We start from the raw sequence: 53,942 nt of genomic DNA, 5'->3' as shown, positions 1-53,942 counted from the left end.
CCTAGCACCCCATGCTCCCTGCCTTCTGTTTCCCAGGGCAACTCACATGGGGGCAGCTCGTGTCTCGAGGGAGCAGCCCCCTTGCACTGGAGGACCCCCCAAGAATGGGGCTCTGTGAAGAAGGACTGCAGAGCTCAGGGAAGGGGTTGGGGATGGAGGGCAGAGAGGTTGACTGCAGCTCCTCCTCTCGAAGAAGTTTCCTGGGGTGGGAGATGGAGGGGAGGAGTTGACGGTAAGCTTCTGTGCATTACTCCAGTGCTGACCGCTCACTCCCCCCAGCCTCCCTCCATCGGCCGACACCCCATTTTACCTGCTGGTTGGAATGGGCAGAGGCTGGGACCTCTTCACCTCCCCAGACAGAGGGGCATCGAGAGGCGGGGGAGTCCCAGGAGGGGTCCCAGAGGCCAGGTACAGGTCTTCTGGGGAGCTGCTGAGATGGAGCGGAGATAGACCCAGCTCCATGACCTCTAAGGGAGAAGAGAAACAGCTGCTCTTGTGCCCTGGTCCTGGGGATAGGGGCCAAGGGGACCCAGACCTCCTTCACCCTTCAGTCGGGTGCCCCTCAGAGTTTATCGGGCCCCTCCTTGATCTCCCCCTAACTGGGGTTCCCTGGAGCCTCTGGCGAAGGGCAGAGTGAGCCCCTGTTACAAAAAGGGACTCTGAGTCCTGAGAAAGAAGCATTCCTGCCTCATCACAGGTGAGACAGGGAGCAGATCAGCGTTTGGACTCCCAGTCCAGTGCTCTTCCTGACCCCAGGTTGCCCAGGGGAAGAGCTGGGAGGGTCCCCTCACCACAGGCCAGGCAGCAGCGACCGACTCCCTGACCCCCACACAGCCCGGTTCAGTGTCACCCTTGCACTTCCCAGCGTGGGGCACTCACTCCTCTGGGCTCTGCCCCAGGTTTTCCCAGGGCTTTGTTGCCAGAGCCTGTTGTGGCAACGCCTGCTCAAGTGCTGAGTGATGCACAGAAGGAGAGAAGGAGGTGGGGAAGGACAGGAACCAGGAGGGCAGGAGGCGGGCTCAGCTGCAGTGGGAGGGAGAAGGCGAGCCTGGGGCCCGCTCCCCAGCGGCCCCCAAACCTTGTGTGCCTTCCTTAGACCCCTCCCCCTCCCCAACTTTCTTGAGGCCTCAACGCCAGAGCCACCTCCTTTGAGAAACCTTCCTGGATTTTCCACATTCAGACTGAAGGGCTCCCTCTCAGCCCTGTGCTGGGGCCTCCGCACCAATGACTGTGCACCTGTCTTATCCACCCAGTGGTCTGAAGATGCCCAACCATCCCAGGCAAGGCCAGGGTCTTACCCACGTTTTATTGCCCATAGGCACTACACGGCATCCAGGAGATGGGGATGGCCACCAGCAGGTGGAGGCATCGCAAGCCCCTCCTCCCCAGGAACCAAGACCCTTTAGGCTGGGCTGAGACCTGGGAGGGACCTGGGAGGACCTGCCGTTCTGTCCCCTGCCTGTGCTCCAGATACTGGGCCAGGGCTGTTAGCTTGCCTAAGGTGCCCAGGATCTGCCCCCCGTCCCGGCACCCAGGATGAGGCAGGTCCCCAAACTTTAAGTGAGGACATAAGGAGATTTGGGGGACAGGTGAGTCAGGGTGGGGCGGGACACACTGCCTGAAGCTCTCCATTCATCCTTGACTCATCTCCACTACTTCCTGGCTTAGGAGAAACACAAACAACCCTGCCTCTACCCATCCCCTCCACTCCCCCAGCTCCCCCCACAACAGGATTGGGGAGGAGGAAGATGTGGGTGGGGTGGGGGGAGGCTGAGGCTCCTCTGACATCATCTCCTCCTCCCCACCTTTGGCCTACCTCCAGACCAGGTCCAGGTGCAACCTGCAAAGGGCCCCCGGTAGCCACCACCCAGCCCAGGAGCCCCCTCACCCAGGAGGGAGAGAAGAAAAGCCTGACGGGGATTCATAAGCCCATCTGGAGTGGAGCTGACCTCACAGGGGTGCCCCTGGGGTACCTAAAGTAACCCAAAGAAACGTGCAGTGCTCCTTCTCCTGTCCGGGCCCCCCAGACTTCTACTCTGCTGCTGCTGCCCACCCTTAGCACCCAGGACTCAGCTGGCCCGGGAGGGTCTCATCCTCATCATCCCTGGGAGATGAGGGTCCTTTTAATTCATATACTCTCCTGGGCATTCTGATCAAAGGCGTACTCCGGAGCAGGAGTGGAAAGTCAAGACACACAGGAAGACAGACACAGACAGGCAGACAGGGGAAGGGCAGGAGAGTGAGCCAGCGATGGGGCTGGGGGTCCTGCCAGGAAGGAAAAGATCCACCCACGGTAGGACACCAAGAGACACCAGCACATCAACACCAAAACACAAGGCCCCCACTCCCACCCCCTAACCTCTGACAAACCGCCCTGCTCACTTCATTCCAGGAAGGACTAGGGGAAGGGCTGCAGGAATCACCCACTCCAGGAAGCCAGAGACCAACAGTGGTGTGGTCTGAGACCAGGAGGACTGGATCCTCTCCCATCCCAGAGGGAAGGGGAATCTGGGCAGCATTTGGAAGGGAAGAGGGTAGATTTGAATCAGACTAGAGTCTGGCCTCTGTGGGGAGCGGGAAGGCTGACTCTGGATGGGTTTAGCCTTCAGATCCCATCACCCAGCTCTCCAGAACCTTCTAAGGCAGGACAGGACTGGGGAGTCAGGACCAAAGAGAGGAGAGGTGGGAGAAACCGGTCCTTGCTGTCTCCCCTGAGCAGCCCCCTCCACCACCCCGAGAGACCTAAAACTTTCAACCTGAGGCCCTGGGAAGGTTATATTGAAGAAATCGACCCCCCACATCAATCTGTCCCCTTAGTATTGCGACTCCCTTCTGCGACTTCCCCGCCCCCGTGGCTCGGGCCCCACCCTCCTTCCCGCCCTCCCGCCTCCAGCCTCCTTGTTTACTTCCTGAATCTTGCCCCACCTGGCTGGCCCCGAGGGCGGGTGGCAGGGCTCAGGGCAGAGGGCCGGTAGAAAACAAGGCCACCTTCGGTACCGGGCGGGGTGGGGTGGGGAGGGGCTGGAGCTGGGGCCTGGAGGTGGCGGGAAGGCCCCCGCCAGGCCCAGGAACCCCACGCCCTGCCCGCATCGGGATTTAGTTAGGAGGAAGGCTTTACCTGTGGGGGGAGCGCTTAGGGTGAGGGCTCAGGTGAAGAGGCGGGAAACCCCTAGCTGACCTGGAGTTGGGGGCAGGGCCCCCGGACCCTGCGGCCCCGCCCCCTCCCGCACTGGGGAAAAACATCCAATGGGAATGAGGGGGGCAGCTCTTTTAAAGTTTAATTCGGGAAGAATGCTAGAGTGTCTGTGGAGTTAATCATTACAGGCTGCTTGCCTTCACGGGGGGCCCCCCCAGCAGGATAGCGGGGAGGGGGGGGCGGGTGGAGAGGGGAGAGCAGAGTCCAGGACAGGCGGACCAAGAGGGGGCATTCTCGAGGCGCAGTGGGGTTGGAAGGCCTGGCAAGGGCAGGCAGGTGCGTTCTCCATCCCCAGCGTGCCAGGGAGACCCCGACTGGGATCCAAGTCTTCCCCAAGACTATTCAGACGGACAAGGCAATCTGACCCCCTCCCGCACTGCTGCACCCACTCTCCCCAGGCCCTACTGCACTGCAGACCCCCAGCATCTAGCCCTTCAGCCTACCTAGACCACTTCTTTCTGAAGCCAGAAGGGACCACCCCCCTCCCCGGGGCCTGTCCCACCCCCACCTTCCCACTGGAGGGCTGTGCTGAGTCGCTCAGTTCAGTTTAGTTCAGTTGCTCAGTTGTGTCCGACTCTGCGACCCCAAGGACTGTATGTAGCTCGCCAAGCTCCTCTGTCCATGGGGATCCTCCAGGCAAGAATACTGGAGTGGATTGCCATGCCCTCCTCCAGAGGATCTTCCCAACCCAGGAATGGAATTGAACTGGGGTCTCCTGCATTGCAGACAGATTCTTTACCAGCTGATCTACCAGGGAAGCCTGTATTGCTGAGAGGATGCAATCCAGAGAGATGAAGCTCTAGCAATTCAGAGAATCTGTCTCCTTTACTGCCCTCCAAGTTGGAGGGTGCCCCGCTGCCCCGACAGAGACATCTGTCTTTAATAAAGACTTGGGGGAACTCAAACTGGGGTCAAAGCAGACGGAGCCTGGGAGACACTTAGGGCTGCCCCCTCGGCATTGGGACACCCGTCCCAGCTCTCTTTCTGGGGATGTGGGGAGGGGCTAGTTTCAGCGGGAAATCCGCCGCCTCTTGGGGAGGAGAGAAACTGGATTCCTGCTTCCCTGACCCCATCAGCAGGTTGGAGTGTGTGTTTGGGGCTGTTGGGGGCGGGGTGGAGAGGGACGAAGGAATGGGGAGAACTGGGAATGAAAACAGGGAAAGACCGAGGGCAGATAGTGAGGAGGGGGCAGGATGGGAGGCTGGAGGAAAAGAGAAAGTGAGGCTTCCAGAGAAACACAGCAGGAGGCCACATCTTTCTCCATATTCTCCAAAGATCTCCACATCTTTCTCCCGGATCTACTGGTGCTCCCCACCCCCAAGACTAAGTGCCGCGCTCTGGTCCTTACCTGGACCCTGGGTGTTGGCACACCTGGCTGGGGCCACCGATTTAGGAAGGGAGATGCCAAGCTCTTAACTACCTGTCCCCCCACCCCCACCCCCCCGTCCCCGCCCTTGGCCTGACATCACTGAAGGGGGGAAGGAGGGGGAGCCGGGCAGCCTCCTGTCCTGCCCACCTGGGCAGCCATCCAGTCAGCTCCTGGCCCTGAGACTGGCACAGCCTGGGGCCCTGGTGCGGCTGGGAGTGGGAGCAGATTGTCGTCTGCGACCGATCTTGGTCGCCTTACCTAGAGGAGCCCCAGCTGGAGTAGCAGGACACAGGGTCCGAAGTCCGGCGCTGTCTAGGAACCTCAGGTACCTGGGCTTGATCTGAAACCCCCTCCCTCTTCTCTACAGGTGGTAGGAGAGTGTCCCAACTTTGAACGTAGGAGTCGGGGGAGGTTGAGCTCTGTTGTCCAGGCTTCTGACCCAAGGAAACAAATTATCTTGGGCAGGTGGGGGCGGGGCCTGAGGGAGGGGCATGGGAGGAGGAAGCACCAGAGGAGGGGCGGGGACTCCCTGACACTCTAACCTGGCTGGGATTGTTTTTGTTCTTCTGTAGCAGGTGCCAGGGGAGAAACAGTCCAACTGTACAGCACCGAAAGCGAAGATCTAGAGTCCTCATGACCTGGGATGGAGGAGCAGGGACCTGGAAGATCAGAGAAAAGGGACTCGCCCACTCTTCCCCACGCCCCTTCCCAAACCTGGTCTGTTCATTGGCCAATTTAGGGGACCTGTCTGCTGCTTAGGGTCTTACCCCTTGGGGCAAAGGGCACTCTATGAAAGAGGGAAGCCAGCCAGAAGGATGTCCAGCAACACGGCCTGCCCCTTGACCTCCAGCCACAGTCTGACCACCCAGGCTGCACCCTGGCTCCTCAGGGGCACCCAGCATATATCCTCCCTTCTAAGCAAAGCCCATGGTCTCAGGTTTTCCTTCTGAAATCGAAGGGGTTAGGCAAGGTCTCCCAGTGGCAGAAGTGGTTTGGGGAAAGCTCTGGTCAGGTGCCAGGGGACTCCCCTTAGCACTGGCCTTCAGCAGTAGGCAAACACAAGGTTGGAGAGAGGGCCTGGGAGACTGAGATCAAAGGCAGCAGCCGCCTTCCAGCCCAGCCCAAGTGGGTGACAGTTCAGTAAACAAATAATTCATAGGGGTGATAAGAGATCTGCCCTGGGGGACCTGGAGGAGTGATTGGATGCTCAACTTTCTCCAAACTCAGTTTTCCTTGAAAAAACCAAAGTGGACTAAGTGAAGAAGTGGGGAAAGAGGCAAGGTCAACTGGGCCACTGGATATCTTGTGAAAAACATGGTAGACAATTCACTCCATCAATCCTTCATTCACTCAACTAATATTTGTTAAGTACCTACTATATGCCAATCGCATGCTTGGCACTGGGGATACAGTGAGCAACAAAACAGATCCCACCGTTATCTTCATGCAGCCCAATCAGGGAGACTGATGTTAATCAAAGAACCAGGGCTTCCCTGGTGGTCCAGTCATTAAGAATCCATCTTACAATGCAGGGGACACCAATTCAATCCCTGGTCTGGGAAGATCCCATGTGACATGGAGCAGCTAAGCCCTTGCACCACAACTACTGAAGCCCTCGTGCCTGGAGCCGGTGCTCCACAACAAGAAGCTACAACTACAGAGTAGCCCCAACTTGCTGCCACTAGAGAAAAGCCCAAGCAAAGCCAGGAAGGCCCAGCGGCAGCCAAAATAAAAAGAAATCAAAGAATCACACAAACAATAAGAGATGACAGGAGACAACCATACTGGGAAAACACACAGGGAGTTAGGGAAGACTTCTCCATAGAAGTGACAGTTGAGCAGAGGGGAAGTTGTCTGGATTGGAGGATTTGGATTGGTGGATGGGAAGGGGAGCACCTTTCATGATGATGAAACAAGTGCCAAGACCCTTGACAAAAGGGGACAGAGTGTGCAGAGGCAGAGCAGGATGGAGAAGGAAGGAGAGGAGCCCACACAGGTGTGGCTGAGCACGTGTGAAAGGTGTGGGGAAAGGCTTTGTACTCAACTGTGTCCTTCAAAGTGTGGCCTCCAAATCTGCCTGGGCTTGTGTAAAAACACACATCCCTGGGTTTCCCTGGTGGTCCAGTGGGTAAGACTCCTCCTGCCAATGCAGGGGACACAGCTTCAATCCCTGGTCCAGGAAAATTCTACATGCCATTGGGCAACTAAGCCCATGTGCCACAACTACTGAGCCAGCGTGCGTAGAGCCCATGATCCACAGCAGGAGAAGCCATGGCGATGAGAAGCCTGGGACTCGCAAGTGGAGAAAAGCCCAAGCACAACCAAAGACCCAGCACAACCAAACATAAATAAATAAAATACAACTTTAAAAAACCAAGCGAACAACAACAACAAAGAAACAGATCCCTGGGCCCCTCCCCAACTACTGAAACTTGGTCTCTGGGGACAAGACCCAGGAATGTATGGTATTGACAAGCCCTCAGGTGGTTGTTCTGTAAACCAGGTTTAAGAGCCATCCATCCTGTCTGTCCAGACCAGCAGGAACTATGGGCAGAGGCCAGACCCTACAGGGTCCATCTGAGCTTAAGTAGAGGCCCAAAGGAGCGGGCAGATTTATATTTTGAAAAAATCACTCTGGATGTTGAAGGATAGGATAAGTTGGAAAGAGAAACCAGACTCAGAGGGCTCAGTGCTATAGGATTCCATTTATATGACTTTCTAGAGGGGGCAGAATGCTAAGGACAGAAAACAGATCTGGAGTTGAGGAGGAGGGAGAGGGGTTGACAGCAGAGAAGCTTGTGAGGAGGTAATGGAGTTGTTGTGTATCTTGGTCCTGGTGGTAAGATGTACAACGGTGTGTGTCAGGACTGACAGAAAGGTACACTTCAGAGGATGTGTATTACTGTGTATAAGTTATATCTAAATTTCTTAAATAAAAAAAGAAACGACAATGAAAAAGAATAGATTTATAAATCAATAGGACAGTTTCAAGAGTCTAAGTAAAAATCCTTACATTTCTGGTCAACTGATTTTTTTTAAACATTTTTTTTTTTTGATGTGGATCATTTTTAAAGTCTTTATTGAATTTGTTGCAATATTGCTTCTGTTTTCTGTTTTGGTTTTTTGTTTGTGAGACATGTGGGATCTTAGTTCCCCAACCAGGGATCGAACCCGCACCCTCTACGCTGGAAGGCAAAGTCTTAACCACTGGACCTACTGGTTAATTGATTTTTGACAAAGGTGCCAAGACAATTCAGTGAGGGAAAGAATAGTCTTTTTGATAAATGGTTCTGGGACAAATTGAATAGCCACATGGCAAAAGATGAATTTAGATCCTCCCTTACACAATTTACAAATATTAACTCAAAATAGATCATGGATTTAAAAGTAAGAGCTAAAACTATAAATCTTCTAGAAGAAATTATGAGAGAAAATCTTTCTACCTTGGGTTAGGCAGAGATCTCAGATACAAATGAGACAGCAAAGCATAAATGACAAAATAAAAAGTTGATAAACTATACTTCGCCAAAATTTTAAAATTTTGCACTTTGAAAATTAAATTTTAAAAAATACTTGTGGAAGACTGGAGAAAAATAATTAAAGTCATATATTAGGAACTTTGTATACAGAATACAGTTGATCCTTGAACAATGCAGAGCTTCGAGGTACCAATAACCCAGAGTAGTTGAAAATCTGAATATAACTTTACAGTCAGCCCTCCCATCTGGTTTTCATCTTCAGATTGACACAAAACTTGTGTTGGAGAAGGCAATGGCACCCCACTCCAGTACTCTTGCCTGGAAAATCCCATGGATGGAGGAGCCTGGTAGGCTGCAGTCCATGGGGTCGTGAAGAGTCGGACACGACTGAGCGACTTCACTTTCACTTTCCACTTCCATGCACTGGAGAAGGCAATGGCAGCCCACTCCAGTGTTCTTGCCTGGAGAATCCCAGGGACGGGGGAGCCTGGTGGGTAGCACTATGTATTTACTGGAAAAATCCACATGTAAGTAGACCCACGCAGTTCAAACCTGTGTTGTAAGAGTCAATTGTATATAAGGAACTCCTACAAATCAGCACTAAAGAGACAAACAACCCAATTAAAAGTGGGCAAAAGATTTGAATAAATGTTTTTCCAAATTAAGATATATGAATGGCTCATAAGCACATGAAAAGGTGCTCAAGACCATTAGAGAAATGCAAATTAAAACCTCCTCACTCCCATTAGGATGGCTATAATGAAAGAGACAGACAAGTGTTGAGAAGGATATAGGGAAACAAATCATCATATACTGCTGGTAGGAATGTAAAATGCTACAGCCACTCTGAAAAACAGTTTGGCCATTTCTTAAGTTAAACATAAACTTTCCACACAGCCTAGCAATTCTACCAGTAGGAACCTACCCACAAGAAGTAAAAACACATGTACATACAAAGACACACAAACATTCATAGCAGCATTATTCAAAATACCCCCAAACTGGAAACTCAAATATCCATCAACTGGTATTGAATAAACAAAACATTTCATCCATACACTGGGATATTTCTCAGCAACAAAAAGGAACCACTAGTACATGCTATAACATGGATGAACCTCAAAAACTTTAAAAGGAGTGCAAGAAGTCAGAAGCAAAAGACTGCATAGTATTTCATTTATATGAAATATCCAGGAAAGGCAAAATGATAGAAAGCAGATCAGTGGTTGCTTAGGGCTGGAGCCGATAGCTGGAAAGATTGAAAATACGCAGGTGGGACTTTTTTTAAGTCGATGGAAATGTGTGGAGATGGCTGCACAACTCCGTAAGTCACTGAATTGTTTTAAAATGAATGTTTTAAAGGGATGCTAGAGTGGGTAACCTGAGAGTATCCTTTGGTGGGGCTCCAGGGAAAGAAGAGGCAAGGAGACAGTCTCCATTTCTAGAGCTGCAAAACGGGAATAAAGAAGCCAGCTCGGTAGCAGGGTAGGATGAGACGGGGAGGTGGAGGATCTGGGTGCACGTGATGGCAGCACAGAGCCTGCGGAACAGAAGCCTTAAAGCCTAAGGTTTCCGAAGGCATGAGACAGGCGTAAACTACCCAGACTGTGCCTGCAGTTTAGAGCTTAAGAGTAAGAAGTACCTGAGTGTGTAACTGTGGAATGGTTTATAATGCCATCAGCAAGACAGGAGAAACGGCAACTATTCCATACCATCAGTCAACCCCAGGCCCTCTGCAGTCTAAGATATGTCATTAGATTAAATAAGACCGTGAAGTCCAGCGGACACTAGATGTGGGGCAAGACCGGCGCTCCGAGAACTCGGGCCAGGAAAGGTGGTCTAGGCCGATCCGCCCAGCCCAAGCCCTCCAGCTGGTAACACGGTCTTAACGCAGTAGCAGCCGCCTGCAGGGGGCGACCCGACGTCACGCGCGGCCCCGCCCCATCACGTGCCCGCGGCGTCGCGTCATACCCGGAAGCAGCGGCTGTAGGGAGTTGGCAGCAATGAGCGGGGATACAGGGACGACGTCCGTAGCGCCCCCTCCCGGGGAGACCGAACCGGGCCATGGGGTCCGCATTGTGGTTGAGTACTGGTGAGCGGCCCCTGCCAGTGACGGGGATCCGGGCCGGACGAGGGTGGGTCCACCGGAGGTACCTTTTCCGAAACCCAACCGGACCTCCGGTATCTTCTCCCTAGCGAACCCTGCGGTTTCGAGGCGACCTACCTGGAGCTGGCGAGTGCCGTGAAGGAGCAGTATCCAGGCATCGAGATCGAGTCGCGCCTGGGGGGCACAGGTGAGGCTGCAGAACACCTGCTGAGTCAGTGTTCTAAATCCCAGCTCCATCACTTTCTAGCTCTGGCATTGGCTGCCTTATCGTGTCCAGCAGTACCTGGCACATAGTAAAATGTCCAGCCAGCTTGAGTCCCCTTCCATAGGTGAGGGGAGTCACATTTGAAGCCTACTGGGAGGAATGGGTGAAACCGAAGTGTTGGAGGGAAGGGAAGCTTTCACTGAGTTACCAGGAGTTCAAAGGAAGGGCACATGGGTGATGCCTCCCTTGTTTCCTTGGCTTGACCCAGGGCTAGGAAATGGCTTGAAGAATCTCTAATGTGGCTGATGAGGGAGCTTGTGTGAAGTCTAAGGAGTGTGGAAGGCCCCCTTTTATAGAACTTCCCGCCTTTTGCCTGTGCTCAGCATACAGTTCATTCATATGTTTATTTAATACTAGGGGCCTTTGAGATTGAAATCAATGGACAGCTGGTGTTCTCCAAGCTGGAGAATGGGGGCTTTCCTTATGAGAAAGATGTGAGTACTTGCAATACCGGGAATAACCCCAGTTCAGCTTGCCCCTCCAGGGGACACAGCATCCCATTCCATATCTCTGCCCTCTAGCTCATTGAGGCCATCCGAAGAGCCAGTAACGGAGAACCCCTCGAAAAGATCACCAACAGCCGCCCTCCTTGTGTCATCCTGTGACTGGATGTGATTCTCGGTTCCTGCTCTCTTCTGGGATCCAAGCCTTGGTTGCCCCACTTTGATCCTGCTGAGGGCTGCCCACTGCCTGTCTCACCTCACTTAGCTCCTGGCAGCTAAGAGACCCTGGCCTCCACTTTGCCCCTTTGGTGGGCACCAGGAGGGAGTAGATGGTTCTGTGGTCTTAGGGGTGGAAGAGAGATGCTCTCCATGGACATTTCCACAGCCACCTTACACCCCTTCCCTAAGATCAGTTCAGTTCAGTCGCTCAGTGCCCACAAAAACCTGCTCCCCTCTCCAGCTTAGCCATACCTGTCAGATGTTACCATAGTTCTAATTTATTTTCCACTAGCCCCAGGCAGTGTGAGCTATTGGCAATAAAGTGGCACTGCAAACACCTGTGCCCACTAGTGTGTGTGTTTATGTCGTTTGGGGCTGTGGGGAGGTAGGAAAGCGGGACAGAGGCCAGCCCAACTTTGTTCCACCGTGACTGTGCTGGCTGGGTGGGTTTTTCCTGGATTTGTTGTTCATCACTAAGTCATGTCTGACTCTTTGCGATCCCATGGACTGCAGGATTCCCTGTCCCTGCTGCTGCTAAGTCGCTTCAGTCGTGTCCGACTCTGTGCGACCCCATAGACGGCGGCCCAGCAGGCTCCCCCGTCCCTGGGATTCTCCAGGCAAGAACACTGGAGTGGGTTGCCATTTCCTTCTCCAATGCATGAAAGGGAAAAGTGAAAGTGAAGTCGCTCAGTTGTGTCCGACTCTTCGCGACCCCATGGTCTGCAGCCTACCAGGCTCCTCCGTCCATGGGATTTTCCAGGCAAGAGAACTGGAGTGGGGTGCCATTGCCTTCTTCATCCCTGTCCCTAGCTACTCTTAATTCAGTGATTTCCTTGCCAAGGCAAGAAAAATGAGTCACACAGTAGACAGTGCCTCTTGTTTCCTCTGTCCTTCCCCGACTCCTACCTAGAGAGAGAAAATTACCCCATTCAGGTGGGTGGGTGGCCTTAAGAGTTCTTTTTTTTCCCCTAAGAATGATCTTTTCAAAGGGCTCTCAGATCAGAATCCCAACTCCCAGTTTCCCCTCAACCCAAGAGCCAGAAAACTGGAAGTAGGCTCCTAATTCAAGCTTTCCCAAGATTCCTAGCCAGTCCCTCCAGGAAAGATGAACTGAATGTAAGTTAGGAGGTAAGCAGTAAAGGGACGGCTCCAAGCCACCCCTAGACATAGGCTGGTGTCCAGCTGTTTTCCAAAATATATTTGCAAATGGAGAAAGTGAGTGTGGAGGACATCCCTCCCCCAATCCCAGGGACTGCCCCCACCCCGCCGCCATTACCCACTCTCCACCGAGTCCTTATTTCATTTAAAAAAAAACAAATAAACAAAAAAACATAAGTAAAAACAAAACCAAAAAAGCAGTCTGTACAAGGACTGGATCTGGGTGCTGCTGCTGCTCCCTTCTTCCCAGGGACAGAGCTGGGTCTCAGGGACAGTCTCTGAATGGGTTGCCGTAGTTCCTAGACACCCCCTTGGGGCCTTCTTTGCACTCGGCCCAGCCTCCCTAAGTCGTTCAGTGCCAAGGATCTGGAAGAAGTCAGGCTGGGCCATTCTCAGCCATCTAGGAGTTGAAGTAGGAAAGGAGATTCCTGGCATGGCAGGCTCCCCTGGACATGATCCAAGGGCCTGCTCCCTGCCTGGTGCCGATGTGGGCCAGAAGTCAGGCCTTCCACACGCCCTGAGGGTTCAGTAGGGCCTCAGTGGCCCTGGGCTTTTGGCTCATACTGGCATGTCCAGACCCAAGTACTCAGGGTTCTCTGCCGTAGGGGTCCCTTCAAAGGTGCTGGGTGGAGTGCCCCGCTCTGATGGGTCCTGGTCCCAATAATAGAGGTTGTCAAAGGCTGGGCTGAAGGCTGGAGAAGGGTGGGACTGAGGGGCAGCCCTGCCCCGGGGTGCCAAGTACTCAGGGTTCTCCACGGCAGCCCCAAAGGCAAAAACGTCTTTGACAACCCCATTCTTCCCAGGGGATAGCGTCTTGGGCCTTTCCAGAGTGGAACCAGCAGGTCGAGGAGGCGGCAGAGGACCCTCTAGGGGTGAGGGGGGCTGTGGGTGAACCTCTGGCTGGTTCACATATTCTGAAAGGACAAGAGAAGGAATCTTGTGAGGGGGTGGAATCTGTGTGTCCCAGCTGCTACAACTGCCCTGCAGCAGGCCCTGGGCAGAGCACCCCCAACCCCCACCTCCCAATCTCTCAGCTCGAGCCTGACTTCATACCCGGCTGGGGGCTGCAGGTCAAGGGGGCAACGTAGCCATCAGCCTCGGGAGAAAGGGGTACTGTGGGGTCCTCGCTGTACCGCTGCAGAGGACTAGAGTCATGTTGGGGGAGGGGCTGTAGTCCCTTGGCCGCCCCCATTCCCAAGTCACCATCAAACACATCAGAGCCTGCCCCTTCGGAAGGTGCCAGCGGAGATCTGGGAGGCTCCTCCTCAGAGGGCTCCAGCCCCAGTGTCAGCTCACCACCGCCACTCTGAGGACAAGAGAAGGTCAAAATGGAGGTCATTCATGGATCTGAGATGGAGGCTCCATGGGAAGTGACAGGGTCCCAGGAGATAAATCATCTCTGATGTATGACAGAGGCATGGTAGAAAGAATGGGATCACAGTTGGAAAGCAGTAAGAATCCTTCTTAGGGAAAATGGGGCCTCCTTCATGAGAGGTAATGGCTGGAGGACATCAGAGGAAGGAACCCTAGTCCACTGGAGTCAGGGGAGGTATCCAACGACACCCACCACCATGTGATGGGAGCACTGACCCTGGTGGATGTGCTGCGGTGCCTGCGATGGGCCGTGCCTGCAGCACCCGGGGCAGGGTCTGGGCAGAAGAAGCCCTGCTGGGGTACCAGGTACTCCTCCGCATCCACCAGGTCGCCCATGTCGTCATCCTCCAGCAGCGAGCGGTAGAAGGTGCTATCCAGGGGGCTAGCAGGCCCCATGTCTTCATTCTGGGGAGGAGGGAGACAGTGTGGCAGCCTCTCCCCAGCCCAGTACACAGCCTCCTGAGGGTGGCTCAGGGAGGGCTAGAAGTCTGATGAGTCAGGCAGGAGCTTAGAGGCCTGGGACCCAGGAATCATTCTCCCTTTCCTCCCTTCTAAGGGAGAGTGCTCTTAGCCATAGGCCGGGATGGGGTGAAAGGTTCAGTACCTGGATGACCACAAAGCGCTGGGGGTCCCTGGCCATGCGGGAGAATTCAGCCACTAACTCCCGGAACCTCGGCCGACATTCAGAGTCAATCATCCAACCTGGGGGTGGGCAAGAGCCCGGCATCTCAGTTCTGGCTGCAGCCTGCATGCAGCACCCCTCACCCTCACCCCCAGTCTCGACAACACTAGAGTCCAAAGCCCTCTGATGATAGAGAATCTACTAGTTTCCCCTTTTTATTTTGCATCAGTCTTTTTTCCTAGCTGGCCCTCGCTAGCTCCTCTGGACTGGTACTGTAAAAGGGCAGGGAGAGCCTTCTGAGACTCCATTAACCATATCACCATGCTCTTGGCCCCCCCCCATGCCCCTTGTAGGCCCATCCGCCCAGAACCACCCACCCCTCCTCCAAGCAGCCAACACAGCTCAAGAACGCACATTTGACCATGATCATGTAGACATCAATGGTGCAGATGGGGGGCTGGGGCAGCCGTTCTCCCTTCTCCAGCAGGTCAGGAATCTCCCGGGCTGGGATCCCATCATAAGGTTTGGCCCCAAAAGTCATCAGCTCCCACACAGTCACACCTGGGGCAGAGATGGGGTAAAGTGGTGGGAGGACCACAGGCAGCTTTAGTGTACGGAGCCTCAGAGGCTCTGCCCAAGAGCCTGGCACCATGGGGGAAGGAGGAATGATGCAGTGCCAAAGGGCAGGAGATAACTCGGTCTTCCCTCAATCCCTGAGAAGTGCACAGACTCTGGCAGCTTGAGGCACTGGCAGCCTCTTCCTTCCTTCTCATATTCATACGAAAGGTGTCCATTATTTCACCCCATCCTTCCACCCACATTCTCCCCAGGGCCATGGCTCCTTGTCCACCCTCCCTACCCACCCCATCACACACCATAGCTCCACACGTCACTCTGGTGGGTAAACCGCCGCCGGAGAATGGACTCCAATGCCATCCACTTGATGGGCACCTGGTAGAGCAGAGAAGGAAGTCCTCCAACCAGGTCTGAGTTCTCTCAGGGGCCAGACCCCACTCCCCCTTGTCTCACTCGGTTCGCTCGTCTAACCTTGCCCCCATCCGCGTGGTACTCTGTCTCGTCAATGTCTAGCAGCCGAGCCAGCCCGAAGTCTGTAATCTTCACATGGTTGGGACTCTTGACCAGCACGTTCCGGGCGGCCAGGTCCCTGTGCACGAGCCGCACATCCTCCAAGTAGCTCATCCCCTGGGGTCAGAGGCACCAGTGTGGACCTCGCTCTGCCAAAACTCTCCCAGGAAACCTCCCTATCCAGAGGCTTGCTCCCCAAGGGCACCTGCAGAGCCCTGGCCCCCAAAGTGCATACCTTGGCAATCTGCACACACCAGTTCAGCAGGTCCTGGGAGCCCAGGCGCCCACGGTGTTCTCGAACGTGGTCTAGGAGGCAGCCATAGGGCATCAGCTGTGTCACCAGCTGCACTGTGGATGTCAGGCAGATGCCCAGGAGGCGGGACACATATGGGGAGCCTACACCAGCCATCACATATGCTTCCTGGAAACAAGGGCACGCACTGAGAGGGTATGGGAAACCACTAACCCCCAACCACCACACACCACACACCCCTCCCATGGGCTGAGCCATGGTAACAGGACCCTCAGCCAATCCAATCCCATTCATCACAAACCAGAACCATGGCCCACAGACTAGGGAGGCTAAGAGTAGAGATTTGGGGGAATCACAGGGTGTCCCCCAAAACCCCAGTGAAGAGAGAGAGAGCCCAGTCCCCCGTGCCCCCAGCTGGAGAGGGTGGAAGGGCTTACGTCCAAGATTTCCTTGTTGGCTTTGGGAGATGTGTTTTCCCTCAACACCTTGATGGCCACGGGGATTTTCACATTTTCCCCATCAGGGATCCAGATGCCCTGGGCAGAGAGGAGGATGTGAGCAGGAGAAGGACCGGCCAGATCCAACCTGCAGCCGTCCTTCTTGGGGCCACTACTTGGGCTCCCAATTCCCTCCCCCACCCTTGGGCCGGCCCCATTATTTAGCAACAACCTCACCATTTAGACCCACTGGCCACTCCCAATCCCTTATCCTTAACTGCCCTACTCAACTGCGCCACCCCCCGCTCCTGGTCCCAACACACCCTCCGCCACACCCTGCAGCATCCTCTAGGACCCCCCACCCGGGGACTTTGGCCCCACCCCTGACCTTGTAGACGGTGCCAAAAGCTCCAGATCCTAGCACCTTCACCTTCCTCAGCTCTGTCTCTTTTAAGATCCGCATCTGAGCCTGATTGGGCATCGCTCCGCTGGGCGTCAGAGGCTCCACCAGCTGGGGTGAGGGGGTAGTGGGTCAGTGCTGCGGGTTGGGCCGCAGACCCCAGGCCGCGCGAGAGGCCCTCAGGCCGCCTCACCTCCGTCTCCTGCAGCAGCCTCCGCATCGTGTACTTCCGGATCTTCTGCCGCCTTCGCTTAATGAGGATGCCGAACACCAGCCCCACAAGGACAACCAGCAGAACGCCCACCACAGCGGCAATGATGGATGTCACAGGGCTGGGGGCACGAGCCAGGATCATGGATTGGGGACCAGTCTGGGGCAGGGGGGATGAAGGGGTCCCACGGCGGGGCGCGGTGGTGGGGGAGGAGGGAGAGGGGGCTCACTGTCACTGGCATTTGGAAAGGGAAGTCAGAAGGGTGACCCACAGGCTCCCATCCTGTCTGACCTACTCTAAAACCTACCTTGGCTCCTTACCGTCTGGGAAATAAAGTCCAGGCTCCTTGCTAGGATTCAAAACCCTCTACACCTACGTCTGCAAGTTGCCTATGCTCTTGCCCATGGCTCTAGCCCAGGATTCTCAAACTTCCTGACAAAACTCACCAGGGAGCTGGTCAACCTGTGAGAGTATGGAGCCCCACCCTCCAGAGATTTTGACTGTGGTATGAGGTGGGGCCCAGGAATGTGCCCACAGAGATTCTGATGCTCTAGCCAAAATTTTCACCCATAGGTCACGATTTCCACATCTCCCAGCCTTTGTTATAACACTTCTGCTTGGATCACCATTTCTGCATGAGGTCATCTTTCAAGACTCTGCTTATCCTGGGATAGAAGGCCCTCCTGGGCACTGACCCTACATCCTCGTCACCCTTGTTCCCCTCCCTTGCTTAGCCAAGGGCTGGCTTATCACAGACCTCAAATGGACCCTTATTTCATGGACAAATGCTTACTTAGGATACACTCCAATCTTTTTTCCCTAAAACCCTTCCCAAAACACCCCTCTGCCTAGAAATCAAGTCCAACGATGGCAGTGATAGACATCACAGGGCCTGTGGCCTCGTGGTAGGGGAGAGCCTATGCCCTCCAGATCTGGCCCTGACTCAGACTTCACCCCCTACTCCTTCCTCTGTGCTTAGTCAGTTACCCACCACAGCAGAATCTTCAGCAAACACATCCTAGACTTTCTGGACACCCCTCACCATGCTGCCTGGTTGCTTTCCTCCTAATACAAGTGACATTTCCGCCCCTCTTTCAAAACCTAGCTCATGTGCCTGAAGCCTCCCACTGATCCCAGGGATGTATTCACTGTCCTTCCCTCAGTGCTGCAGCTATGCTCTCTTCTCAACGTGCCTCGAGTCCCAGGGAGTTGAAGGCTGCCTGTGTCCCTTATGAGACACCTAGCTATACAGGGTGGGGAGGTGCTGGGTGTCTTCCTATTCCCTGACCCCCAAGCAAGCTGAGCAGGCCTTCCATCCCCTGCATGTGTGTGCACATACGTGCTCAGTCACTCAGTCATGTCCAACTCTTTGCCACCCCATTGATTGTAGCCAGCCAGGCTTCTCTGTCCATGGGATTTCCCAGGCAAGAATACTGGAGTAGGTTGCCATTTCTTACTCCAGGGGATATTCCCGACCCAGGGATTGAACCCTGGTCTCTTGTGTCTCCTGCACTAGCAGGCCAGTTCTTGACCCCTGCACCACTTGGGAAGCCCCTCCATCCACTAGTTGAAGCTAATTGAAAGGAGCATCCACAGTGGAAGAGTGGGCTGGGGAGGACACGTGTCATGTCAGGACATGACACCTAGCAGCAGTGACCACCCAGGGGTCAGTGGGGGACTGGGGGCAATGTGGGATGCATTCTGGGGACCAGGCTGACCTGGCTCTCTGCTCGGCGGGGCAGCCCTTGTCATCCAAGTCCACACAGCTGCAGGAGAGAGAGAGTCCCGTCAACAAGGCTGGGAACCACCTCCTACACTCAATCCAGCCTCACAGGAGCCCAGGAGGTGGGTGTGACTGGGTTATGATCCCCACTTGACAAAGGCAGAAACTGGGTTCGAGGTCACCAGGGCTCTTTCCACCATCCCACGGGGGAGTCCTCCAGTCTGTAAACCCATATCCTTTGTACCTCCCTGTGGTGGGTAGGAAGTGGCGGCACCCAAAGGAGCATCGAGTCCAAGAGCTTGGCCATCTCCTCTGTAGAGGATGCCAGTGTAAACTACTACTGTAGTTGGGCAAACTCCTGCTGTCCTCCTAGCGGTTCCACCTCTGGGGATAAACCCTAAAAATGCCAACACCTGTACACTAGGGGGCATGTACAAGATGCTCACTTGTACATGGAGCTCAAGTGCAATAAACTGCCAAAAAGAAAAAAAAGGAAACAAGTTCAGTCATACTCTCAGGCAGGGACACAACTAAATAACTCCATATTGCAGACTGAGTAGTTTAAAAAAAAGGAGGTAGATTGATATGCATTGACAGGAAAGGGCCTCCAAGATACATAAAGGGGGGAAGGTGCAGGGAAGCAAAGTGTATATGAGTCAAATGAAATTGCTGAGAAATAGATGAGCTTATATGAAACTGTTGTTTCTTGATCATTTTTGATTTCCAAAAACAGCAATCTTATATGACTCAACCTAACATATACGTAAAATGCATTTATGTAAACATGTGCAAAAAAGCTTGGAGGAATGCACATACCAGAGTGACCTGGTAGTTCTCCCCAGGGAGGGGAGGGGCTGGGTGGGTGGGGCAGTGGGAGAAAGGGCACTTCTGCTTTACACTGTTTACTTTGATACTGCTGAAAATGTGTCTTACAAGAATGTATGCACGTGTTCCACGTGTTATCAAAAACAACCAAGTAAAAAAAATAAAAAGAACAGGGCGGATCACTGTATTTGGACATGAAAAAGCATTGCAAGAACTGCAGTGTTACGTGAGAAAAAGCAATTTGCAAACAATAGGTATGGTCTATGCTCCTATTTTTGTAAAAAGAAATATAGACCAGAATGTGCACAGATAAGAATTGGAGAATAAAAATAATATATAAACATATTTTATATATTATATAATAATAGATATGTTAGCATATGCACATATAAACTGGAGGGAGAATATGGCAAGTTATTAACAGTGGAATAGAACTGTTAATACTATTAATTTATTCTTCATGCTTTAATTAAAAAAATTTTAACAATATGTATTACTTTTGTGATCAAGAAAAAAAAAATAAAAAAGTTAAGGGCCTTGGGGTAAGCAAAGGCAGAGATGTCCCACTTTTACAATAAGAGCCTCAGAGAGGCTCCTGGAACAAGCCCTTCTTTATATGGGGAAGGCCCTCAGACTCACGAGTGGGTGCAGTTGATGGGGCATGGCTGGCATATGCCCTCCTCATCTGGAAACTTCCAGATGGGCATGAAGGAGAGGTCAGGCTTCACACCACTGGGGCAGCGAGCCACGCAGAAGGGAGGATCCTTGTAGTGGGCACAAGCCACACATTGGTCAGCCTCCTGGGAGGGAAGAAAGGATTTGTGGGGGGCTGGCACCGATACCCCTGGGGCAGCAAGACCAGGCCCCTGGGTCCCCTTGGTGCTTCCCATGGCCACTCGGCAGCACTTTTCACCCTGCTTTTAGAACAGCTCCAGACCTGCTATGTCTGCTACCCCTGTTCTGCACCCAGCTCCCCAGTGCTCAGGCACAGTGCCAAACCCTATTTTAAGTTAATTCTTACTGTATCCCAATGGGGTGGGTACTAGCATAACATTGATTTCACAAGTGAGCCAACTTAGATTGGAAGTGACACCTGGATTTGAAACCAGGTAATCTGATGCCTGAGCGCCCAGGTCTAACCGCCTTGACACTGCCACAGCCAAGCACACAGGCTTCCCTGGGCCTTCTGCATGGTCGGAAGGGTCTCAGGGTCCACAGTTCTTGCCGTTCGAAGCATCCCAGCCTCCTTCCACTCTCCTACTGTTCAGGGCTTGGAGCCCTCCTCAGGGATATTTTACTGGACTTGGCCAGGTCCCTGGCAGCTCCCCCCACCAACCCCGCCCAGCTTCCCACCACTCAGCTCTGAGCCCACAAGCACCTCACCGAGCCAAAGCAGGTCACTGAGCCATTCTGGGGATGACACTCGGGGTGGCACGGCAGACAGTACCTGTCCTTCACGTACTCCCGGGGGAGCCTGAGGGGAGCACAGCCAGTGAAGGGGTCTGGAAGGAGCCCCTGTGCACCTCCCTCCACCTCCTGGCCGCCCCCTCCTCCGCCCCGCGCGTACCCCTGCAGTACTCGGCATTCCTCCACGCATTCCTGGCCCCGAAGAAACTGGCTGCAGTTGACGCACTGGGTGGGTCCGGGACCCCAGCAGTGCCCTTGGGCGCACAGTGGGTAGCAGGCCAGGCCCTCGCCCACTGCAGTGAGGAGGAAGGGGTCAGAGGGGACTCTTATGGGAGGTTCCAGGTCTCATGGAGGTGGGGGCGGAGGTGGGGGGGGGGGGACGGGACTGAGTTTGTGGGCGTGGCTCTGGGCTAGAGAGGCGGGATAGCTGCCGAGCACAGCAGGGAGAAAGTTATGAGGTTCCAAGAACAGAGGAAAGGGAAGGGAGGGATGCCAAGGCAGCGTGGCTGGACCCAGCTAGAAGCCACGCCAAGAGGCCAGGCCAGCCAGAGCTGGGTCAGCGATGGTGCGCCTGGGACTGGCAGTGCGCATGCACAGGGAAGTCGATGGCTGCCGCCAGAGGCCCCTGGGCGGCAGACGCGGAGCATGCAGCGCCGGGCTCTCTGTCTTACCGCACTCATCCTCTGGCCTGTTGGCGCTGTGGAGCAGAGCCTGGTGGGGGTTCTGGAAGAGCTGGTCCCAGGGCACCGTGTGTACGAAGCAGAGGCGGGCGTTGCGGTGAATGAGGGCCAGCCCGCTGCCCAGTTCCCGCAGCGAGCGCAGCCCCAGCCAGCTGATGCCCAGCCCTTGCAGGGTCAGCGAGTAGGCACCACTGTGGGGGAGTCGAGGGGGTGCATAAATGCAGGGGGGCAGCGCACCGCTGACCACCCCCATCAGCCAGAGCTGCCCTCGCCTTCCTCCTGTCCCCAGCACACGCTGCAAACTCCCATGGAAGGGTTCCTGCTGGAGTCCCCGGAGAACAGGAACCCCCTTCTCTTCACTATACATACACCCAAAACTTCTCTCAGACCTCCCTGGGCAGCTCCTCTCCGCAGGGAACCCCTCCCCTGGTGCTCACTCATGCAGAACTCGTCCCCGGATTACTCGCAGGTTCTGGAAGACGCTGAGGTCAGGCAGGCTGTCTGGCCACGCTGAGATGTACAGGTAACCTGCAGGCACAGGGTGAGGCTAGGGTATGGGGCCAGGATGAGAACCCCCAGCCCCATGAGAGCAGGCTTCAGAGAGACAGGGCCCACCTGTGATCTCCTCCAGAGACTCAAACACTTTGAGCTGCTCAACCTGCAGCGGGGTGATGTTAGAGTCTGGGTCCCTAGAAGAAGGATTAGGGGAGGAGTCAGCAGGGCCAGGCAGAGAAGGCAATGGCACCCCACTCCAGTACTCTTGCCTGGAAAATCCCATGGACAGAGGAGCCTGGTAGGCTGCAGTCCATGGGGTTGATGAGAGTTGAACAGGACTGAGCGACTTCACTTTCACTTTTCACTTTCATGCATTGGAGAAGGAAATGGCAACCCACTCCAGTGTTCTTGCCTGGAGAATCCCAGGGACAGGGGAGCCTGGTGGGCTGCCGTCTATGGGGTCGCACAGAGTTGGACACGACTGAAGCAACTTAGCAGCAGCAGCAGCAGCAGGGCCAGGAAGGGGGTGGGTACAATCTGCTCCACAAGCTGGCCCTGTCACCCTCCCCAACGTCCCCTCCACTTAAACCCTTTGCCCATCAAGGCTGGCTGTTCTCATCCTGAGCTTCAAGCCCAGGCCCTAGTTTGGCAGGATCTATCAAAATAATATGTATATCCTTTGATCTAGAAATTCTACTTCTAGGAATGTGCCCTGGAAAGACACTGGCCCCTGTTTCCAGAGGCATGTACAAGGGAGAACTGTTTGTTAGAGGGAAAATAAAACACCTAAGGAAATTAAAAATTTTTTAATATTTTAAATTAAATACCTAAATATTCCATCAGTAAATGAGGAGCTGTTAAATGTAACCCTGATCTATTCAGACTATTGATGAAAAACATTTAGGAGCATGTATTGGATTAGCCAGCAAGTTTGTTTGAGATTTTCCATATGATGTTATGGAAAAAACTTGAATGAACTTTTTGGCCAAACAAATAGTATTTTCTGGGCACAGTTATAAGAGCTTTGCAAATATTAACTCATTTAAACTTTATAACAACCTTATGAGGGCGGACTATTTCTGCCCCCATTTAACAGATGAGGAAGCTGAGACACAGCAAGAAAGACCACATGACTAATAAGTGGTAGAAGCCAGGTCTCAAACCCTGGCAGCCTGGGCTCTTAGCTGCTACTGTTCGCTGCCACCTGCTTCATTGCTGTTGAAAGAACAAGGCAGCTGAACATGAACTAACTGTCATACTCAGCTCTCCAAAGCCACAGGCAGACAATATTCACAGCAGGCTCACATTTTAAATCAACCTTCCCCCCCAAATTATTAGAACTACATTTCTCTGTGCATGTAGGTCTATATACGTATGAATGGTCTAGACGAACACACACCATTACCAGTGGTCTCCTCTGGAAAGGGGAGTAGAGGTGGAGGAAGTGAAGAGAATGTTCTCCTTTTTGTAATACACACTTTTACTGAAGTATAATTCACATACAAGAAACCACACAGATTTTTAGTGTGCAGTTTGATGAGTTTTGTCAAATGCATCCATTCACATATCCACCTCCACCAGGGATACACAGAACAAGTCCGTCACCCTAGAAATGTCCTTTGCGTTCCTTTCCAGGCCCTCACCCCGGCACAATCGCTGTTCTGACTTGTGTTACCACACAGTGGTTTTGCCTACGCTGGAATAAAGGCAGTCACACAGCATGGACCTCTCATCTGACTTATTTCACTTTTCATAATATTTTTAAGATTTTTTTGATGTGGACCACTTTTAAAGTCTTTATTGAATTTGTTACAACAGTGTTTATTGTTGCTTATGTTCCATTTTTTTTGGCCAAAAGTCATGGGGGAATCTTAGCTCCCCAGAGATGGAACCCGCACCCCCTGCATTGGAAAGCGAAGTCTTAACCACTGGACCACCAGGAAAGTCCCAGCATAATGTTGTTCTGTGTATCCATAGGCTGTTTCTTTCATTGCTGAGAATTTCACTGTATGGATATACCGTTTTTTACAGTTAACCCTTGAACAATGCCTGGGTTAGGGGCACCCAACCCCTCTCTGAAGTTGAAAACCCCAGTATAACTATATAGTCAGCCCTCTGCATCCACAGTTTCAGATTCAAGCAACCCCAGATTGTGCAGTACTGCAGTATGGATTTACTGGGGAAAGTTCATATTTAAATGGACCCGAGCAGTTCAAAGGCCTTCCCAGGTGGTGCTAGTGGTAAAGAACACACCTGCCAATGCAGGAGGCATAAGATACATGGGTTCGATCCCAGGGTTGGGAAGATCCCCTGGAGGAGGGCATGGCAACCCACTCCAGTATTCTTGCCTGGAGAATCTAACGGACAGAGGAGCCTGGCGGGCTATAGTCCATAGTGTCGCAGAGGCAGACATGACTGAAGTGACTTAGCACACACACAAGCAGTTCAAACCCATGAGGCCCAAGGGTAAGCTGGGTTTATTCATTCAGCTACTGATGTTGTTGTTTAGTCACTAAGTTATGTCCAACTCTTTTGCTACACCGTGAACTGTAGCCTCTAGGCTCCTCTGTCCATAGGATTTCCCGAGCAAGAATACTGGAGTGGGTTGCCATTTCCTCCTCCAGGGGATCTTCCCAACCCAGGGATCAAACTGGCATCTCCTGCATTGGCAGGTGGATTCTTTACCACTGAGCCACCAGGGAAGTCCAGCTATTGATAGACATTTGCATTATTTTCAGTTTGCGGCCATTATGAATAAAGCTACTGTGAACTCACAGAGAATTTTACTTTATCTGGATGGCGTGACCTCCATACAAGTAAGTGCATGTTTATAGATAACATGTCATTTATGAGAAAAATTCCAGGAATTTCCCGGTGGTCCAGTTAGGACTTCTCCCTTTCATTGCCAAGGGCCCAGATTCAATCCCTGGTCCGGGAACTAAGATCCAGCCAGTCACATGATGTGGCCAAAAACAACAAACAACCAAAAACAACGAGAAAAACCTTCCCCCGCCCCCACCCACCCCCGCTTCCCCCCACGGCCACCCCACCCCAGCCAAGCTGGTCTTCCACCAGCTTCCTTTGTATCCTGGGTCTCCCTCTTCTGTCTCCCACCACCCCCTAGAAACACTGCCACCTCAGGATTCAGTGACTGCCCTAATGCTGTCTCAGGCTGTGTGTCCACCCTTAACTTCGAGTATCCTTACCCTGCAAAGCTCTCTGGCAGAAACGCCAGGCTCCCAAAAATCTTCTTGCAGCCGGCAAACTCCTGGATGTTGGCACTGGTGACCGCCCTCACCTCCCGCAGGTGTTCCATGCCCAGACCATAGCACACTGTGGGGAGGGGGCAGGGACATTCAGCCTCCACATGGAGCACCAGGAACTCAACCTCCTGGATCCTGTCCACAGTTCCCTCCTGGGTCCACACACCCCCTCCCCACATTGACAGGAGACACAGGGGAACTTGTGGGCCAGGGGCAGAGTCAGTGGGAGAAAAGGACTGGGTCCCAGGACAGTCTGAGGAAGGGTGGCGCAGTGGGCTAGGCCAGGCTGGCTGTTTCAGGGGGCAACCACTGGGTACCTGGGGCACAGGGCTTGCTGCATTTCTCACACCTCTGGGTTCCATCCTCAGCTGTCACCTCTTGGTTGTTCAGGGGACAAACCAGGGTGCAGGATCCCACATCCGTAGACAGGTAGTTGTCTGAGGAGGTCAAGATCGTGTGTCCATGTATCCTGGCCTTTCACCCCCACACCCACCATGAGCCGTGTCACCATGCCCAGGCAGTACAATAAGAATTATATCAACTGAGACTGAAATGCCCTTACAACATGCCTGAGCCCTGGACACTCGTCCTTTCCTCATGAAAGCCTTATGTGATAGGTACAGTTAGATTACCATTTTGCCAAAAGGGAAATCAAAGCACAGAGTTTTCTGTAAATTACTCAAGGTCATCATGCTAGAAAGTGGAGGAGCCAGGATGTGAACCCAAATGGCCTGACCCTACAGTTTGTACTCGAGCCCACCATAGGGAACGTATGACCAGCACCCAAGAGCCCACTGCTATCTCCCACAAGAGGAGGAAAGAAGTCCCCAGATCCAAGGCCAGTCTCTGAATGCTTATCAGTAAACAGGGGAGCTAATAAATCAAACTCAGATCCATCTGACCATAGAGTAAAAGTTAACATTTAGGAGTGCTGAGTACTGGCTGGGCACAGTTGTAAGAGTTTCACAAATATTAATTCATTTAAACTTTATAACCACCTTAGGAGAGCAGGACTATTTTTGCCTGCATTTAACAGATGAGGATACCGAGATGCAGCAAGAAGCTCACATGACTAGTAAGTGGCAAAGCCAGGCCTTTTTTTTTTTTTTTTTTTTTTTAGAGCCAGGTCTTGAACGCAAGCCTCCTGAGCATGGGCTCTTAGCTGCTACTATTTGCCACCGCCTGCTCCGCTGCTGTTTAAAGAACTGGGCAGCTTGACACAAACTACCATGATGAGCTCTCCAAAGCCAGTGGCAGACAATACTCACAACATACTCCCATTTATATAAACCAAACTCCCCAGCAAAATTACTAAGACTGTGTTTCTCCCCAGCACTTACAAGGACAGGCCGTCACACAGCTGGCACCGAAGGTATAACGCCCCTCGGGATTCGGCATGGACTCGAAGGTGTCTGTGTTGTAGGTGACCAGAGCTGGGCAGTGTAGCTCGCAGATGCCGCTGTGGTTGAAGTGGAGGCAGGCCTGGGGGACAGGCAGTGGGTGGGCACTGGGCTGTTTGGCCCTGGCGTGCCAAGAGCCATAGGACAACACTGGATGGGATGCCCCTCCCCTTGCAGCCTGAGGGCTGGGGCCCAGAGGGCACATACCAGGCAGTCAGAGTGCTTGGGGCCAGTACAGCCAGCAGCGCACTGCTCATGGCAGCAGTCGGTGGGCTGTGGGCCCTTACAGCGGGCACAGCCACTGGCACAGACGGTCCGCGTCACTGTCAAGTGGAGGCAGGATGAGGGCTGGGCGGCAGTCTAGGCACCAGCCCCACCTTCTAGGGAGACTTCCTGCCCCAGGGAAGAGGCCGAGGGCTGGCACAGCCCCTCCCGTGTCACTCAGCCCCTGCCCTCCAGACCCTGTGCCGCCTGTAACTCACAGCTCTGACAGTCCTGAGAACTTTCTCCCCAGCAGTTGGGAGCTTTACAAGCTGGAGAACAGGGTGCGCCTGGAGGAAGAAACAGAGAGGTAGTGAGAGAGACCAAGACCAGGACGTGCAATGCACAGTGAGGGACAGACCCAGGCAGGAAAAGAGGACTTCAAAGCCAGGGACACGATCTAGAAGCAGAGAAAAACAGGACAGAGAACCACGGAGATGAAGAGACGCAGAGAAAGGGGAGATGGGTGCTGTTAGTGCGGCAGCAGAGTGGGGCAAAGAGTAAGCCAGGAGTTTGGGGTCGCTGGGCTGCGTGAGAAAGGGTGGCGGCTGCAGGCAGCGGGGAACGAGGCTTACAGGCCCGTGAGCGGTTGGTGTCTATCTGCTTGAGGGGCAGCTGGTTGTTCTTGTGGAAGATATCCTCCCACAAAATCGTGTCCTGGTGGCAGAGCTGGGGGTTCCGCTGGATCAAGACCCCTCCCTTGAGGATCTCTGTGGGGTGGGCAATAATCAGGGGCTTCTTCCCCCATCTGGCATCTTCTTATCTCCCCTGGGGCCTGCCTGCCTTCTAAAAGTAGAGCAGGCCTCTGAAACACACCCCGGGTTCCTCGGGGAGCAGAGAACACCCCTTCAGCATCTTTGAGCCTTATCAATACCACCCACAAACTAAGATCCAGGGAGGAGTGACTTGTCCATGCCACCGCCTCCTCTCCTCCACCTCTGCTGTGTGCACATGGCTTAGCAATTAAAAGAGTGTGAAATCCAGCCTCACCACCACTAACTAGCTGTGCGACTTATCCTCCATAAACCTGTTTTCTCATTTGTAAAATGAGAACATTGATGTTTCCCTTGCAGGATTATGGCAGGACTGATGGGATTATGCATGCAAAGCACAGGGCACTCAGAGTCTGAAACTCTGTCTGCTTCAGGGCTGCCACATACAGTTACACGGGTTGTTCACTGTACATGTGCACTCAGCCAAGAAGCGGGCAAAAATCCAGCCTGCATCCTAATCATCAAACTATGCGGGCTGGTGCAAGCTGTGACTTCCTGGGAAGAGGGGAAATCTTTCTGAATCTTCACAAGGGCGCCTTTCCTAGCTCCACCTGCATCCATCCGGAAGGGACCCCAGTTCTGACTCACACAGTCACCCCTTGGCTAGTAGGGACCCCTGGCCAGCTCTCAACAACCAGCAGAGAGTTTCCATGATAAAAATGGCCACCTGTGAGGCTTCGCAGCTGCAGCTCCTGCAGCCCTCCTGGGGCTGTGCCTGCAGCAGGGGCAGCACTTTCCAGAAAGTCTCCATTGTCCAGCACGGCCAGGGCATAGTGTTCCTCAAAAAGCTGGGTGCCTCGCACGATTCGCAGTCTCTGCAGTGGGACCTGACTCACTCGATTGTGAGCGATGAGCACATAGCCCTGCACCTCCTGGATTTCCTGGGAAGGGACAGAGGAGGAGAGGGCTGAGGCAGATCGGGCCCTGGACCACTACTACCCAACCCCCAAGACCTCCTCAAGGTCCCCTGTGCTTGGGGATCTTGGGCAAGGGCCCAGCTGCCAAGCAGTCTGCCTACCACCTCCCCAAACCAGGTTCTAGGACCAAATTCTAGTATGATTAAGAAAGAAAATGAGGGGGTGGGGGCAGCACTCTGTCAATTGTGAGCAGGCACCCCACCCTCTCTACACCTCAGCTCCTCCATCTATAAAGGAAATGCATGGACGAGATGATGTCTGGGATTCAACGGACTAAGCGTCGCACACCTGGCCCCGCTCTGGGACACAACCCAGAGGCTGGCTTCCACTAGCTCTCCTGTTCCTGACCTTTTCACATATATTTCCCACATGATATCTAAATGGGCTCCCCAGGAGGAGTCCAAGTATGCCTATGGCTACCAATGTAGTGTTAGTCACTCAGTCGTGTCCAGTACTTTGCGACCCCATGGACTGTAGCCCACCAGGCTCCTCTGTCCATAGGATTCTCAAGGCAGGAATACTGGAGTGGGTAGCCAATTCCTTCTCAAGGGGATTTTTCTGACCCAGAGATTGTATCTGGGTTTCCTGTATTGCGGGTGGATTCTTTACCATCTGAGCCACCAGAGAAGCACTCACGGCTCCCAATATACAGATAGGGAAACTGAGATCCAGTGAAACCAGGGCCTAGACCACATTCACAGGGCTTGTCAGTGGCAGAACTGGACTCAGAACTTGCCAAGCCTTTCATTACACCAGGTAGGAAGGGGACAGTGGCTGGGACAGTTGGACAGAATGATCACCAGAAGGTGATCATTCTGGTGAGAGAGCAAAAAATATAGCCCAGGAATAGATGCATTCCACCCAGAGATGTCCACAGTCAGCCACACTGTAGACAGAGAGTCAACTGGTCTTAGTGTAGGATGGATGGGGTGAGACATCAAAAGTGACTTCCTGGTTCAGGAGCCACAACGAAAGAGAAAATGTAAGGCGGGAACCTTCTACCACCCATCTGCAGGCAGAGGGCTCAGCCCAGCAGGAAGCAGGGCCTGGCTGGGTCTTGCCCATGGGCCTCACCTGCAGGAAGGAGAGGCTGGCATCAGCAGGCAGATAGGTGAGCTCCAGGTTACCCTGCACCACCTGACAGCCTTGGTAGAGGTGGCGCAGCATGTCCAGGTGGGTCTCGGGACTGGCCGGCAGCCGCAGCTTCATGTCTGTGCCGGTGCACACTGCGGAACAGAGAAGATGGTCAAAGGGCCTGCGCAGTGAGCTTCTCCAACCGGCCACGTGCAACAGCAAAACAAAGTGTGCAAATCTGGGAAAAGGGGGGGAAATCAGGGAAGAGGTTCCCTCCCGCCAACTTGGCCCGTCCTGAGCATCCAGAGGGGGTCCCACTGGGCCAGCCTTAGGGAGCTTGCCCATTCAATCCAGGGTGTTGGCTGGCAAAGAAAGCCTTCTTTTGTCCCAAAGGCACGACTCAGGGCCAATGGGTAAAAATCCCCCAAGAGAGGCGATGATGAATCATGAATCCTCTGGATACCCCCTTCCCCTTTCCTGAGCAAACAATGCAACCCACATGCCAACCTCCTGGCAAGGCATACCCACCCCCGCAATGCCACCCAGAAAGTGGGGAAGGAGGGTCAGCTCGAGTCATAGCTGGGGCCTGGGGACCACCAGTGGCCTGGTCACTGCAGAGACTTCTGGGATTTCCCCAGCAGAGAAAAGGAGCGTCAGATCCCAACTCTGGGTATCTGGACCCAAGCTGCAGACACTGAGCCAGAGTGCTGCCTGCTCCAAAGCCTCCTCTGCTGGTACCTCACCCTTGCCACCTCTTCAGGGCAAGACTCCAGAACCAGCTGGCAGAATCTGTGCCACGAAACTCCTGCCACAAGGGCACTACGTCAGCCCTGTGTACCTGCCCACTGTCAACCACCAGCCAAGTGGCATCAAGATGAACTGCTACCCAGCCCACCTGGACCCCAGTCCAGTGTCCCTGAGGCCAGAAGTACCCACTAAGTCCAGGGACACTAGAAAGGGTGAACTACCCCTGGTAAGGGGGCGCTCTGGCAGAAGCTGGCACCATGCCTACCAGCAGGGGGGAGATTAAAGGGCCCAGTGGAACTCGTTTTTCTGCTCTGGTGAGAAGATGAATCACCTGGCGCGTCTTGCCCAGGAGGGTGTGCCGGGGGAGGTGGGTGGAGGGCACCCCCAGATCCACAGATCCACAGGTGCCTGAGCTGTCTGGAATTCCTGTTGGTCTCCACTCCACCTCCCATGGACTACGTGCAGATTCAGGGAGACAGCACAATGGCTGACTATGGGGTCTGACACCAGGGCTTCTGCTTTCCCCACAACTTGGAGCCTAAGGTCAAATCCTGAGAGGTAATAAGAGACACCCTCTGCCCCCAGAAATTGGAGGAAAGGCTGGGGGAACAAGCCCCAGGGGTCCAGCCTGGGTCAACAGCCACAAGCGGGCAGCAGGAACACCCAGAGTGGTCTCTCTTCCCACCCCTCTTTCCAGGGAGGGAAGAAAGCAAAGAGGGAGGAAGGGGAGGGCCCAGAAATAGAACTCAAGGGTCCCTCCCCCCAGACTCCCAAGAGAAACAGGATCCGGGGGTGGCAGGCCAGGCCCAAAATAACGCCCGCTGGCAGGACCTCCCCCGGCCTCGGCAGCTTCAGCTGCTTTGTAGGCACAGCTGTCTCCAGGTCTGGACCCCAAGGCCCTAGCCCAGGCCAGGGACAGGGACGGGCGAGCTGGGGCAGGGGCCGTCTCCACCCACTGCGGCCTCTGCCGCCTGGAAGGGACACATCAGCTGCGGTAGCCGGGCAATGGGAAAACAACAACAGGAACCCTGGGGGCAACAGGGGCCACTGAGCGTCTACCGTGTGCGGAGCAGGCACTCTGGGTGGAGCCTCAGCCCCCAGAGGCTGGGATCTACAGCCCCGATTTTGCAAAGAAGGAAACTGAGGCTGCCAGGAGTTATGCTTCCACGATCATAAAGCTGTGAGCAATAGAGGCACAATTTGAATTGGAGTCTGCCCGACTTTAGATCCCACATTCCTTCCACTAGGCCTAACTGCACACACGCCCCACCCCACACCCTGTGCAAAGGTAAATACACACCAGCTCTGTTGATGCCACTGATTACAACAGGCTCCAGGCCTGAGTGGCTGAGCTGGGCGGGAGGACCAGAAAGAGAGGGAGCCCCGCCCCACGGGTTTGTTTGTGGCCGTTTAGAATCTGATTAAGACTAAGTGCTTGTGGGAACTTCCCTGGAGGTCTAGTGATAAGACTGAGCTTCCAATACAGTGGGTGCGGGTTCGATCCCTGGTTGGGGAATGAAGATCCCACATGCGGTCAAAAAATAAAGACTAATTGTTTGCAACAGGTGGTAAAGTTGGGACTCTGAGACCTACTCCCTGGAGGCCTGGGGACTAACCCCCAACCTGATATGAAACCAAGAAGCACTTCTACATCCCCATCTTCTCACTCATATCCCTCTCCTCAGTCCTCACCGTGGTCCCCATATCCACTCTCCCTCAGTGATTTCCTCCAGAGTAGGAGGTCCTGTCCCACACAGGAGAGCTTTGTCTCCAGAGCACCTGCCCTTCAGGAGCCAGATCTCTGGAGCAAAGACAGTGTGAGGCAGGACCAGACCAGAGCCAAGGACACAATGAGCCCTGGATAAGTGTTTGTGGAATGGCAGAATGAATGAACTCCAAGCAAGAGTCTCCAAACCAGTGCTTTCCTGGTGGTCTGGTGGTTAAGAATCCACCTGTCAATGCTGGGGACACAGGCTCAATCCCTGCTCCAGGACGATCCCACATGCCACGGGGCAACTAAGCCCCTGTGCCACAACTACTGAGTCCGCAGGCTAGAGCCTGTGAGCCACAACTACTGAAGTCCATGTACTCTAGAGCCCGTGCTCCACAATGAGACGCGACTGCAATGAGAAGCCTGAGCTCTGCATCTAGAAAGTAACCCACTGCTCGCCGCAACTAGAGAAAGCCTACACGCGACAACCAAGACCCGGCACAGCCAAAAATTAATTAATCAGTTTTTTTAAAAAAAAGAGTCTCCAAACCAACAGGGACCAGCTGAGGTCACTGTGCCCAGCCCTCTGCCCAGAGGCTGGTCACAGTCCCCAAGTTTCTCTAACTGAATGTCAGTGGTCAGGTCCCAGCTCTAGGGGGCTCTCAAGTGGGTTCTCTCCTTTTCACCAGCCTTCAGCCTCACCTGCCTCTCTTGCTCACCCGCACAAAAGCCAACACTTCTTTTTTTCCATGAACACTGCCTGCGTCCCCGAAGGTCACCTGCCTCAGACCCACGGGGCCAGAGCCCATTCCAGTGACACCAAGGTTCACCTAGCACACACACCTGGTGGGTCAGACCGGGGCCTGGGCTCAGCTCGTTAGGCCAGAACCCTGGAGGGGCTGCTCCCAGTGTAACCCTGATCAAGTCCCTGGATTTCCAGGGCAGAGGTCAAATCAGATCCACCTGTATGCCTAGCAGTACCCGTGACATAGCAGGCGCTCAGTGAATATTTGCTGACCTGACTGGCTGTAAGGTGCGGATGATAAACAATAACAACTCTTACTCTCTGCAGAGAAATTACATGAAAATTAAATGAGATAATGAATCAAGAAACAGTGTGCAAACATGACAAGCCTTTGTCAACAGAGCTGGGGCAACACAACCATTGGCTATAATTCTCCCACTCCTTAAGAGAGCACACACCCCTCTCCCTACCTCGCCTCTCATCCCAGGGGTGGGGAGAAAAGGTGGCCTACTGAAACATGGAGGTGTCAACATGGAGGGGCTTCCCACAGTACAGACGGGGGGATCTCTTTGCCGATCATGCTAGCACCAGGGGCAGGAACACCCAGCCTGGCCCTACACCAGCCCCAGCGCCAGCCCCACACTGGTCCCTCCCTCGCCTGCAGCCCTGTTGGTTCCACTGGGCCTCTGCCCGACTCCGGCCTTCCATCCCCTGCCAAGCCTAGAGGGCACAAGAGGAGGGCAGACAGGGCCTGGACATGGAAGGGAAGAACCCCAAAGTCAAGAGGGAAACTGGGGCTGGGGGCGCAGCTCACCCTTATTTTCACCACAATAACAAACAGCACCTCTGCCCTAGTCTGGCCACCTGACTGCCCCTGAGGCTTTGCGTAACACTTTGATCAACAATTTTTTTTTTTTTTTTGGCTCTGTCTGGCCTTAGTTGCAGCATGCGGGATCTTTCCTTGTGGTGTGTTTTTTTTTGTTGTTTTTTTTTTTTTGCTCTGTCTGGTCTTAGTTGCAGCATGCGGAATCTTTCCTTGTGGTGTGCGGGCTTCTATCTAGTTGTGGCGTGCTCGGGCTCCAGAGTGCAGGGGCTCTTGGGCTCACTAGTTGCCCTGAGACATGTGGGAATCTTAGTTTCCCAACCAGAGATCTGAGGTGTGTTCCCAGTATTGGAAGGCAGATTCTTAACCACTGAAATACCAGAGAAGTCCCTCTGATCAACTCTTGATGACTCCTCATCAGAGTCCAAAAATGCCCTGGACATTACTGGGTTGCTGAGAAGCCTTGGCTAAGTCACTTTGTTTCTCTGAACTTCAGAGAAGTTTCTCATCTGTGCTCCTGCTTCACAGGATTGTTGCAGAGAAGCAATGAAACTGTAATGGATGAGAACTTAGCAAATAGAAAGCGTGCCGCACTTTTCTAAAGTTAAGTCCATAAAGCAGGAGTCTGGGTAATTTCAAACCAAGAGAAAATGAAAAGCCCTTTGTATTTGACTTTGTAATACAATGTATTTTCTCTTTTGGCATTTGAGCCTAGCTTTCAATTATTATTTTTTATTGAATAGTAGAATGAGGTTACTTTCTCTAAGCATAGCAAAAACAAGGAAGGAGACTGTGGGGGAGAATCCTTCAGGAATTAAACTATGGTCTGTCCAAGATGTGTTTACTGCACTTTACAAAACCTTGACTGTAAGAAAAGAAAATCCCAACCTCCTGGGCTTTCCCCCCATCTCCCTTTCCCCCTCAGCCCTGGCATATACTGGGAGTGCTAGAGGCAGCTGGGTGGGTCTCTGCCATTTTAGCCATTCCCCTGCCCAGTATGCCTCTCACAGCACCCAGCCCTGTGGGCCGAGGTGTTAGGAAGCCTTGAGGAGCCCCCAGTACCCAATACTGCAGCAACCTAGCTGCGCTTCACCTGCTCAACTCCCAGGCCCAGGTGAGGAGGGCAGCGGCTCAGCCTGGCAGCCCAGACTTGCCTCACTCTTCTCAGCCAAAGGCCCGCCTGGCAAACAGGGAAGGGATGCGGAGGCTCCTTGCTCAGAGAGAAGGCGGCGTGGGGCCACCTCCCGCTGTTTACAGCAGCTCTAGAGGGAGTTCCTTGAGAGGGCAGAGTTCAGCAGGGTGACCGCCGTGAGGCCACACAAAGCCCAGACACACAAACACAGAGACCACACAACTCAAGAACACCCTGACACAGCAGCCCCTCAGACAACACAGCAAAGCCCTGACAGAGGGGCCCTCGGGCACGCACAAACAGGCCAACACCCGCCCCTTCTCCAGACTCCCTGATCCGTAGAGACCAGCCACCACGACTAGAACATTCTCATTCTGGCTTCCCCACAACCCGGCGATGCAGGGCCCAGCGTCCCCCGGTGCTCACGGTAGATGAATACAGTGCTTTCCAAGGTGTGGCTGGGGGTCGAACTGCCTGGATCCCATCTGTGGTTGTTGTTTAGTCACTAAGTCATGTCTGACTCTTTTGTGACCCTATGGACTGTAGCCCACCAGGCTCCTCTGTCCATGGATTTTCCAGGCAAGAATACTGGAGTGGGTTGCCAATCTTCCTGTCCCAGGGATCGAACCTGCATCTCCTGCATTGGCAGGTAGATTCTTTACCGCTGAGCTGGTGGGGAAGCTGGAATCCAATCCAGGACCCACCAATTACACGCTGCCACTTCACCTCTTGAAGCCCAGGTCTTTGCCTGGAAAATGGGAACACTGGTAGGACTTCTCTTATAGGGTTGTTCTGAGGCTAAAAGGAGGGAACCCAGGCAAACATGCACAGCACCTAACAGAGGGTGCATTTCCCATACGTGTTAGCTTTAATCATTATGCATCTAGATGGACAGATGGGAAAGACACATAGTCCCCCCCCCTCTTCCCCACACACAGCATAAAGGAAAAGCAGAGGAGCCTGCCGCCCAGCACACCTGCGTCTCTCCCTGTTCCTTAGCTACCCCCTCTCCCTCCCACTGCCCAGGAGTCCCTCCCTCAGAATCCTCCCGCTTTAATGCCCCAGACCAGAAAACACACGGCCACCCCCGCCGTGGCCCACGCTTTCCAAGTGACAAAGCACACAGTCCCTAAGTCGGCCCTAAGGAAACTTGTTCAAAACAAACTTCTCCCCCTTCCCCCACCCCCGGCTCCGGTGAGGCAACGCTGCAGTCGTACTGGCCACCCTTGCCTCCCCGGCTCCGACTGGACAGGTTGCTTTCCCCACCTCCCCATTCCGCACCCCGATCCTGCCCGAAGCCGGAGTAACTCAACCCACTTGGCCGAAAGGGGGCGGGGAGGGGGCCGGGCAGAAGGGACCCCCAGGAATCCAGCCCAGTCCAGTCTGGAGGCGGAGGTTGCCAACTGGAAAGGCTTTGAGAGAGGAGCTTGAGGGGCTCAAGAAAGGGGAAAACACACACACTATGCAATTCACCCTTTGAGGGAAACTTTCTGAATAACTTCAGAGAACTTTTATGACAAGTTCGCGGAGCCTGCAAAGCGCCGGTCCCATCTAGAGCCGCTCCGGCGTAATCGCCCTCTTACCCCACTTTCTCTGGCCCCTCCGAGCCCAGGGCCTGCGGCTCCGAGCGCCCCGACTATGAAACCTGGGATCAGGGAGCTTCGATGCCCCCCGCTGCCCGCGCCTGCCCGGGGACATCGGCAGGGGTCCCAGGCGGCAGGGTCCGGTCGCCGCTCCCTGCCCTCCCCATCCCAGACCCACCTTGGGTTCCCGCGGCTCCGGGGGGCAGGAGGGCGAGGAGGAGCCCCCAGCGGCACCAGGCCGCCAGCTCCATGGTGCTCACTGCCGCTCCGGCCCCATGGCTCCGGCTGGACCGGGCGGGGAGGGCGCCGGGCGGGCGAGGGGAGGGGGCCGGGTGCTAGCGCCGGAAAGGGCACCGGGCGCTAGAGCGGTCGGCGGCCTCAGGGGCTCGTCTCGGTTCCGTGGGCACGACGGAGGGGAATCTCAGCTCCACAACTTCATTCTTGTACTTCCTCAAGGCAGCCCTCCTCCTCCTCCTCCTCCTCCTCCTGTGATTGGGAGCAAGCGCGCTCTCAGCTCGCCCCCCCCAACCCCCACCCCCTCCAACTGCATTCCAGCAAGTCCCTGGGAGTGGCAACTCCCAGCTTCACTTTCTCCCTCTCTCCGCGCAGGCCTGGGTGCGTCGCTCCCAGCTCCCGGACGCCGGCAGCAATTTTTGCCCGTTTCCATGGAGGAACCCCCCCCAACCCCCCAAGAAGAACCCCCCCCCAAAGGAGAGGAGGGTGATCGCGCCTCCCTTCCCCTAGGGTCTGGGGCAAACATTTTAGCTTGCCATCCTGAACTTTCTTTTAAATCGTAGGTTTAACTTAAAACATTCCTGGCCGTTTGCATCCTACTCCATCAGATGCCTATTTGTTTTAATACCAAATAATCGTTTTCCCAGCACATCCTCAAGTGAAAATGTTAGTCAAGGAGGGGGATGTTTTGCCTTTAATCTGTGGCATCCAGGACTCACTGGCATACCTTTCTGGAATCTTTTAGGTATCTTTTCCAGTTTGAAAAGCATGGTTTTAAGGGAGTCTACAAGTTTGGAGACGGAGAGGGCAATGGGGGAGCCTGGTGGGCTGCTGTCTATGGGGTCACACAGAGTCGGGCACCACTGAAGCAATTAGCAGCAGCAGCAGCACAAGTTTGGAGAAAGAGTCAAATTGGAGAAACCTACATCTCAATCCTTCAAAGAGCATCCTTGTTACTTTATGGGGCACTCAGCACCCAATTTATCTAAGATTCCTTCTCTGTCCTTTGTCTTTTATTAGCCTGCTCCTCCATTCGACCTCCCCACCCGGCATTCCACCTGGAGCCCCTGACTCAGTTGCTAAGATCTGGTGGGGGGTGGAGTGGGGGTGGGGATGGAAGGAAAGCTAGGTTTTTGTTGGGAAAGCCAACAAAATATTGCATGAGATATACCTGCCCTAACAAATGACTTGTTGTTTATCTGAAATTCAAATTTAACTGGGCATTCTTATTTTTATTTGCTAAAACTGGCAACTCTAGTTGGAATGCTGAAATTCCAGCATTCCAGCCTAGAACAGGACTGTGCTGCTCAGAGGGGATCAGAGGCACCTACTGGGGGTGGAGAAAGAAGGACATTAGCATCTCTTAAACTGCTTCTTTATTCCTAGCATGGTTCTAGGCCAGCACTTTCATGGTAAGGTCCAGAGAACAGGGCAGTCTGGGATCAGGATGACCTCAGTTCAAATCTCAACTCCACCATGTGTTAGCTGTGTGACCTTGGGCAAGTGACTGAACCTCTCTGTGTCTCAGCTGGCTCACTTGTAAAATAGTATCTGACAGACTGCTGCTGCTGCTGCTGCTGCTGCTGCTAAGTCACTTCAGTCATGTCCAACTCTGTGCAACTCCATAGATGGCAGCCGACTAGGCTCCTCTGTCCCTGGGATTCTCCAGGCAAGAATACTGGAGTGGGTTGCCATTTCCTTCTCTAATGCATGAAAGTGAAAAGTGAAAGTGAAGTCACTTAGTCGTGCCTGACTCTTAGTGACTCCATAGACTGCAGCCTACCAGGCTCCTCTGTCCGTGGAATTTTCCAGGCAAGAGTACTGGAGTGGGTTGCCATTGCCTTTCAGTTCAGTTCAGTTCAGTTCAGTCACTCAGTCGTGTCCGACTCTTTGCGACCCCAGGAATTGCAGCACACCAGGCCTCCCTGTCCATCACCAACTCCTGGAGTTCACTCAGACTCACGTCCATCGAGTCAGTGATGCCATCCAGCCATCTTATCCTCTGTCGTCCCCTTCTCCTCCTGCCCCCAACCCCTCCCAGCATCAGACTCTTTTCCAATGAGTCAGCTCTTCCCATGAGGTGGCCAAAGTACTGGAGTTTCAGCTTCAGCATCATTCCCTCCAAAGAAATCCCAGGGCTGATCTCCTTCAGAATGGACTGGTTGGATCTCCTTGCAGTCCAAGGGACTCTCAAGAGTCTTCTCCAACACCACAGTTCAAAAGCATGAATTCTTCAGCGCTCAGCCTTCTTCACAGTCCAACTCTCACATCCATACATGACCACAGGGAAAACCATAGCCTTGACTAGACGGACCTTTGTTGGCAAAGTAATGTCTCTGCTTTTGAATATGCTATCTAGGTTGGTCATAATTTTCCTTCCAAGGAGTAAGCGTCTTTTAATTTCATGGCTGCAGTCACCATCTGTAGTGATTTTGGAGCCCCAAAAAATAAAGTCTGACACTGTTTCCACTGTTTTCCCATCTATTTCCCATGAAGTGATGGGACCGGATGCCATGATCTTCGTTTTCTGAATGTTGCGCTTTAAGCCAACTTTTTCACTCTCCACTTTCACTTTCATCAAGAGGCTTTTGAGTTCCTCTTCACTTTCTGCCATAAGGGTGGTGTCATCTGCATATCTGAGGTTATTGATATTTCTCCCGGCAATCTTGATTCCAGTTTGTGTTTCTTCCAGTCCAGCATTTCTCATGATGTACTCTGCATATAAGTTAAATAAACAGGGTGACAATATACAGCCTTGACGAACTCCTTTTCCTATTTGGAACCAGTCTGTTTGTTGTTCCATGTCCAGTTCTAACTGTTGCTTCCTGACCTGCATACAGATTTCTCAAGAGGCAGATCAGGTGGTGTGGTATTCCCATGTCTTTCAGAATTTTCCACAGTTTATTGTGATCCACACAGTCAAAGGCTTTGGCATAGTCAATAAAGCAGAAATAGATGTTTTTCTGGAACTCTCTTGCTTTTTCCATGATCCAGCGGATGTTGGCAATTTGATCTCTGGTTCCTCTGCCTTTTCTAAAACCAGCTTGAACATCCGGAAGTTTACGGTTCACGTATTGCTGAAGCCTGGCTTGGAGAATTTTGAACCTTACTTTACTAGCATGTGAGATGAGTTCCATTGCCTTTACTAGGGGTTAAAAGAGATAATACTCCTGAAGCTTTCAGCACAGTATCTAGCATGTAGTAAAAGGAAATCAACCCTAAATATTCACTGGAAGGACTGATGCTGAAGTTCCAATACTTTGGCCACTTGATGCAGAGAGTCAACTCATTGGGAAAGACTGTGATATTGGGAAAGACTGAGGGCAGGAGGAGAAGAGGGTGACAGAAGATGAGGTGGTTGGATGGCATCACGGACTCAATGGACATGAGTCTGAGCAAACTCCAGGAGATCATGAAGAACAGGCAAACCTGGCATGCTGCAGTTCATGGGGTGGCAAAGAGTCAGACACGACTTAGTGACTGAAGAACAACAACAAAACTGCCCAATAAGTGGTCTCAGCTTTAGTTATATTGGGCACATCTAGGTTCTGTGGGGCCTGAAGTTATGAAATTTGAGGAACTCTCTTGCCTGGAGAATCCCAGGGACAGAAGGGCCTAGTGGGCTGCCGTCTGTGGGGTCACACAGAGTCGGACACGACTGAAGCGACTTAGCAGCAGCAGCAGCTCTTTAAGAAAAGGAAAACAAAGTTATGAGTACAAAATCAGACACATACATGCAAATGAGGAGCCTGAAACTTACCCCACTTTATTTTATTTATTTTTTGGCCGTTCCCTGTAGCAAACAGGGATGGAACCCATGCTCCCTGCAGTGGACTCGAGGACTTTGAGCCCACTGGACCACCAGCAAAATCCCCTTACTCCTCTTTAAGACCATGGTAAGTCCACCTCCGGCCCTAACCAGTAATGTTCAAACTGCAGATCAGTAAACACTGGGTTGGTTGTGAAACTAATTTCAGTAATCAGGACAAAACTATTTTGTTGTTGAGAAATAGAATGCAATCGAAAAGGTTCACTACAGGTAAGTGGGGTAAGTCATGTGTGTCCTGGGTGATGAGGTACAATGGATTTATTCTTTGGAATACAGTCATATATGTTCAAGAAATACTTCTGTGTGGGGGGACACGGTGACCCTTCAGAATGGGCATCAATAATATCCCTATTTTCTCTAGGGGTGAGGAAACGGTGGCTCAAAAACGTTAACAAATTTGCCCAAGACATTGTCAGGGCTAACAAGGGAAAAGTGGAACAGCCAGCACAACCAGCCCCTCATTCTCACCCGTCACCCAGCCCAGGCCCTAGTCAAGGAGCTTCTCAGACCTGCAGCCTCTCAGCCCTTCAGAGAGAGGAGGCGCTGCTCTGGCTCCAAGAGTCATTTGCTGGCCACACGCAGGAGGGCTTGCATCTGCGCCAGGCACCCAAGCTTGTGGCTTCAAGAGCATCAGGGTGTTAGAGTCAGGGTTGAAGACGCCCCCTGACCCCCGGGCCCCGTGCACCCTGCCACGGGGGAGGGTTCGTCCTGCCAGCAAAATTGCTGTGGTGCCACCTTCAAGCGATCCCCATTGTGTGCCACCCTCTGTCTCAGAGCCACACTCCTCGTCTCTCTGAGTCCTCGGGCACCAGGAGCGGGGATGTCCTTCCCCATTTTGCAGAAGAGGAGCCCTGAGACTTTGGCTTTATCCATTCAGGTCCAGAGCCTGGAATCAAGGGTGCTTGAACCCACTCTCCCTGCGGGTCCCCACAAAGGAGTCAAAGGAGGATCCTCCAAGAAATCCGGGGAACAACTGGTCCCTCCCTCCACAAAAATTCGCCTCCCCACTCCCTGCTCCTGCTCTGGCCTCTCTGCACAAGCCCACCCTCTCTGCATCTCAGATCTCAGGGGGAAACTTGGGCTGGAGACAATGCCGGGTCCTGGAGGGCTGCTGGGGGAGGGTGGAGCCACCGGGGGTGGGGGGGGGTGGGGGGAGCCAGAGTGGGGACGGGGGGAGGAGCGGGGGTCAGAACTTCACGCCCCGGGAGGAGGCTCCAGAGAGGCTGAGTTTCCCAAGGAGAAAGAGCCCATTCAGAGCCAGGAAGGAAGGGGAGAAAACCTTGTCTGGTGTTTGACAAGAGGAGAGGAAGGGGGGCAGGGGTGGGCGCTGCTGATTCGCTTCTCCCCTCAACTGCCCCTCCAGCAGGGCCTGGCAAGACAGCCAAGGAAAGGGGATGTCTGAGGGACAAAGACAGAGGGGGGGCCTCAGGGGGAGCAGGGGGGCTGGGGACTGCTGGGGTTGCTGGAGGAACCTGAGAGTTTGCCAGAAGGGTCTGGTGAGGGGCCTGGGGAGTGAGAATTGCAGAGGAAGAGGGTGACTGAAGGACAGAGGGCAGCGCGTCAGATCTGCCTGAGCGGGTCTTTGGCTGCAGGTACTAGGTCCACGGGCAGTGGAGGTGACCACCAGCACTGAAGAGGCAGGAAGGGGCTCTGGCTCAGGGAGGTGACCTCGAAGGGTCAACAGGCTGGGGGCTGGAACCAGCAGCCTGTGAAATACCAGTCAATCATTGACCAGCCGCTGACACTGGGGGCACAGGAGGCCTTGTGTGTGTGTGTGCGCGTGTGTGTGCGCGTGTGTGTGCGTGTGTGTGTGCGTGTGTTGGCACCAGAGGCTCCTCCTCTCTGGCTACCTCAACAGCCAGCCAGGGGTCAGAGGACTGAAAATAAACAGAAAAAGGGAGGAGACGCGGGCCACAGTCCGAGGTCCAGGTCACAAACTGGGGCCTGCCCCACAAGGCCCCTAGTCTGGGGCAAGGTTTGCTCAGGAAGTGTCTGTATGAATTGGTTGGTCGGAAGGAGTCCCCCAAAAGTAGGCACAAGGCCTCTCTGGGGCCACAGGAGAGTAATTTGGAAGTTTCTGATCAGAAAACCTATTCTTAACTTGCAACCTAACCTCTGGGAGGCCAGTCTGTTAACCCCAGTCCCCAGGTTAGCAAAGGAGCGGAGCCTAGAGGGACACACCAGACACGTGAGACCCTGTGTGTGCTGATCGCCTCCCTCAGCCCCTCAGCCCCTCAGCCCCTCTCAGGAATGCAGGCTAAGGCCTGGGGAGTTGGCCTCCCTCCCTCTCTAGGCTGCCTGGGCTCTCATCTGGCTTTGATGCAGGTGCATGGAGCAACCATGGCTTCCATCTTGGCCTGGGCACACACAGCTGTCATGGCTTGTGATCCCATGTCCTGTGCTGTTGGTGTGTTTGTGCTGACTGCTTAGTATGTGCCTTAAGTGCATCTGAGGGGCTGTCGGCTGTCCTCACGTGGTAACTGGGCTGTGTGGCCTTGAATAAGGCTTCACTTTGCCATCTGAAATATGAGAGTTGCACTGAATGTTTCCTGGTCACAGTGTTTTAGGGTTTGGTGTGGGAGTAGTGACCCTTTCAACCCCTACACTTGTCCCTTGAAAGCACCATTGAGTCATCTTTTTGGCAGATTCCAGATTCCTTGTTTCACAAGCACTGGGTCTTGCTGCTCTGTTCAAGCCTTGAGGACCCCATGCTCACTCCACTTGCTGCTGTAGATACAGACGACTGGGGTGTGAATGAGGACATTCTTGCCTCTGGCTTTCGGTTTGGGGAAGAAGAAACTAGGAAGCTTTCAGAAGCATAAAGCTATGGCAATCATGAAGTCTTGATATGGAGGGGATAACTCCAGTTCCAGATGATTTCATTGACTGAACCCATGCCTCTCTTTCCTTGCACTTCCCATACAATCATTTTTTTAAATCCATCAATTCCTCTTCCAGTTCATCTAATCTTTTCCCCAATGCCAGCACCAGCTGGTCTAAGCTTCCATCAGTTCCATAGGCAAAAGCATAGGTCTTTGATCTTGGATCTTGCCCCCTTTCAATCCTTCCTTTCTCCCACACAATACCAAAGTAAATGTTTTCGACATAAATCAGATCATTTCATTAGCTCCGGTGCTGAAACACCTCCTAATGGCTTCCTGTTGCCTAAACTCTTCACCTTGACCTGAGACCTGCCAGAACCTAGTCTCTGGCCTTCACTTCGGTCTCAGAGCCTTCCAGTCGTGCAGCTTTCTTTTCTGTTTTTCAAAGATGCCAAGCTTGTTTCTGCCTTAGGGCCTTTGCACTGGCTGTTCCCTCAGCCTAGAACAATCTGCCCCCAGGTGTTAGCATGGCTGGTTTCTTCTGGTCAAGCAGGTTTCAGCTCAAATGTCACTTTCTCAGAAAGGTCTCTGACCACCTAATCCAAAGTGGCCTTCTCCTCCTCCCTCCTTTGCCTCCTTCCCTCATTCAGGTTGTTTTCCAATTATATTACTCAGTGCTTGTGACTATGTGAAACTGAGTTTTTACGTTATACCTGTTTTCTAACTGATGACATACAAATGGCACAAAGTTTTCAAAGTACAAGAATAAAAAACATCTCTCACTTCCTTGTCACCCAGATACACAGTTCCACCTCTCCCCAGAGGCAACAACTATTTCCACTTTCTAAGTATAGTCTCTAAAAATAACAAACATAATATATATACTCTTGTTTTTCCTCACACGAGGTAATGTGTAGACACACACATATTGTTCTGTATCTTGCTTTTTTATACTTACCAAAAATATCATGACGGTTTGTCCACGTCAAGATATTATAAATCTGCCCCGTTCTTATTAATTTCTATTTTGTATTCTATGATAATTATCTGGATCTCCCTCCATTTATGTAATTCATTCCCTATAGCTGGACATTTCGTTTTTTCTCTTTTTTTTTCTGCTATTGAAAATAATGAATAATGCTGCCTTGACTAGCTTTGTACTTTACCCCATTTTGCACTTGTGCAGGTATACCTACAGACTGTGTAGATGTAGATATACCTATGAGAGAAATTGCTGGTTAGAGAGTCTATGGAAATTACTGGATTAAAAGGTATGTATATTTTACACAGTGCTAAACAGTCCTACAAGGAGAGCCAACCAGTCCATTCTGAAGGAGATCAGCCCTGGGTGTACTTTGGAAGGAATGATGCTAAAGCTGAAACTCCAGTACTTTGGCCACCTCATCCGAAGAGTTGACTCATTGGAAAAGACTCTTATGCTGGGAGGGATTGGGGGCAGGAGGAAAAGGGGACAACAGAAGGTGAGATGGTTGGATGGCATCACCGACTCGATGGATGTGAGTTTGAGTGAACTCCAGGAGATGGTGATGGACAGGGAGGCCTGGCGTGCTGCGATTCATGGGGTCGCAAAGAGTCGGACACGACTGAGTGACTGAACTGAACTGAACTGAACTGAAACAGTCCTACATAGCGATCATACCAATGTGCTCTTGGTATTAGCAGTCTTTTGTTTAGTATTCATTTATTGCCTGTCTTCCTCCTCTGACCATGAGAAAGATGGCACCTTGGTCATTGCTCTGTCCCCAGAGACTTGCACATGGTAAACTGCAATACCTATTTGATAAATTAGGAGGAATCCTCACTGTAGACTATCCTTCAATTTTTTATTCTAAGAATATGGCCAGTTTGCCTACGAGCCCTCAGCACACTGTACTGTGTGCTTTTGTCTTTCTCCTCCCTAGACTTGGAAGGATTTCTGATTCATCTATTTTTTTCCTAGTGCAATTGCTAACACCCAATAGGGCTCAATAAGGCTGAGTTGAAGGAATGAATCAATGACTTTGCAGGCTGTGACTCACATAAAAAACCAAATCCAAGTTAGGAAACAGATTAAGATGAGGGAGCTCTTGAGCAAGGAAAGGAGGATCTCTGGGCTGAAAAGTGGGGAAATGGAGAAGCCTGCTAATTGTTTCTTCTGGCAGGAAAAGTTCTCAAGAGATGTCCCAAAGAAACAACACCTCATCTCCCATCGGGACAACATGACAGACCTCTCCACCTTTAATCTAGGATTGTTTTCTCCATTGGATAGCCATGAATTTTCAAGGACCTAAAAAATGTTTGAGGCATGAAAAAATTTTCAATGCTAGCTCCAAAATACGATAAGAAAACTGCATAAAAACAATTAATATTTTATTAAAGATGTACAAAATATAGCATTCTGTCAACTATTTACTTAAACTCAATTCAATTTATATATAGTTATTTATAAATTTTATTTAATGTGCATGCTGCCACATTTTAGGATGTTTGATATAATATAGGATGAGGCTTCCTAAATTGAAACCTTGAAAGTTTTAAGAGCGCTGTTTCTCAAAAGGAGAATCCGTACTCTGTCAGTATTTCATCTTCTTTAATCCTAAATTTCCTCATTTTTAAGTAGGAATCTTAGTAAAAATATTCATCCAAGCATTCTAGTAAGAACAAAATAACATATTGCATTATAAAAGAACTAGTCTATCACACATACTTCAGCTATTTTTAACTTTTAAAGAGAGCGAGAAAAAAGAAAGAACTGACCCATCAGATGCAAAATAGTATTAGTACTTGATTATTTTCAGTCAGCTCCTGGAGGGCTGAGTGGTTGTTTTGTTCATTTCAGTTTCCCAATCAGTATCAAACTGGGTGCCCAACTCCAGGGGACACTATTCATGTCATATTGAACTGAAAAAGGTACCATTTGCAGAAAATATAATGTGAATGGGGCACCCCTGAGCACCATTCACAGAACATAAAATATGAATGGTGCTTCCTGGAGCTGGGCCTTACCTTGGTGCTGGGGCTAGGGGCTCAGGAAATGTTTGCTGACAGAGTGAAAGAGTAGAATCCAGGGACTTCCCTGGTGGTCTGTGGCTAAGACTCCGAGCTCCCGGTGCAGGGGCCATGGGTTCAATCCCTGGTCAGGGCACTAGATCCCACATGCCAAAACTAAGACCTGGTTCAGTCAAAAAATTAATTAATTAAAAAAAAAGAATAGATAGAATCCAGAGAGTGGAGTGGAGGAAAAGACAATCATCACACACACACACACACACACACACACACACTAATTATGCTTCAATCCCTGGGTTGGAAAGATCCCCTGGAGAAGGGAATGGCTACCCACTACAGTGTTCTTGCATGGACAGTTCCATGAACAGAGGAGACTAGTGGGCTATACAATCCATGGGGTTGGAAAGAGTCAGACAGGACTGAGCAACTAACACTTTCACTTTCTATTCCCAAAGATCCTCCTCTTAATTTTTCTTGAAATAGGATCTCTCTCTTATTTCAGCGTAGTTTGAATCATGCTGGTGATTTGATAGCCCAGCTTTGGCACCCAAATTCTTATGATAAATTACATTGTTCATTCACTTAAACAAACAAAAACATCAAAAAACTCCATCTTCGGTCTTAGCAAGTGCCTTTGTGTGTGTGTGTGTGTGTACTCAGTCATGTCCAACTCTTTGCAACCACATGGACTGTAATCCACCAGGCTTCTCTGTCTATGGAATTTTCCAGGCACGAATGCTGGAGTGGGTTGCATTCCCTTCTCCAGGGGGTCGTCCCGATCCAGGGATCAAACCCCTGTCTCCTGCATTGGCAGGCCAATTCTTTACCACTGAGCCACCTGGGAAGCCATAAACCAGTTTTAATAAAATTCAAAAGAAATGACCCCAAAAGTTTTCTCATTATCACTTTGTGTGGTCCATAGTCATCTAGATTATGCATATATCTACCTTGACTCTATCACGTCCTTCCTTTGTATGCTTCCCATTGGGGACGTGTTCCTTCTATTTGAAAAATATCTTTTAGTATCCCTTTCACTGAAGGTCTGCAGTGACAAATTCTCTTTGTTTCTGTCAGAAAACATAAATAGTCTTCATTTTGGAGCCATATATATTTTTATATATCAAATCCTAGGTTTTAACAGTTAATTTTCCTTCTGTGTTTTAAATATGTGGCTCTATTGTCTTCTGAATTTTATTTCTACTGAAAGTCAACTGCAAGTCTTAGTATGGCTTCTTTCCATTCAAATGTCATTTTTCTTTTTTTAGCAGTTTGTTGATGATAGATGTGAGTTCCTGTTAGGCTTACCCTGAGGCAAATTCTGTACTAGTGCTGGCAGTAGAGTAGTAAACAAGACAGCAAAGTCCCTCCACAATCTTGCCTGGGAACAGAGACCACCATATGTTATATTCCCTCCACGTGTTATTACTCCTAGAAGCAGTGTTTCAGTTGAGACTAAAAGAATCAGCAGGAGTAAGAATGATATGGACGAGGGGACGAGGGAAAGCCAAGGGCCATGGCCTCTTGAGGGAAGTCCGGAGCAGAGAAGTGAGGGAGATCAGTAGGCAGGAGTCAGATTATGCAGGGCTTGTGGAATTATGATTTTATCTTGAGGCAAGTAGGAGCCAGTAAGGAATTTTAAGGAGAATGATATGGTCAAATTTCAATATTTGGAAATGGAGCATGGGCTGGAGGGGTGTAAGTAGAAGTAGGGGGATGTGTTAAGAGGATACTTTGGATGCCTGGATGACAGATGATGATTTCTTTAACTAGAGTGGTGGTGCCAGTGGAGTTGGAAGATAAATGGACACTTCCAGGTACATTAGGGTGAGGAAATCCGATTAAACTGGGAACAGAAAAATAGCCCTAGCTCAAACAAAGAGGCCCTGGAGAAGAAAGAAGACAGATGTTGATAAAATACCACTTTATTTTGCTTCTTAACCTACCCGGTGTCTCCCTTACCCTAACCCTGTCGCCTTGTTATAAGCAGATAACATTTAGGCGAGGGGCGGGGCAGGCGCCGGCAAAAACCCGGGAACTTGTATTTAAACTGGGGCGGACGTCAGCGGAGAGCAGATGAAAGAACACAAGGCACTTCCGCTTACTCCGGAAGTGAAAGCTCCTAAGTTCCTCCGCAGGCGGAGAGCCAGGGTGGAAGGATGGCCGGGCGGACTGCGCGGCTGGTATTGCTGGCAGGAGCAGCCGCGGTAGCAAGCGGCTCCCAGGGCGACCGCGAGCCAGTGTACCGCGACTGCGTGCTCCGGTGCGAAGAGAGGAACTGCTCGGGGGGTGCACTGAAGCACTTCCGCTCCCGCCAGCCAATCTACATGAGTTTAGCAGGTAAGCCACACCCCGCGGTAGGCCCCGCCCAATGATCTTGGCCCCGCCCCCTAATACCACTCTGTAAAGATGTACCTTAGTTCCTCCCTCGGGTCCATTATGGGTGTGAGTGAGTGGAGCCCCAGAGTGATGATAGCCTGTCAGCCAGGAGCTTCGTTTACTTTTTATTTATTTAGTCAAATGGGCATTTACTACCGCCTGGGTACAAAGTACTGGAATGACACTGAAATCAGCCCCCAGGGTCCTGCCACTGGGGGCTCATAATGCAATGAGATGGTATTTCGAGCCCCCAAGGATTCTTAGATTAAGTAGCATGTAGGGGAGGAAGGAATCGTTTCTGACTTTGAAGAGCTAGGGGCACTGATTAGCTTGGACATGCCTGAAAGGAAGGTCTTCCCGATAGATGCATTAAATTTAGGCCTGTGGCCATAGTGGGCACTTACAGTGTGACAGGTGTCAAAATAGTTATTTTTCACAACAACCCTTAGAGGTTGATTCTCTTAACCTGATTTTTACAAATGAGGAGACTCAGAGAGGTTAGGTGTCCTGTTCAAAGTCACACAGCCAGTAACTAGTAGAGTTTTCAGTTCTGGCCTGTTTGACTACCAGTTTGTTCTCTTTACTGTCTTTTGTTTACCACACAGAAAGAACAGAGAGTGGAGGCCCTGGGTAGATATGGACACATCCTGCAGCTTGGTTTACTCAGGGAGCAGGGTGCCTGAAAAGGAGTCATGGGAAATAAAGTTTAAAAGGCAGGGTGGGGCCTCCAAAGTCAGAGTGAAGAACCTGAGCTTCATTTTCATAGGCGGGGGTTAAGATGACAAGGATTTCTTCCTGGGGAGTGAGAGAAAATCCTGTATTCAGGAAGAGCAAACGTGAACCCAAATGTCCACAGATGGGTCCATCAGATGCGGAAATCTCCGTCTTGGGTGAAAGGAGAAGAGACATCTCTATTTGCTCACTGTACACTCTAACACACACACACACACACACACACACACACGCACGCACCTTTCCCTCGTGTGTATGTTGCACCATCACTCATCCATCCAAGCAGAAAGTTAGGATTTTCAGATTTCTTCTGGTTTTCTCCAACCTGCAGGCCCTCTTGGCTTGTGTTTGGGTTGGAGCCCCTTTGGGGCTATCTCTGTGCCTCCCTGTGCTGGGGAATCCACCAGGCCATATTTATCTGTTTCAGGTTGGACCTGTCGGGACGACTGTAAGTATGAGTGTATGTGGGTCACCGTTGGCCTCTACCTCCAGGAAGGTCAAAAAGTGCCTCAGTTCCATGGCAAGGTGAGCTGGAGGGTCAGGTTAAGTATATGGTGGGAGTAAGATGCCTCTAGTTGGATCACGCTGTTGAAGCAAGCCAAAGTGTGGGGTGATGAGTGTGTGTTTCCTGTCCTCAAAACATGCTGGTTTTCGTATCATCAGATGGGAACAATGTGTCTTGCCTCTGGATCTGAGGTAACAAGATCTGGGAGGTTTTGGGGTCTCCTCAGGGAGTGGTGCTGGGCTGCTTAGAGTGGTTGAGATGCCCACCTTGCTACAAGGACAAATTCCCAGAGTGTCCCCTTGGTATGCTCTCTGTTGCTTCTTCAGTAGGGGTCTGGATTTAAAATAAAAATACCCCCTCAGATTGCCCAGTGAGGCACAGAGGCTCAGCTTGCTGATACCCTTTGATCCAATAAGATCTTATTCTAGGCTGTTGCGGCTGGTAAGAATTATTCTCCCCAGCTTGTCACAGAGTAAGGTGAGGCTCAGAGGGCTGTGGTCAGTGGTAGAAGATGGATTAGTTCTTGTGTCTTCTAGATGACAGGTCTGTGCTGCTTCCACCAACCATACTGAGCCATCAGCACTGGCCTGCCTTGTCTTCCTAGTGCTGTGAATGCTGGCCAGGATAGAGGGATGACTCTCAGCCAGGGAGCGCAGGGGAGCTCGTTGACCTGAAGAGGGACTGCATCTGAGGCTTTGGCCAAGGTCCAGAGCTCAGGAGCTGGCTGGGGACCTGGGGATGCAGCAGGTCAAGCAGAGGTGGGTGGGGCCAGCTGGGCATCGCCTGCCCCTCAGGCCCCCTCCATGTGCTCCTTTTTCAGTGGCCCTTCTCCCGGTTCCTGTGCTTCCAAGAGCCAGCTTCTGCTGTGGCCTCTTTCCTCAATGGCCTAGCCAGCCTGGTGATGCTCTGTCGCTACCGCACCTCTGTACCAGCCTCCTCCCCTATGTACCCCACCTGCGTGGCCTTCGCTTGGGTAGGTAACCTGGTAGGATTCCTGTTCTACACCCTCATCTGAGAACGAGGAAGCCTTAGATCCCCATTCTCACCCACCTAGCTTCCCCTCAATTTTCCAGGGTTAAACCTGCAGCTGTGGGGTGGTCCAGCCTGGGGAGAGCAGGGAAGGTGCTGAATCAGGCCTTTGCCTTCTAGAAGATCCTGGGTCCGGCTGTCTGAGAGGGAGGGAGAGAGGAAAGAGACCTTGATCTCGTCCCGAAGCAGGAAGCTGCTCAAACACCAGTAGGACAGTTTACAGACACAGAAGGGAGACGGGTGGTAGGAGCATGCTGGGACCACAGGTCTTTCCCAGGACCCCTGTGGAGGCTTCAAAGCCCTGTCAACCCCAGCCGAGCCCTAGAGGCAGTGGCAGCGACAGTACTCTGTCTAGAGCTTAGACCATCCCTAGAGAAGCTGAAGTGTGTTCCATCTGAGTATCCAGAGAGGTCTCTGAGCTTCACAGAGTGGCTGGTCAGAAGAGCCAGCATCTGGGGCCTGGAGCTGTGTGAGCAACAGGGACTGTGGTACAGATACAAACCACAAGCACCTTGGGGAGGGCATGAGAGGTTGCAATGGATGTCTCTGGATCAGAACTACCACGGTAAACCTTAGGGAAACAGCCCCCACTCACCTTGCTTCCATCAAAGCAGCCATTTGTTCAGGTGTTGAGTGCCTACTATGTGCGAGAGATCCAAAAGCATATAAAAACACATGGGTCCCCACCCTCTGGTGCCAGTCACATAAGTACACAACTGAATGTAAAAGGTCAGCTATAAACCAGTGCAGTGAAGGCTAGATCAGTGCTGTGGGGGGTGTGGTGGGGTCTAGACCCGCACGGGGCAATCCAAGAAGGCTTCCGTGAGGAAGGGGTATTGAGGTCAAACCAGAATGATGGGTGAATGTGCACTGGCAGGACAGAGTGTAGGTTATATGAGGACATGAACGCCAGGAAGCCAACCAGGCAGGAAGCTGGGAGGGGGTGTGCAGCAGGTGAGCGGGTGGGCAGCAGGTGGAGCCTGGAGATGGATAGAGGTGGAGAGCCTGCAGGCATAGTAACACTTTAGATCTTGACTCTCACAACCTCATAGTAACACTTTAGATCTTGACTCCCAAAACCTCATAGTAACACTTTAGATCTTGACTCCCAAAACCTCATAGTAACACTTTAGATCTTGACTCCCAAAACCTCAGGAAGCAATGAGGGTTTCAGAGAAGGGGCTTCGTGAATACATTTGCCGTTCTGGCCTCTGTGTAGAGGCCAGGTTGGAGGAGGCAGGAGTGGATGCAGAGCCTATTTGGTAATTTTCGTGTAGGGCACAGTAGCTAGGCTGGAGAGGTGGCACAGGTCTGGGGAAGGAGGGGCATTAAAGAGAAGTGTGTTTGAGCTGTGTTTTGGAGGTAACATTAAAATTTTTTAATGCGTTTCTTTAACAAACCCATGCACAGCTCTTACTCTGTGCCAGGTATCATTCTAAGCATTTTATAAATATTAACCTTGTTAATCCCGTAAAAAGCTTATGAGGTAGGTAGTAGTATTGTCCTCAGTTTACATCAAGGAAACCAAGGACTGGAAAGTTTAAGTTACCTGCCCCAGGAGCCAGGGTTTGGCCTGGCATCTGGCTCCAGAGTTTACACTCTTACCCCATCTTGGCTGTGAGGCGACCTAAGATGAGAAGTGAGAAATCAAGGACAAGCCCTGTGCTTCTGCTTAGAAGACAGTGATAGAAACTGTGAGTGTGGATGTCATCACCAGCGGGGAGCTTGGTGAGAAGAGAAGGGATCTGGGATAGAGGCCTGGGAAACCCCAAAACTTAACGGCTGAATAGGGGAGGAGGAGCCAGCAATGCAGACAGAAGGAGTGGCCAGAGGGGCAGGTGGAAAACCACAGGGCCATCGTGTGGTCGGGGGAGCCCTGGGACAAGGATAAGAAGGAGTCAGCCATTCTCCTGAATTCTACTTCAGTCAAATAGGATGAGACTGAAGGTCTCTGCGGACCTTGGGGAAGCTGATCGTGTCAAGAGCTGGAAGTCTAGGCCAAACCTCGGACTTCAGAGATGGGGACTGGAAGGAGGGCCAGAAGGAGGCTGTGGAACCTCTGGGAAATGGTGCTCCTCCCTAATACTTTCCATTCAATAATATTCATAATCTTTATCAGTTATAGAACTCAGATCACAGGATGGGCATGGTCCTAAGTTCTATACGTACATTTTCTTGTTTAATCTTCATGATATCACTGCAAGCCCTGTGGAAGACTCAGAGCGGGGAAACATACCCAAAGTTATCAGCTCACAAGGTGGTGACTAGTGGAGACAGCGTGGCCCCCAGGGCTGTCTGACTCCAGGGCCTGAGCACCTAGCCCCCTCTGGGCTGTCTCCACATGTGCTGCTGCCTGTTTGTGGGTATCTGCTGTGGGTAGAGACGGGTTCATGCTTGTGGTGGCTGAAGCCCCCATCCCAAGGAGCTAAGCTGAGTGCGAGGTGCAGGTCTGGCCAGTCTGGGAGGCAGGATAGAGGCTGAGGCAAAGAGGGCTCAGGGAGCGAGCCTGGCGAGCTATGAGGTGGAGACCACATCGTCTGGGTGGAGGAGTCTCTCAGGGAAGCACGGGAAGGAGGGGAGCCTGCATCTCCTTCTACGGGATCCGTAGGCCTCGTCAGGCTTAGACATGTGCCCAGAGGGGAGAGGACGTTGGATTCCCACCTCCTGAGCTGGGGGCCCGGCAGGAGCGAAGGTGCAGAAGCTGGTCAGTGTGGGGCCTGGACCAGCATCCTTGGGAAGGTCAGCCTGACTGCTGTGACTGGCTGAAGGGCAGACGAGGGAGTTAAGAGGGAGCAGAGAGGGCTCTGAGTGCCGGACTGAGGGGCCAGAATTGTGTAGACTGGGGCCTGGCATCATTCCAGCCTGTCACTGGTGGGACAGAGCCACCACTCCCTGTTTTTGCCCTCATGCAGAGAAGTGAATTTGGTCCTGGCTAGACGCTGACTCCTTGGAAGGAAAGTTATGACCAACCTAGATAGTATATTCAAAAGCAGAGACCTTACTTTGTCAACAAAGGTCCGTCTAGTCAAGGCTATGGTTTTTCTAGTGGTCATGTATGGATGTGAGAGTTGGACTATAAAGAAAGCTGAGCACCGAAGAATTGACGCTTTTGAACTGTGGTGTTGGAGAAGACTCTTGAGAGTCCCTTGGACTTCAAGGAGATCCAACCAGTCCATCCTAAAGGAGATCAGCCTGGGGTGTTCATTGGAAGGAATGATGTTGAAGCTG

The 53,942-nt window shown here is 52.3% G+C and overlaps 5 protein-coding genes across 8 annotated transcripts in view; 3 read left to right on the top strand and 2 right to left on the bottom strand.

Annotated features, from left to right (window-relative positions):
- The window catches only part of GRB7 (growth factor receptor bound protein 7), a 4,214-nt gene extending 3,752 nt beyond the window's left edge, over positions 1-462 (bottom strand). For both annotated transcript variants that reach the window (XM_061391645.1, XM_061391646.1), the window contains exons 1-2: positions 311-462; positions 47-200 (exon numbers count right to left, since the gene is read on the bottom strand). In XM_061391645.1, coding sequence (XP_061247629.1) covers positions 47-200; positions 311-462 — 306 coding nt within the window. The remainder of the gene's footprint in view (positions 1-46; positions 201-310) is intronic.
- A 9,533-nt stretch (positions 463-9,995) lies between these two features.
- Positions 9,996-11,415, top strand: MIEN1 (migration and invasion enhancer 1). The gene is made up of 4 exons (XM_061391679.1): positions 9,996-10,136; positions 10,241-10,338; positions 10,774-10,850; positions 10,938-11,415. Exons 1-4 carry the CDS (start codon positions 10,048-10,050, stop codon positions 11,019-11,021), a joined length of 348 nt encoding a protein of 115 aa, XP_061247663.1. The 5' UTR covers positions 9,996-10,047; the 3' UTR covers positions 11,022-11,415.
- Positions 11,416-12,414: 999 nt separating this feature from the next.
- On the bottom strand, positions 12,415-36,678 carry ERBB2 (erb-b2 receptor tyrosine kinase 2). Its single transcript, XM_061391644.1, has 27 exons — positions 36,357-36,678; positions 29,438-29,589; positions 28,114-28,327; positions 27,249-27,383; positions 26,895-26,963; positions 26,620-26,735; positions 26,353-26,494; positions 25,330-25,449; positions 24,956-25,082; positions 21,870-21,943; positions 21,692-21,782; positions 21,246-21,445; positions 20,735-20,867; positions 20,551-20,641; positions 19,807-19,967; positions 18,338-18,385; positions 16,602-16,740; positions 16,397-16,519; positions 16,009-16,107; positions 15,554-15,739; positions 15,280-15,435; positions 15,108-15,183; positions 14,647-14,793; positions 14,215-14,312; positions 13,827-14,015; positions 13,290-13,542; positions 12,415-13,150 (listed from the first exon to the last, which is right to left on the bottom strand). The coding sequence occupies exons 1-27, from the start codon at positions 36,427-36,429 to the stop codon at positions 12,795-12,797; spliced, it is 3,768 nt and encodes a 1,255-aa protein (XP_061247628.1). The 5' UTR covers positions 36,430-36,678; the 3' UTR covers positions 12,415-12,794.
- On the top strand, positions 34,378-41,657 carry LOC133232357 (uncharacterized). Its single transcript, XM_061391670.1, has 3 exons — positions 34,378-35,847; positions 40,212-40,308; positions 41,119-41,657. Exons 1-3 carry the CDS (start codon positions 35,652-35,654, stop codon positions 41,534-41,536), a joined length of 711 nt encoding a protein of 236 aa, XP_061247654.1. The 5' UTR covers positions 34,378-35,651; the 3' UTR covers positions 41,537-41,657.
- A 5,701-nt stretch (positions 41,658-47,358) lies between these two features.
- The window catches only part of PGAP3 (post-GPI attachment to proteins phospholipase 3), a 14,944-nt gene continuing 8,360 nt past the window's right edge, over positions 47,359-53,942 (top strand). The window contains exons 1-3 of one of the 3 annotated variants that reach the window (XR_009731374.1): positions 47,359-48,409; positions 49,608-49,705; positions 50,506-50,658. Coding sequence is in view for 2 of the 3 variants with exons in the window: in XM_061391668.1 (XP_061247652.1) it covers positions 48,229-48,409; positions 49,608-49,705; positions 50,506-50,658 (432 nt within the window). In the remaining variant the exon portion in view is untranslated. The remainder of the gene's footprint in view (positions 48,410-49,607; positions 49,706-50,505; positions 50,659-53,942) is intronic. The other 2 variants (XM_061391668.1, XM_061391669.1) reach the window with 2 other exon arrangements.

This window comes from Bos javanicus, chromosome 19 (assembly GCF_032452875.1).
Source record: "Bos javanicus breed banteng chromosome 19, ARS-OSU_banteng_1.0, whole genome shotgun sequence".
Classification (NCBI taxonomy): domain Eukaryota; kingdom Metazoa; phylum Chordata; class Mammalia; order Artiodactyla; family Bovidae; genus Bos; species Bos javanicus.
The sequence above is the reverse complement of the archived record's forward strand: the minus strand, read 5'-3'. Positions and strand labels throughout refer to the sequence as shown.

What these genes read in the sequence shown, in the direction of transcription:
- MIEN1 (XM_061391679.1), top strand. Translation starts at nt 10,048, where the DNA reads ATGAGCGGGGATACAGGGACGACGTCCGTAGCGCCCCCTCCCGGGGAG. An exon ending in GTCGCGCCTGGGGGGCACAG is followed by an intron (nt 10,339 to 10,773) that starts GTGAGGCTGCAG and finishes ATTTAATACTAG; the next exon opens with GGGCCTTTGAGATTGAAATC. An exon ending in GCTTTCCTTATGAGAAAGAT is followed by an intron (nt 10,851 to 10,937) that starts GTGAGTACTTGC and finishes TCTGCCCTCTAG; the next exon opens with CTCATTGAGGCCATCCGAAG.
- LOC133232357 (XM_061391670.1), top strand. Translation starts at nt 35,652, where the DNA reads ATGCCCCAGACCAGAAAACACACGGCCACCCCCGCCGTGGCCCACGCT. An exon ending in CCCCGGCTCCGACTGGACAG is followed by an intron (nt 35,848 to 40,211) that starts GTTGCTTTCCCC and finishes CGTTCCCTGTAG; the next exon opens with CAAACAGGGATGGAACCCAT. An exon ending in TACTCCTCTTTAAGACCATG is followed by an intron (nt 40,309 to 41,118) that starts GTAAGTCCACCT and finishes TTATCCATTCAG; the next exon opens with GTCCAGAGCCTGGAATCAAG.
- ERBB2 (XM_061391644.1), bottom strand. Translation starts at nt 36,429, where the DNA reads ATGGAGCTGGCGGCCTGGTGCCGCTGGGGGCTCCTCCTCGCCCTCCTG. An exon ending in CACCAACCGCTCACGGGCCT is followed by an intron (nt 26,964 to 27,248) that starts GTAAGCCTCGTT and finishes TTCTTCCTCCAG; the next exon opens with GCGCACCCTGTTCTCCAGCT. An exon ending in GAATGCCGAGTACTGCAGGG is followed by an intron (nt 20,642 to 20,734) that starts GTACGCGCGGGG and finishes TGCTCCCCTCAG; the next exon opens with GCTCCCCCGGGAGTACGTGA.